Consider the following 72,089-nt stretch of genomic DNA (forward strand, 5'->3'; position numbering starts at 1 on the left):
TGCGGAATAAAAGTTTCAAATTGTTACTAGCAATCATCAAATATAGTTCAAAACTCAAAATGCTCACTTCAAAGGCAAATCAATTCTTAACAATAGTATTCAAATGCCTTCACATGAAGTGTTATTTCATGCTCTCACAAAGACAATAACAGAAAACAATTTAGGAATTGAAATCAAATCTCACTCCCAATGAGAAAAACATGAAGGATTTTACCCATAGGCTTGCCTGTATTTTCCAACCAACACATCACTCACCTCATGCAAGAGAAGAAAGGTCTTTCAAGAGTTGTAATAGGGTTGACGGTATGGGTATGGTCATTTTTTCTTAATGACTTCTACCTTGATGTAGCATAGCTCAAATTTCACTTTTTATCTTTCTCTTTCATTCTTTTTATCTTTCACAACTCATCCTTGGCCTACTCAAGCACACAAAAAATTTGGTATATCTCGTCAAATACCCATTTTTATTTCCACAACCTTGCTCAATATATACAATTTTATCATTTATTTTTCTCATTTCACCTTTTTCTCTCTTTTTTTAAATGGAGGGGTTCCGTATTTTTCTTTAACACAAGTTTCCAAGGATGAGCTTCATGAACTTCTTGATCTATTTCTTTCCTCATTCTTACCACATCCCCAACTTAGGCTTTTGGCCTAAGTTGGATATTCAAACAAACCAATGCTTCACACAGATTTTAGCTGCGGAGCATAAGGACATTTGTGTTCATGTTTCATCCAAAGAAAAGGTTAGGCTCAAATGGTGCCAAGCTAGGTTCAAAGACTCACAAGGTTGTCACACTAAGGTATAGCAATTAGGTTCACCCTAAAAAATTGATGCCTAAGATCATTTCCTTTATTCATACAAGCTAGTTAATTGGACCAAGGGGCAAGTTCTAGGTATTACCCTACACATATTTCAAGTGAATCTCATCACAATCAACACAATCATCAATCATGACTGCATATGTTAAGCTCGCTTGCAACGATCATTACAAGACTCGCTTACACAATACAACTAGTAAAAATGAGAGGTTAAGAGTTCACACATGACTTATGAAACTGTAATTTCCTCGTTGGACTTGCACAAACAGGTCTTTCATCAAGAGCAATATTCAAGTCATCGATATTGATCGTTACCAACACTCAAATGTATAGGAGAACAACAATCAGACACAATGAGACAGTTAGGAGAGAAACCAATGAAATAATTCCAACATTCATTCACATGTAAGCAACTAGGAGAAGTTTGAAGAAAAACACAAAAAAAAAAATGAAATATGAAATAGACAGAATAAAGAAAATTCAACCAAAAGGCTAGGTATAAAAATACCTTCACCCCACCAAAACAACTACACAGTGTCCTCAATGTACAATAAAACAATTGAATGTATCAAAATGAAAGTAAATAGAGAGAGACTAATGTCAGGCTATGCTTGAGGTGAAATCTACACATCTGGGGTGACCTTAATCTAGGAATCAGTGCCCGATACGACTCCATCTCTGGATGTCTGCGCAAATATGTATTGTATGGGCTGAGATCCGCTCAAGCCAATTATTGATCTATCGTATAGTGAGGCCTTTGTAGCCACGCGTACAAAATCGCCCTACATGTCCTCTAGATCCTTGAACACTGCATCCTCAAGAGCCTCTAGCTCCTCATCATATGTCTTTGGTGTGTTGACCTCTTTATCATAATCAAATGTAATAGCATCTCCAATCAAAGTAGCCAGAGGGATCCAAGAGCAGCTAGCTAACAGCACTAGGTCCTCGAGAATATCAACATTTTCTTATAACATCGAGATATTGGTGGACTTTAGGTCATCCAGATCACGTCATAGACCGGTAATATCAGCATTCAAAGATGTCACATCCGCAGAGGTAGGGTTAGACATCTCGCATACTACAACTTGAGCAGTGAGGGAATCCAATCATGCCCCATGGGCCATGATCATCTTCTGCAGTGCTCTCAACTCCTCCCGAATGGGAGCCAATGCTAATGTTATCATTCGAATGATCATAGAAGGCACACCAGTCTCAACATCAGAGGCCATAACATCGGTCGAATAGGCAGGGTTTCCCATTTTATATACCATGGCATGTGTTAAGGGGGACGGGAAACAGTAGCACGAGTAGATGTAGTAGAGGTGGAGGAGTAGGGTATACTTGCCGGCTCAACTGCCGGAGTTAACTGAGAAGTTTTTGCCCTCATGTGCTCTACATCGACCATTGTAGAAGTGTATACCAGAGCCTTCTTCCTCCTTTTTGCCTCATCTTTAATGTACTCAATTCAATCCTCTGAATATCATTAGAGAATGTCGTAGTTACCTCAGTATCCATCATCGCCACAAAGGGCACACCAACTAGGTGACACAAGTCACTAATAAATACTGGAAATGGCAATAAGGTTTGGTTTTGTTTTGACCTCATCACCATCTCCTGTGAAATTATGGTCTCGAGATTTAGTTTCTCCCGATTAACAATACACCCTAGCAGTGCAACCTTTAGATATCGGATGATCGATTCATTATGTGAAGGCATCAAAGTGTTGGAGATGAAACCAAACCAATAGTGAGCAACAACATTCAAGTATTTCTTCTCAATCACCATTCCAACCTCTAGCCATGGAAGAGTAGGTTCAGTCATCAACAGGGCCAACCACCACTTCAAGTCATCCAATGTTTTGATCTTTCCCTTATCGACCAAAGAATGAATAGTGTGTGTAGTGTTGTTCGACATATCATTAATATATGTTTCCTTGCATATTACCATCTTACCATGGACATAAACAAAATTGAACGGTGCCATTGATCCAACTTTTTTTTTCCCTTTCGGGATCAACTTCACATAACCTACATAAAACTCCCAAACCCATGAGGGAAAATATGGATTTTGGTGCTTAGTGAACTGTTGAAACTTGTGGAAACAGAGAGTCTCCCACACAACCGAATACCTGTCAACTACATCATCAGAAGACAATCATTTTTCCTCTAAAATAGTCCACAAACCAGCGGCTTTCAGTCAATTCATGGACAGAGGAGAAGGTACTGGGGTAGGAGGAACTTGAGTTACCTGTGCTGCTATAGGTGCTGGAGGCATCGGGAGTGTTGTCATGCTAGCCAAAGGATCATGAACTGCTTTAGATTATAGTTGTGAGTGTTTTCATTTGATCAACTCTCTCTAAGTTGCCGGTGTATGTACTGGAGTCCTGGACCCACAATTTGCTCCCTCTCAAACTCATTCGAAGTGATATGGATGTTGTCAATGCTCATGTTGTCTGATGAACTCGACCTCGAACTTGAACTTTCTAATACTTGCTTCTTCCCCTTTCCTTTAACATTCCCCTGAGGAGGTTTAGCCTAAGTATCTCAAGGAGGTGTGACCTCCACTGTGATTATAACACTTTTTTGCCTTCTTTTAGGGTGCTGGACCTCTTAAAGGAACCTTTGGTGTACAGAAAAACACCAATTAAACACATGCGGATGCAAAGGTTTAGCGAAATATCATTTTTTAAAAAAGTTGCAGGAAAACTCACCAAACCACTCAACGAGCAATAGAGGGCTCACTGAAAGTTACAAAAAAATTCAGCACAAACGGGCGAGATCAAAGACAGATCGGCGAGTCACTGAGTTCACTCGGCGATTAAAAAGTACCTCGCCAAAAGTTATAGAAATGATCAACCAATATGGGAATCATAAAGGTGAGATCAAATCTATTGGGTGGGTCACTGAGTAAACTCGATGAGCACAAGGGTATCGTCGAAAGTCATTGAACAATTCACAACCATTGCATGTCAAAAGGGCGATATAGAGGGTCAATTAGCAAACCGCCGAGTCAGTCAGCGAGCTTGATTCAACTTGCCAAATTGTCCGAAGTTCCATATTCCCAACCCAAACTCCAATTCTCAATGAATAGCCTACGATAACCAATTTCAAGGACAATTCTACGCATTTCAAGCTTACCCGCAATGATTATCTATTCTGGGGTACTCAAACATCACCCCATTTGATATAAATTAAACAAACTAATGGTTTTACCCATAAGAACGATGTCACCCAATCCATCATTCGTCAAATTCATGTTGTTTGGTGGAATTTGGGTTAGTCAGGCTTCACCGACACAATACCCAACATGCACACCAACACAATTTTAGCAATTCAAACGCGAAACTAAAATCAATTTAGGCTAAAAAAAAGTGATCAAGCAAGCATGATTTAAAATTAGATTCCAACAATCAAATTAGCACACAATCAAGGAAAATAATAGATCTATAAACTACTTATACACATGCTAAAAAAATTTATGCAATTTAAATGAACTTCGAAAAACTAACCTTAATGTAGACGCGAAAACACTAAGGCAAAAGGAGAAGGATGTGCAACACTTTAAATTATGACCACATGAGAACCTACATAAATTAAACTAGAAAGATATGATCTAATGTTTGAGTGTAAGAGTGAAAGAGTCAAAAAATTTAAAATAAGGAAAGGATTTGAATTTAAAACGGTTGAAAGGCGCTTCACCATTCAGTTCACGCCATAATAGGCGAAGCCTCTTACTGTCGGTGATCCACTCGACGAGTCAGCGAGTGGAATTTAACCAGCAGAATTTAACAGAAAACCATCCTTACAGCTGGTTCAAAAGGCGAGCTATATCGGGCTCGCCAAGGGGACTTTAGCTAGCCTAATTTCCTTTTCCTCCCAAAATTCAAACTTTAAACCTGCACATCCAACAAACGTTATTCAAATACAAGAAGTAAAACTTGGTTTTCCTCCTAGGAAGCGCCTTATTTAATGTGGTGGCACGACTTGACCATGCATTGAAGCCTCATTTTTTGGATTTACCAAGGTATCACTAAGAAAACCCCCTTTCGGTCTTGAATTTAGGTGAGCATAAATTTGACCCATTTGAGTTTCAAGCTGCTTTATTGAGACCGAGTGCAAGGTCACTGTCTGATTTAAAGACGAGACATCATCCTTCATCTACTTAAGTACCGTATCCGATCATTGCACCTTTTTTAGGATGCGGGATATGTCCTTTGGCTTTCGACGTTCATGAGGAGGCACATAACAATCTTTATCACCATCTCTATCTCTCCAATTTGTACCTCAATCATGCAAATCTCGGTATCGATCTCTCCAACCATCATCATAGCCTCCATTCCAACCTTGATTCCCACCTGACCTTGGATAGCTCGGACGAGTACCCCCTCCTTTGATTAACAAGAATTGAACATGCTCATTATAAATTGCCTCAAATTGTACGTCATCAGGACTCACACCACTATTAGAACCAACCGCATTCAAAGTCGTGTAACCACCTCCCATGACATGATTCATAGGTCCATTTGATTCATTATCTTGGCCATGTTTTCATCATGTTCTTTGTTCTTTTCCATTGTGTACTATGCATGATTTATTTTGGTCATCTCATCAAGCAACGCATACGCTATGTCAAATTGTTGTCTCATGATTCCACCCCACATGAGTTGGTCGATAACACCTTTGTTGATGGTGTCAAGACTCCAAAAAAATTTACAATACCACAATGTCTGAGAACCCATTAGTAGGACATTGAAGAAGCAAAATTTTGAACCCCAACCACGTTTCATGAATAGGTTCAACATCAATCCTCTTGAAGTTCTGAATATCATCTCTCAACTTAACCATCTTCGAGGGAGGGAAGATTTTTTCATAAATTCCTTCTGTAAGCTCCTCCAAAGAAGTGATAGACTCTCTCGAAAGTTCGGTCAACCACTTCGTTGCTTCCCTCATTACAGAATGGGGAAACAATCTTAGTCGGACTGACCGTTGAGTGATATTCTTGAAGGAAAATGGTCCACACACATCCACGAAGTTGCGAATATGGTCATGACGGTCCTCATGAGAAAGTCACCCTAAAAGACCTTTCATTTGCAACAGTTGCATCATAGTGCTAGTCAAATGAAACACTGCATTACCCAAAGTTGGGGTCAATAAAATAGCAGCGGCACTTCATAGCTGATCCACATTGATATCATGCAAATTTCTGATGTCATCATTATTCCCAATGTAACTTGCAATGCACTCGTTGACACTAATCTCTTTACCTATTTTAGAGAAATCAACAAGAACAAAAATAAGAAAATTCTACTACAACAAGATTAGCTCACCAAAACACATTAATAAAAGAACTATAAAAACCACTCCCCGACATCAACGCCATTTTTGATAACGCTCAACTACACTTCTTTTGATTCAAAGTTTAGGCAGTCGCTAACAACTATAAACCCAAGATGAGTTGGGGACGATCCCACTAAGAGTGATACGGTAAATAATTCAATTATGAAGTAAAGACATGTTCTAATCTTTTGTAGAGGTAAAGGATTGTGTAACATAAAACAAATCTCTAAGTTTCAGTTATCAATATCAAAATGGGTGATTTGGTAACAAAGTTCTAACAACAACTATTAACACGAGATTTGAATAAGTAGAGTGAGTACCTTAGGAATGTGATTATTCAAATGCTAATTTCACTTAATGGGTGATTACTAATTTCTACAAGTTGTTAAATGTCAATGGGTAGGATAGGTGTTGAATACAATAGTCATATCTTGATCAACTATCATATTTTGAGTGAGTTTTCTCGAACCTCAACAAGCTTAGCAATACCAATTAACCCAACTCATTAATTAACCCACATTCTCAATTTGGGTTGTAAAGATGCAAACCAATACAATTATCAATCATTCATTCTACCCTATACATCGTTCTCAAGCAAGCATAGAGAACTAAGCTAGAACTTAATTTGCAACTTCAGTTCATCAATTAAAACACGAACAAATAATTTAAACCATTTCAAAACAACATAAAATTTGGCCATTAACAATACCCATAAATTAATTAATCCATTTGACTGCATGATCACACCCCTAAGGTAAGGGATTTTTGCCAAACATAGCAAAAAGCAAGAAATCATTACCAAAGAGATTATCCATTTGAATTGTTAAATATATGCAATACCCAATACCAATATTAAATGTAGAATCCAAAAACCTCAAATAAAAAATCCAAATCTTCTCTAAGAATGTTCAAAAATGTAAAAATGTGAAAACTCTCAAAGACTAGGAATACACTCTCTATGAACTCCTTTTCTTCTTTGAAAAAATGTATTTATACGTTCCAAAAACTCAACACGGAGTCTAATTAGCAAGGTTAGTCGGGATCTCTGATTGACTCGGTGATCCACTGAGTTGCACTTCATCTCACCTTTGGGTTGTGGCTCCTGTATCCAATTGTTTTAGAATATTAGGCAAGCAGGATCGAGATAGCCAATCCATTTAGCGTGTTGCCGAATAACTTTTTCTTTCCAAGTTAACTTGATACATGGGCTACTGTTCTAGAACTTTTGGCGAGTTGGAGGCTTACTCGACGAGCCGCCGAGTGGCTTTTTTGCGAGCTCCAACTTCTCTTTTCATCAAATTTTTACAACTTTTTTGCTCCTTTTTGCAATGTAATGTCTTATTCTTGTTCTTCAACCTTCATTGATGCATATCAACACAATAACATCAATTATGAGCAAAAAAAAATTTAAAAAAATTTAAAATGATCCTTCATGGGAAATGGGGCAGTTTTTTAGTTTTTTTTTTTAAATTTTTACACATTTGTAGATAGAATTCATCATTTATTTTATTTAATTTCTAATTATTACTTTTAAATAATCAATTATTGAAATAATATTATTTTAATTATTTTATTAAAGAAAGACAACACGTCATCAACTAAGACAAATAAGAGTGAAATAGTTCCCTCCACAGCATTTAGAAATGTGAAGATCACCCCATCCTCCTCCAGTGTTATGTGACGGATTGAGGCTCAGTGCTTGCGTGATGATGCGGCTAGGAGGAAGCTACCAGAATAAGACACAATAGCTGAGGCTAGCACACCTTCTCTATCAGTAGGGCAGACATGTATTTCTACCTCTTCTATTCTGCCTTTTGCCGGTACTATTTATGTATCTGCTACTGCCGCTTTGAGACCTACACCCTCCTATTTATCGTCCCTCCTCGACCTAGCAATGATTTATAATATGGAAAGACTTTCCCGATCAACAAATGTTAGAGCTGCATAGGTTGAGACAGACATGCCCGGGATAATTGATCAGGCTATTCAGAAAGCCTTAGCTCCTTTGAGAGAGAGAGAGACAGAGTTAGAAGGTTTGAGGGGTTGTTCAAGGGCCATGGTGTGAGGTTTTTACAACCTTACTGTGAGACTTTAGACCTAGAAAAAGGCTGGTGGTAGTTCTTCAGTGATGTTTGCTTTAGCGCGAGGTTGCTGCTTTCCAGACTTCACTTAAGTGAACCATTCCTCGCTTTTGGAACTTCATAGGACAATTTTCGCAGGTAACTTTCTATCCATATTGATGAGGTCAAGGCCCATTAGGTGATCCGCCCAGCCTTATTCGGTGATCATGTGACCCTAAAAGGTTCTCCAAGTCATAATTTTGATGGGTTTCAACCCTAAATTTCATCTAATTAATTATATTTGTCTCAAAACCTATTCAAACCAACTCCAAACATTTTAAAATCATGGGGATTAGTCAAAACAAAATTCTAATCAAAGCTAAATTCAAAAACTCAAAATTAAACTATGAATTAAGTTTATTTAGATACTGATGAGTTACCTCCCTTCAAGCAAAAAAATTAACGTCGAGGCACGACGCTGGTTACATCACCCTTCGTATTTCCACTTGGAGGTACTGAACCTTCTCCCTAACTTTCATTTTATTTCTGAAGATCATGGGAAGTACATGAGAGCATCAAGAGTTTCTCTCGATCTATCCACCTTTATGACTTGAATTTCGCACCAAACTTCAAATCATTTTCTCTTTGGAGGATTAGGCAAGAATAAGAAGCTCACAAGGTCATTTGTACATTGAATTTAACAATAATTTCCCTCCAAGTGAGTGATTCTGGCATCTTGGAATGTTATTGGAGTGGAACCGTTGTATACGCCCAATTGCTCATCAATGATCATCTCAAGCCATTTTTCTTCAAGACAAAGCAATGGGCTATCCTCATAGGGCTTACAAGCCAAATAATTTAATTGTTATCACATGAAATCATAAATGCAAATCAAAAAGAAAGTAATGGCAACTATTTAATATTCAGATAGAAAGAAGTAAACTATATATCCTTAACGAATTCAATACGCCTAATGCCTCCCCGTTAATGGCTCCAATTTTGATTACCCTCAAATTACCCTCAGAATGATCTAAAGAGTAAGAAGTTGTTGGAAATAAAAATACCCAACAAGAGAGTCGTGGTCAAATCCCAGAAGGAACAATTTGTCGGCAGTTGTAAAGAAAAAGAAATACAAGCTACTAGTTTGAATCTAAACTTCATAATACAAAATTACCAAAAGGTGGTTGGTGAATGTAACCAAATTAAGATTGTTAAAAGAAAAAATCAAACAAGGGATAAGTGGGAATCGGGAAATTTGGAATTCAACCCTCATTCAATGATACTAATTCAATCATAGGCAGGCTTGGTCATCTTCAACAACACAAATCTTATTTTTATCTCAGTGTGCAATATCATGAAATCTTCTTTCTGTCTCAGTCATGTATTACAACAAAAAATCTAATACCTTAATTTAGACTACTCTTTCAAACAAGCCTTGCATTCAACAATGAAAACCTAAATCTCTCCTTTGAGCAACCTCAAGATTAAACGCTAAAATGTGATTATCAATCTAATTTTCCACTTCACGAATTCTCTTTCAAGAAACCCACTAAGATATAAGCTAGATCTGCGCTTGCACTCTCAAATAAAAAATGAAAATATGAAAAAAAGAAAACACCCATTTCATGAATAAAAGCATGGAATCAAACAAAAAAGCAATAGAATGAGAAATCAATGATCTAAAGGAATTGGTTATTTATAGCACCAAAACTCAATCTCAATAATAAATTACACCCATAACATCAAGAAATATAAAGCAAGGGAAAAAATATATGATATTAAATATTACTGTTAAGAACACAATCTTCAATCCAAAAGATGAATAATGAGGCTACTTGTCTTTAAAGTCTCAACAAAAAACTATTTAATTTCAATACTATGAGTCCTTCAATAATATTCTAAGCTAAACTAAAAGATAAAATTTAACAATGATCAATAAATGAATAATCAAAAATGCTTATCCTAAATTGTTTGTAAGAATTTGAGTTCAAAATCCATAAAATTCCATTTCTAACCTTGTCTAGACATCACACCTTGCTTAATCGGTTGGATGTTTGCAAAAGTGAAAATCCTATCGCTAAAACAAACCATGCCTTTCTTGGCCCCATCGCAAAAGTGAACCTTGTTTGATCTCTTAAGAGACCAGTTAACTTTAGATTACCATCTTAGAGAAGAGAACATCTCTTCGCAAGAGCAACATCAGAGATGATTTTTCTTCAAGTGTAGCTCCATCCTCCACTATTTTCCATCATACTCCTTTCAAGCAACAAATACTTGAAATCAACACAACTCAATGAACAATAAGACTCCTCTCTACTTGAGTACCATAAAATAATAAGAAATAGTCTCAAATAAGTTGAAATTCCCCACTCATAGGTAATGCGATTCAGACGGTTCCATCGACCCTTGAAGAACCAATTTAAGCTTGAGGCATGATCTGTTTGGGCCCTGAGGCTTCCTGGCCTAGTTTGTTCCATTAGTCGTTTAACATTAAAGCTTAAGGCAAGGTTTTACTTGTCACGGCCCGAGCCTACGCCCTGGACGTGGCAGACACTAAAGAATCATTGTTGGTCCTCGACCGAACCCTCATCATTGCTGACTACAAGCGAAAGACTAACTTTAGCATACATAAGTATCAGATTGAAAAAAACATTTAAAAAAAGTTTACTGAATCTCAACCGGTTGTTGAAAATACTGAGTATGAAAATGAGTTTTAAATAAAACATGTGAAATTGAAAGACTCTCCAAAAATGTCTATCTATGAAGCCTTTACTATGTATAGACTAGTGTCGGGACAACACCCACGACTACTCAAAATTTTACTAATACTAACAACTCATAAAATTGGAGTCCTCTGAAAGCAAGGAGGGATTACTCAAAAGTAGTGGATGAAGTGATCTTAACAGACTCGTGTTGAGGATCCTAAGAACCTATATCTGCATCATTAAAAGATGCAGGTCGAATGACATCAGTACATTGAATGTAAGAGTATACAATATAGCTAAATAACTTATGAGTCCACAAATTGGACTCATTTAGGGCTTTATTTTGATAGAAAAAGTGTCCTCGAATGCTTATTTTGTCTCAATATCTGATGAAAACTCTTAAGTTTCAGGTATTTGAAGTTTTAGTCGAAGCATGGACACTTAGGCGCAAAAAGGAACAAAAGGGCTGAAAAGAACGAAGAAGCTGAAGCATGAGCATCGCCAAGAACTTTTGGTGATTCGCCGAAAGGACAGACTCCGCTGTTTGTTCCAGTATGCAAAGCCCTGAAGGAAGAGGATCAAAAAGGCGATGAAAAGAGCAGTCAGTGCTTCACCGAATAGTTTCGCGAAGCAGTACTATACTACCCAATGGTCCATAACATGAAGATGTTGTATGCAAGCACTCAACAACAATGAGACAAAAGAAGGGCGAGTCACCGAATCATTTGGCGGACTCGACTTGCATTTAGTTTTGGATTCTTATTACTTGCATTTTAGAACAAATGATTTTATTTGTGGTGGGGGTGAGGCACACACCTTGTGTGTTGGTGTTTTTGTTGCTTTGTATATATTTGGGTTGTTCTGTTTATAACTATTTTTACGCTGCTTTTATGGATGTTTGAGCTCATGGCTCTGTTTTGTTTTAATTGTAAATGATTTTGACTGTTCCAAATTTTTTTTGAATTTTTTGCACATTTTTGCCACCTTTTGTTAGTTGATTGTGGTTGTTCTTTTGCAAAAAAAAATGGGTATCAGTTTCGATCAATACCTATGACTTGAATAGTGCTCTCAGCTGAAAGAACATGAATGTATGGCTACGATGAGACCAAATGAAGTTGTATAGACAATATGTGAACTCTTTGCATTTCGTTGTGATTAGCCATTTATTGAAGTTGATTCTCTTGTAATGACCGTTGCACACTAGCAAAAGTATGTAGTCTTGTTTAACTTAAGTGTCAATGCCTTGTGTGATCAGCTTGCTTTGAAACTTGCATGAATAAACCTAGAATTTGCCCTGTTAGTCTGATTGATTTAGAAAGGTATCCTCTTGATATGATCTTAGGCAATTTTAAAGAGTGTGAGCCAAATTTGACATATACCTCATTTGTTGCCTACCCGTGAGTATGTGAAACTCTTTTGAACACCCTTTAAGCGTTACCTTTATTTAGAAGAACCTTGATGAAACCTAGACCTTACTTGAACGACTACCTACAATCCTCTTGAGTGGTGGTTTAGCGAATAGCCAACTTAGGCCAAAAGCCTAAGTTGGGGGTGTGGTGAAAAGGAAAAGGAGAAGTCAAAAAGTGCAAGAAAAAGTCCCTCCTAACCCATGGTATTGCATAAGTTGAAACCCCTTCAATTCAATTTTAAAAAAAAGGTACGAAAGAAATCGGGTTTCCAAGCAATCCATGAGGGTGAATAAAAAGGTTACTTAGAAGCACTAGAAAAAGAATCGATAAAGGAAAATAAGGGAATGCCTTGAGAATACCACATTCCACGAAGAAGTAGCCACTAAGCCTAAATGACCATACCTTTGCAGTCATCCACATTACAAGCCCTAGAAAGACCTTTTTGATCTTGAGTAAACCGAATCGAAAGTCGATTGGAAAATAAGGGCAAACCTATGGGTGAAAAGATGCATTGTGTTCCTCTTTTTAAGTATGAGCGTTGCATCTGATTCCTGATCTTGAGTTGATTAACCTCTGTGTGTGAATATGGAATCATTCTTCATGTGAGGGTATTTAGATACTTTTTGTTGAGCTTGAACTTGCACAAGTAGCAAGTATTGCGAGCATGAGAATCTTTGGTAATGGTGTGTCAAAACTTGAATCTTTGAGTTCACAATTGATCCTTGCATAAGTAAATTGAGTCTTGTTGTGTGCACTCATGATTGAGTCTTATGTAGCACTGTTTGAGACACCCTTTTTGAATGGCTGAATTCAAGTTTGCTTGAGGAAAAGCAAAAGTTTAAGTTAGGGTGTTGATGAGTCCACAAATTGGACTCATTTAGGGCTTTATTTTGATAGAAATAGTGTCCTCGAATGCTTATTTTGTATCAATATCTGATGAAAACTCTTAAGTTTCTGGTATTTGAAGGTTTAGTGGAAGCATGGACACTTAGGCGCAAAAAAGAACAAAAGGGCTGAAAAGAACGAAGAAGCCGAAGCATGAGCATCGCCAAGAACCTTTGGCAATTCTCCGAAAGGACAGACTCCACCCTTTTTTCCAGTATGCGAAGCCCTGAAGGAAGAGGATCAAAAAGGCGATGAAAGGAGCAGTCGACGCTTCGCTGAATAGTTCCGCGAAGCAGTACTATACCGCCCAATGGTCCAGAACGTGAAGATGATGTAGGCAAGCACTCATTGGTGATGAGACAGAAGAAGGGCGAGTCACCGAGTCATTCGGCGGACTCGACTAACTTCGTTGAACTATCCGCCTGCACTATTTTCTGATGGCTATAAATACTAAACTGCTTATTAATTTTAGAAGTTCCGAACCATTATTATTATTTTCAGGATAGAATAGTACTTTTTTTAGATATTTTTCTCTCAAGTTTGGAGAGGGTTTTGTGGGAGACTTGAAGAGAATGATTTCATCTTCCCCAAGTTGGAAGTGGGTCTCCTCCATTCTTCTTCCTTTGCTTAAATCAAGGTTTAATTTCTTATACCCATTTGATTTTAGTATCATTTTAGGTGTATTTTGTTATTTCTTGATGTGTGGCTAAAAACCCCCATTCTTGGGGTGTGATTTAGCAAATATGTTTTGATATTGTTGTTGGGTTTTGCTTGTTGATAGGGTAGATGTGTTTTAATAGTGATTTCACCTAGTGGTTGTGGTTTAATTTAATGGGTTTGTAGTTACAAATACAAAACCACCCATGAGTTTTCGGCTTGCCCAAGAGGGAGGTTGCGAAACCAAGACCACTAGACTGATGGCCTAAGGAGTGGGTCGACATGAGGTTCAGCCTGAGAGGGTGAGCCCTAGTTTCATATCCTAACACTCAACTCGAGAGAGTGAGTAGGGTAAGGCGTAGGCTGGTCTTCATGTGGCAAATGGGTGTCCGAGAGGAACCCATTTGAAACGGGGTAAGTTGCCCGAGAGGGAACTTATTTTCATCTAAAGCTTAGTCTAGTCACTATTATCTTGCAAATTTCCCATTGAACGCATGTACCCAACGATTTATCTCAACTTGTATTGCGGTCACACCCCAAGAACATTTTCCCATACTTGATTTCCTTGTTAATTTTTGTTGTTTTTACTACTTGTGAAAAAACCCCAATCGATATTTGACACTTTTGTGTCACCCCCTTTAATTTACAATGTTTTTGTTCGTTAATGTCTTTAGCTACAACTAATTTAAGCTAAATTTTATTTTTCTATCAATTGTCAAAACCACTCCCTTGGGACACGACCCCAACCTTTAGTTGGGTGACTATACTATCGACAATCGTAGACACTCGAACCGTAGGTTAGTGTCATTGGTCATGATAAGCATCAATAACAAATAACTGAAAGAAATGACTACAATAGATAAAACATAAATTCAACTGAATATAAAGGATTAAAGGAATGAAGACGTTTAAAACATTACAAAAACACTTACTCACCTCTGAAACTCAACAAAATAAGTGATATAATAAAAATACATTTTTCACTCTATTTGGGAGATTCTCTAACTGACAACCAATACTATGAGCTACGTAATGATACATCATCTCACCCACGCTGCCAGAACTATCCTATACCTTGTCGGGGTATAGAACACCTCAACTAAGTGGATCCACTAAGCTATTCTTAAAAGCAATAAGGAATCATCAAAAAAGTATGACCCTTTACCCATGTTTGCATACATGGTTTATGGGGGTTGTGAGTTGTCTGAACTCCCCCCCCCCCCCCCCCCCCGTATCGGTGCTCAATACACTCCCAATAATATATACTCATGCACAAATGTTTTAAAAACATATCTCTTCCTCTGGTTTGAGATTATTGCTCAAACTACCCTCTTAAAAGAGGTAACTATTCTTGAAATATCTTTTGAACTCATAACTCATTTAGAACTTTGAGTTTCTCTTTAACTAATGTAAAAAATGATGCGTCTGGGAATACATAGTCCCCTTATACTCATACTTGAAAACTCTTTCTCAAAAACATTTCAAAATAATATTATAATGTAATCATTGATGACTCAGGAAGTCATAATGCATAAACATTGATGGTATATCTTGATACCATACTGCTCATAGATTGATGGCATACTCGATTGTCATACTAATCATGTTTTAGAAACTCTTTTCTCAAAACTCATCTTTACTTTCTCAAAACTTACTTTAAGAACTCAAGTGTTGGCATTAAAAAGCTTTTCAAAATTGATAACTCAAATCATAGGATTCATGTGGAATTATGGACATGAACGACTCGACACACGGATTTTAATAGCAATAAGGAAACTAAGTACTCAAAACTCAAGACTCAAGAACTTTAAACATATAACTAAATGATATTTCTCCTCTCAAAAATACTCAATTCATAGGGTTCATGCTGAAATATAGACATGCACGAATCAACTCAAGAATTTTAATACATAACATATAGCAATTCAATAATTAGGAATAGAATTTCAAAAAGAATCTGGAACTCAAGAACTAAACATCAACTTATCTCAAGAATAATCAAATCTCGGGATACAATCCTACATTTCTCTTTTACTGATTTGAAAGTAGATGTAGGGCGTGAGGACGAACTAGTCCAACACTATGTTTGTCTTACATACCTGGAAGAACAAGTTTCTTGAAGAAACTTGAAGAATATTGAAGAATCTTGAAGAAGAACTTGATTAGAGGCCTTGAAACCCTAGCTTGAAGGAGAAAAATCAAGAAAACGTTTGTTGAGATTCTGAATTAGTTTCTTGAAATCTTTATGGCCAAGAATTATAATTTCCATTAGTGATTCATAATTGTATTTAGGAATTTGAGTTGGAAAGAACGAATTCTTGGAGAAGAACTTACCTTGAAGAAGAATCTTGAAAAAAATTGAAAGAATCTTGAATGGAGTCTTCTACTTTGATTTTTCCTAAGGGTTTTGTCTTAGGGTTTGAGAGAGAAGAGAATGATTAATTAAGAGATGAAAATCTTATTGTTTTGAGCCTTATATTAGTCAAGAAAATCATTTAGGGTTTTCTTGGAGGTAAAAAGACAAAAAGACCCTTTTTAATGTTTTCTCGTCGGGTAATTCTTCACAGCACTAATCAGTTACTAAAAAGGTAATAACTTTTTATTTAGAAATAAGATTGACGTGAAATTTGTGTTGTTGGAAAGAGGATTCAAATACCTTTAATTAGATAGGTTATGGGACACTTAACTTTTTTATTCTAAGAGATATGGTCGTATGAAGTTAACCCAAGTAGAATTTTACATCAAAACTTAATCGATAAGGAAACATTCAACTCTACTTTGTGCTAGAGGATTCTAGTAACCTTAATTCATATCCAAATAATTACCACACTAAAGAAATTACCTTTACATATATGGGTAATTTATGAATCATTCGATATGACCCTACAAGTAAATGAATAATGGTTCGAGTCTTAACTTAGAAATTTTCAGGGTGTTACATGACTTTTGTCAATATTCTTGTTAAACACAATCGTCTTAAAGTTACATCAACTTGTTAGATCTAAAATGTCAAATTTGATCTCGAATGACATTTTTTGTTATTCCTGAGTCCTCCAATATGATTTTGAGGCCTACGGGGAAGTTGATTAATAAAGAAGCATGGGGTGGGACCCTTTTTTTGTGCATGTGGTGTTTCAAACGAATACACGACACCCCATCTGGAATTTTCAGAGTTTAAGCACATCAGTTGTTGTGCTGATAGTTGTTGCAGCATAGTTTGTGCCTTGCATTTGCGGAGTCTTGGCACCCTAGCAAACACATTCACACACCAAGGGGCTGCATTAGCGGATGGTAGCTTCCTTTGCCAGTGTATTCACGTGAAACAACTGCATTTGACATTGCCTGCAGAATGGCCAGTCGAGTTAGCGAGGGCCAGCTGACTAAACTTTTAATTAAGACCAATATCCCTTTGTATAGCTTTATTACTCTTTTTTGAAAGATGATTTTGAGATCTAAGGAGCTCTAAATTGGGCGATTTCAGTTGCATTGATTTGGGTTTTAGAGTGGCGACGTATTGGAGTGATCGGGGACTGGGGGAAGCTTTGAGAAGAGCTAATTCCTGCCCAGAAAGGACTGCCCAAGTCTTTTTTGGTGACATTTCTTTTATTTTATTGCGTGGACTATTTTACCCCTTTTCCTAGCTAAGAGTGTGCCCATTTTATTGGGTACAAGTTCCTTTACCTATTCTAGATCTTTTGGCCTAGTCATTTGTTAGATTCCTGGTGTGGGTCCCACTTTCTCATTTTAACTCAATTTTTGGGTGTTTCTCTAATTATTGCAAATGTTATGTCTAAATTTCCGTATTGATGTTGTAATAAGAACTTTTCTAGCATGGTAGTGCTCGAAGGTTATTTGAAGATGAGAGGTGAAGTTTAGTAGTTTTGGAGCGCTCATGTTTTACTTTGAGGTAGGTTACGGTGTACTTGTTCTTACATTGAGATTTCTTTGATAAAGTTTCCCATTTATTGGATGTGATTTATGATTGTGTGTTAAGGGTTAGGATTATCTTCATTATCATTTTTTTATTCCCGTTTGTGCCTTACGTTAGTTTAGATTTCTGCAATCCTTAGTTTACATTGGAGTTTCATTTTTTAGGTATTTGTTTAGTGTTGTTTATCTCTTAGGGGTTGTTTCCCCTGTCTTTTTGGGTAGTCTGTGCAATTAAGGCATTGGAATGAGTCTAGGTTGATGCTTAGCTTTTATAGCTTCTTCTTGGGAGTGTTTCTTTAGTTAGGTTCCCTTCCCTATTGCAGGGACCGTGTGGTTTTTCTTGCTTTGTTAGGTTTGATCTTGTTATACTAGTAATTTTAATGAATTCCCTATCCTTTTGTTAGACTTGGATGAATATTATCCCCATATGATGGAGCTAGTTGTTTTGTACTTTTGGGTGATTTTATTCCTGTAGGAGAGAAGAATCTTGAGTTACTCCTTTGTATGATGATTATTTATGATCTCTTTTGCTGCTTCATTAGAGTTTTTATACCTTTGTTATTGTTGTTGAGTTAGATAGAGTATTTGGCCCCGAGGCATTGGTGGGGGACCAAGTGGATTTCAGGTTAGTTCATTTTCTCCACGAGTGTGATGTTTGCAATTTATATTGTTTGTGATTATCAACATTTTTTTGGATGGTAAAGAATAAGTAGATTGTAGCCTACTTGTTCTTAAGCATCAAAAACCATCACGTCTCGAGACTACACCTTAGTCATAACAGAGTTCTTAGAATCACAAGTGACACCAAGCTAACCCTTATTACTGGCATAGTTATGAGCAACAAAATATGAACATGTAAAAGCATTAAAATGACTCATCGGAAGCATACTTGTGTAATAGTAGTTCAATATATTTTGTATCAAAGTTTTTGTATATAACAATTGTAATCTGAAACGAATATGGATTAGAGTTAAGTGAATACAATAACTCTACCTAACTATCTATGAAGCCTATACTAATACCTATTAAAATAATCAAGGACATGACCCTTTTTATCCTTTAAATAAATACATGTGAATGTAAATTATGTACTATAACTACAAACTGACATGCGTGCTTGAAATAAGAGAACTCTTCACCTGCTGGTTTAAAGTTGCGATTCAACGCACTAGGATCCTGATGGTAAGAACTTGAATCAACATCACATGAAAAATGTACACACAAAAGGTATGTGAATCCATACTTTAAATCTACTGAGTATGTGATATATGCATGATAATTTGTGAAGCCGGACATGATTAATATGAGACACAAAAATGAATATGAAACTGAAATACATCAACTTATTCAATGACCAAGTAGTAAAACATGCAACTGATAGATAATGAAATTTAAATAACTGAATGTAAGGTCAAAGCAATAATCTTAATATTATAACGTAAGATTAAATAATAGTCTTTAACAAAGTCATAAAAACCTTTAAAGAAAACATTGTTTTTTTGTGGGAAATTTACCATTAATCGATATAGACCATGTGTTGTATAAGATGGAATATGGTGTCTTTCCCACACCAAAAAGAGATTTTCCTACTTGCCAAGGTAAGGACCATACATATTAGGTTAGGTTGATCCACTAGCCATGTCTTCCTAAGATAAATTCTACGGGGGCACGTAATTAGGGACAAAGGAACTACTTCTAAAGAACAAACCTCTACCTGCAGTAGGGCTTCCATTCTGAAGTCCTCTCGGTGCTAAGTAAAATCATAATGAAATAGACAAAGTCATAATCATATCATAGTCAAGTTACTTGGAAAGGCAACAATTAAGACTACAAATCCAATCATAACTTAATATTAGAATAGCTCCTTTGAAAACCATTATTTCATAACTTCATTCAATATGAAACTAACTTATATAAGAATCTAAATCTTGATTTCATTCAAATGTGAGAAAACATTTCACAAATCACTGACACTTTATCTTAAAAGCATCCTTTAGTCATAAATAGGGCTTGCAAAATCTATATTTGTCTATCATCTATATTACCTTAAATGCATGAACTCCTAACTTGAATTTTATATTTCTGTAATATTCCTAACTTAGGTTGTGACTTCTCCAATGAGTTCTAACTTTCTGATAAGTTGTGACTTTTTTCAAAGGGTTGTAATTTTTTGATGAGTTGTAACTTTTCCAAAGAATTGTGACTTTTTCAATAAGTTGCGAATTTTCCAAAGGGTTGTGACTTCTCGGTAAGGTCATGACTTTTCAGATAAGACACAAAAAGCACTTGTTCATACTACCCTTTGTTGACTACAAATAGAGGGCCTTCCTCTCATTTTTTCAACCACAATTTTATTAATATTCTACTCTTTTTCTTCTATTATTTTAAATGATTTCGTGTGATTTATTTTCGTTGAGTGAGTTCGAAGTTTAGTGAAATATGAGGTACCACTATTTTGATGAAACAAAAAACACTTGTTCATGCTACCCTTTGTTGACTATAATTTCTTCTCATTTTCAACCCCAATTTTTTTAATCTTCTACTCTTCTTCTTATTTCATTTAAAAAAATTCGTGTGATTTATTGTCATTGAGTGAGTTCAAAGTCTAGCGGAATATGAGGTACCACTATTCTGATGAAGTAATTCATTCTATATAGGAGGGTATATTTTATAACATCGAGTACTTGAGGAAAATAATTTTGATGATATAATAATTATATTTTTGCTTCAGATATACATTTAGTGTGTAATGTTCCAATATATGAAGTTAACATGATGTCGTCTAAATTCATTTGTTTTTGTTAACTATTTCTCTTGTGATGTAGATATATGTTTCTGCATATCTCTTTCCAAAATTATTAAACTTCTCAAGAGTTAGAGAATTGTCACGATTTGTTTTTTGATGCTCAAGACAAAATAATTACTTTATTTACCAATGCTACTTATATGATTTAGAATGTCATGAAGTTTGTTTCAAAATAGTTATTACTAAATAAACATTCCCCTTCTGTTTTCATTATTTTTATTTCTTAATATTTCCGTATTTTAGACAAAGAAAGTTCATATGATTTTAATAACGCCACTTGAATTTTAGTATTAATTTAAATGTTATTATTTATTTATTTAAGAACTAATTTCAATGAGATAAATATTTTCATTAATGCAAATCTCTAACTTCAAACTATATATTATTTTAAAATGGTATGAATTCCTTTATTTTTTTTTATAAAAAAAGTCACAACATATGTGAATATATGTGAATTTAAATGAATCATTTAAAATTTATCATTTGCGAAATAAATTTATATTTCGTAATATGGAATAAACATTTTCATTTTGTCCCTAAAAAAAAAACAAAATCTAATAACTATAAAAAATAGTAACATTAATTAATAGTCCTATTTATTTATGTAAGTATAAAATTTATTAGAAATTCAGCTATTGCACATTAATTCTTTAGTTCTAACATTATAAATTCTCTTAGATATTACTAACTATTGCAAACGTTATTCACACTCTTTTACATTCTTTAGTTATAATATTATGAATTTTCATTGTTAGTACATTAATAATTTCTATCTTTCATATTTTCTTATATTAACTTTTGACCAATAGTTTTTCATATGATTACCACCCCTATATATGTGATAACATAATGTTGTTATTTTCCTTGGATGGATCATTCTTGGTTGAATAAATTGAAAATCGTTTACTAGTATATGAACTATATCTTTGTTGAGTGTAAGATAAATAGGTGATTATATATATGATTTCACAAATAGAATATATATATATTTTTTTAATTTTCTAGGTAAAAAGAGGTAACTTTTTCTCGATTTATTATGGACAAGCAGATAACTATCTTTGATTTATCTACACAATCAATCAGAAGTCAAATATGAGAGTCAACAACAAGAACGTCATCTATTATGTTATAACGTATAAAATGAAAATCAATATACAAAAAATAGTTCTAAAAATAAAATTTAATTGTTCTCTTCACATGATCATATGACATCTAAAAAGTTTAATGTGGAATACATATGCAAAGCACATCTGGTTAGATGATAAGAAAAACACACAACAAATATCGTCTATAAGGTAATATTACTGAGATGCAACTAATTACATGACTAAACCTCATCAAAATGAAATAAATGTATACATTTTTGCATTGAACTAATTAAATTTTTAATTCATCATCTTCGTAGGTTCGCGTAAATTAAGAGATATACATGACGATCAAAATTGAACATTCAAAAAAGAATCTACAATATTTTTTTGTTCAAAGTTCATTATTCAAATATCCGCTTAAATAAGTAATACAATATACTATAACATATATTTTCTGAATTAGTAATCACGTGCAACGCATGTGTCGGAAAAGTAGTTAGTCATAAATATGGGTATTCATTCATTTTTACCCATTTAAAATGGATTGGGTACTTAATGCTTTTAAAAGAAGTCAAATATGAGTCCACTCATATTACCAATTTAAGATATGGTTATTTAAATAGATATAATGGAAAAATTCTAGAGAAATTCTATTCACTTAGAAAGGAAATTAAGTTTTTCGATATTCTGCATAGTATATTAGCTGTCTGAAAATTTATGCATACTTACGATCTTGTTTTTCTAGTTTTTTTTTTCCTGTTAGATTATCACATCTAAAATGAAAATCCACAATAATAGAAATCACTGATAGTTTCTGGAAATTTTGGTGCAAGTGGTGGCCTTGTAGGTGCACGAACTTTGTCTTTTTAGAGTTAACATGTTGACGAGCAATTAACCATGTATCTCCAATTGATGTTCGAGTGATAATTCTATGATTTAGTTAGTTAATTCTAACACTTGTGATCACCAAGTCATCAAATGTGACTAATTTCTTAATGTAATTTCAATCATGTGTCATGTTGTGGTTAGGAAGACTTAATTGTCAAGTCAGAAGTATTCTAGATACATGTAATAGAAACTAGTAATTTTGTATTGAGTACCAAATTGATCATTTAATGTCTTTGAAATGCTTTATGACTTGGTCATTTTGTAGCTCATTGAGCATGCAGAAAACATGTTTCATGGAATATTATGGGTAGCCATTTTTACGCATATTATCCATTGGGTAACTCATTTTTACCCGTTTAAAATATGAGTCAAGTCAGATATTTTATCTATTTTTGTTTATTTCATTTTTTATCGACTCATATTTGACTCGATTCACTCTTTTTCCACTTCTATTCATAAATTATCACTTTCATAAAACATGCATAGATTTATAATCATAATTTATGAGTTCATAAGCATAGTTTATATTCATAAAATCAGGAAAGGCATGTAGTCATGTAAAATCAATAAAAATCATGTAATTAAGTTAAATCATGCATAAAGAGATTAAATATAATTAATTGAATCACAATGAATTTAACTCGTGGAGAATAACATAAAACCTAGATTTCGGGTGAAATAAATTTGAAGCAAAATTCTTGAAATACTTCTTAAATAATGCACTTGATTTTAAATATAAGATTACTTTCTTGAAAAAATGAACTAGAAGAAAAATATAATTTCTTGAAACTATTCTAAAATAATTCCCTTGAAATTTAAAATAATAATACTTTCTTGAAATACTTCTTTAAAATAATGTACTTAAAACAAAATATTCTTTCTTTAACTAGTTATTGAAATACTTCTTTGAAATCTTGAACATACATTATTTGTGAAATTAATGCATATGAAATACTATGAAAAGGTTTTGAAATAACTTTGATTAGAAAGGGGTCCATGTGGTATTATAAGCATGAACCATCAATAAATATTAATTAGTGACATGAAGTAAAATAATTTTGCTGATAAAATCAAGAACAAATCGTAAGAGATAATGGGAATTTAAAATAATAAATTTGGGGTAAGAACCCTAATCTTGATCTTAAAAAACATATATTGTAGAAGTAGGGCGCGAGGAAGAAAAAAGTTCCTCACTTTGATAATATTACATACCTTACAAGCTCAATTAATCTTGAATGTAGTAGGTGATGTTTGCGTAATAAAGACACAACTTCCGATGCAAGTGTCTACGATCGTACAATAGTTTAGTAACCCAAATAAGGGTTGAGATCGTCCCAAGAGAGTGGTTTTGAGAATTTATAGAAAAAATAAAATTTAGTTCTAACTAGTCGTCGCTAAAGACATTAACGAGTAAAAACATTGTAAATTAGAAAGGGAGACACAAGAGTGTCAATTAACAATGGGGGAGGGGGGGGGGGTTTGTCACAAGGTAAAAACAACAAAATAAAGAAGGGTTTCTAAGTAATGAGAGGGGATCCTTGGGATTGACGGGAATACAGGTTAAGCTAAATTATTGGGTACACGCTTGCAATAGCAAATTTATAGAGCAATAGTGATTAGGTTAAGCTTTATGTGGGAATAAGTTCTCTTTCGAGCAACTTACCCCGTTTCGAATGGGTTCCTCTCGGATACCCACTTGCCGCATGAAGACCAGCCTAAGCCTTACCCCACTCACTCTCTCTAGCTGAGTGTTAGGATATGGGACTAGGGTTCACTCTCTCGAGCTGAACCTCATGTCGACCCACTCCTTAGGCCATCAATCTAGTAGTCTTGGTTTTGCGACTTCTCCCTCGAGCAAGCCGAAAACACATAAATAAACTTATATTCGCAACTATAAATTTGTTAAATTCGTCCACAACTACTAGACAAAATCACCATTAAACTACATCTAATCTATCAACAAACAAGACCCAACAACAATTTTAACCAATATTCGCTAAATCATACTCCAAGAATGGGGTTTTTTTTATACAAATCAAGAGATAGAAATTTATACCTAAATGAGCTTGCATTCAAATAGGTATAAATATTTAAGTCTTGTTACAGGCCAAGAATGAAGAATCCAAGAGACCCAAGTCCAAATCCTTGGAGATGAAACCCTCTTTTTCTTCAAGTCCTCAAAATCCTCTCAAACTCAAAGCAAAAATCCTAAAAATTACTATTCTATATGAAAATTATAATAATTGTTCCACTCCTAAAACTACAACTCTAACTAGTATTTATAGTTTTTCACAGATTTGTGCTGCAACAGATCATTCGACGTCGTTAGTTGGAATCTCTGATTCACCCTTTGGTGTAGTTTATCGCTCTTGCACCAGTACTCAACATCGTCGTGCTCTAGGTTATTAGGCGACATGGTACTGCTTCGCGAAACTTCTCGGTGATGCGCCGACTGCTCCATTTTTCTGCTGATTTGATCCTTTCCTTCAAGGCTCAGCACACTGGAATAAAAGGCGAATATGTGATCTGTTGGCGATTCGCCGAATGGGTTCGGCGATTCGCAGATCTTCATTTCTTCGTTCTTTTAGCATCTTTTTCTCCTTTTTGCTCGATCATGTCCATGCTTTCCCTCAAACTTCAAATACCTGAAACTCTAAGGTTTTTCATCAGATATCGAGACAAAAAATGCATTTGAGGACACAATTTCTATTAAAATATAGCCCTAAATGAGTCCAATTTGAGGATTCATCAACACCCCCAACTTAAACTTTTGCTTGTCCTCAAGCAAACTCAAGTTCAGCCGTTCAAAAAGGGTGTCTCGAACATTGCTACACAACACTCAATCATGAATGCACACAACAAAACTCAATTTACTTATGCAAAGATCAAATGTGCACTCAAAGATTCAAGTTGTGACTCACCAATATCAATGAATCTCATGCTCACAATACTTGCTTCAAATGCAAGTTCAAGCTCAACTATAGTGTTCAAATTCCCTCACACAAATAATGATTCCATATTCACACCATGGTTTCAGATTTTAAAGCTTCGGAATCAGATGCAACGCTCACACTCACAAAGAAAAACATAATGCATGCTTTCACCCATAGGTTTGCCCGTATTTTCCAATCAACATTTGTTTCAGGTCACTCAAGATCAAAAAGGTCTTTTCAAGGCTTGTTATGGGGCTGAGTGCAAAGGTATGGTCATTTAGGCTCAGTGACTTTCATCCTCATGAAATGTGGTTCACACAACACTTCCTTTCCTTTTCCTTCATCGTTTTAATTAGTGCTCATAAGTCATCCTATTATTAATTTTCCATGGATTGTTTGGAATCCCCATCTCTTTTGTACTTTATTCCACAACTTTCTTTTTCATTCTTTTTCTTTTTCTTTCTCTTCTCTCTTTCTTTTTTTTTATATGAAGGGGTTCCATTTCCTCAAAACCATGGGTAGGAGGGACTTTCTTGCACTTCTTGACTTTACCTTTTCTTTTCACCACACCCCTAACTTAGGCTTTTAGCCTAAGTTGGCTATTCAAACTAACCACAACTTCATGAGGATTATGGGTGATGGATTAAGAAAGGTCTAGTTTTCATCAAGTTCTTTTCCAAGGAAAGGTAAGGCTCAAGGGGTGATCAAGAGAGAATCACAAACTCACAAGGTAGGTCACAAAAGAGGTATATGTCAAATTGGTTCACACTCTTCGAAGTTGCCTAAGATCATATCAAGAGATAGCATCACTTAGTTGACCGCACCAACAGGGAAAATTCTAGGATCTATCATATAGAGTTCACAGGTAAGCTCACCATACTGGGCATTGACACTACAAGTTAAACAAGACTCCACACTTTCGCTAGTGTACAATGATCATCACAAGAGAATCAATTTGATACAGGGCTAGTCATAATGAGATGCAAAGAGTTCACATATTGTCTATGCAACTTCATTTTGCCTCATCGTAGCCACTCATTCATGTTTGTTCAATTGAGAGAACTATTTAAGTCATCGGTATTGATTGGAACCGAGACTTTAATTTTTCCATAAGAACAACCAAGTTCAAGAGAATATAAAGGGTGGCAAAAATCTGCAAAAAATTCAAAACATTTCGGAAGGGTCAAAATCATTTTACAATTTAAAACCAAAAAGGGAGCCATAAGCTCACACATCCATGATAAGCAGATAAAACAATTTAATCGGAATAACCCAAATATATACACAAAAACATAGATAATAATAGTCGCACAAAAGGTAGGCTTTACACCACCATAATACAAAAACTACTTGTCCTCAAATGCATATAACAATAATACAAGGGTCAAATTAGAGAAAGATAGAGAGAGGGCTAGAGAATAATCCTGGTGACGCATTTGCTCCTTCTGTCGGGGCGACAACTTCCTTCTTGTAACTTTATGTTTGGCTATATCTATTGCTTCGAGTCATAGTTCCTTCAACAAATTTTGCATTACAAGGAAGGTGAGGTGGGGACACTAAGCGGATCGCTGAGTGGTTCAGCTAGGCATACACAACATTGCTAAGAAACCCAATGCGCTTATTTTCAACCCACGTTCTCGAATGAATCATAGCCACCCTTTTGCGCTTGCCAATATAGAGTGCGATCCATGTGCTAAGAACAAACTGCTAACTAAAGCACTTAGGTAATGCAGGAATATATGGGAATTAGTGTGCACCGATGCAGTTGGAGGAATGGAAGCGTGTAAAAGTGAGCGAGTTTGAGAACTTAAACCTTTTTCTCGCAAATAGTCCATTCCTTTCCCATTAGGCGACAACGGTCGCAATCGCTAAGTCATTCGACATTTCGTCAAGTAATCACACATTTCACTGAGTTTTACAGATCTTCCCAGTAATCCTGGAAGTTCAAACGGTGGATAAAGGTGGGTCGCCGACCTCATCGGCGACTCGCCAACTTGACCTGTTGCTTGCAACCCTGCACTTTTTGAGCATCTCCAATACTTCACCCTATACGAACAACACACTATTACTTTACTAATATGTAAATATAAGATATTAAGGGGTTTTGGGTTGCCTCCCAAATAACGCCTTAGTTAATGTCGTGGAACCACGCAAGTCAGCATCTATTCTTCATCCTCGGAGTCACCCATGTTGTATTTAGGCGAGTCCTCGATGAATGGTGGGTAGTGACCTGATATCAAATGGCCGATTTGAGCATCCTGCAGTTGAATAGTCATGGAGTGAGAGGTTGACGCTTTATTCAGCATTTTGATGTTTTCCTTCATCTCATTCAGCATCTTCTCATGTGCCTCAATTTTTTGTTTAATGAGTGAAAGAGCTTCGTCATCTTGCACACCTCCCTGTTTCTTCCCATGGCTACACTCTCAGAGGGAGAAGTGCTTTTCTTTTCCCATGGCTTGTACTTCCAATTCCGTTACTCGGTTGGATAGAGCATCCAACTGGATGCATAGTGCATCCCACTCCTGCTTCTTTTTGGCTTCTTTGTTGGCTTATACCATGCCATTAAGGAGTTTTGCTACCACTTCATAGGGCTGGTTTAACATGCCACCCTCGTAAAATTGATCGGCTACACTTCTATTCCCGGGTCCAAGAACCCTATAGAATCACTCCAGTAGTGCCTTGTCTGTCATCCCATGAGATGGGCATGGTTGCAGCACTGCTTGAAACTTCAACCACATGTCCTGAATTGTCTCATCCCCTACCTATTTAAATGTCAGGAGGTTGTCCCTGATGTTCAGTAGTTTCAGGAGGGGATGCTCTGTGTGGTACCCATAATGATCATCCACTCTTATTTCCCTGCTTTGATATTCAGACAAGCGAAACAAAACTACAATTTAGATTAGTAAAGTTAAAACTAAGAAGGATCAAAATTTTTATGTAACTATGAATTCCCAAATAACACCACTCCCTGGCAGCGGTGCCATTTTAATATTTGCGTAATCAAGACACAACTTCCGATGAAAGTGTCTACAATCGAACAATAGTTTAGTAACCCAACCAAGGGTTGGGATTGTCCCAAGAGAGTGGTTTTGAGAATTTATAGAAAAATGAAATTTAGTTCTAACTAGTCATAGCTAAAGACATTAATGAGTAAAAACATTGTAAATTAAAAAGGAGGACACAAGAGTGTCAATTAGCAATTGAGGGGGTTTTGTCACAAGTAAGGTAAAAATAGCAAAATAAACAAGGGGTTCTAAGTAGTGAGAGGGGATCCTTGCGATGTGATGGGACTACGGTTAAGCTAAATTATTGGGTACATGCTTGCGATACCAAATTTATAGAGTAATAGTGACTAGGCTAAACTTTATGTGGGAATAAGTTCTTTCTCGAGCAACTTACCCCGTTTCAAATGGGTTCCTCTCGGACACCCACTTGCCGCATGAACACCAGCCTATGCCTTACCCCACTCACTTCCTCGAGCTGAGTGTTAGGATATGGTACTAGGGTTCACTCTTTCGAGCTGAACCTCATGTCGACCCACTCATTACACCATCAATCTAGTAGTCTTGGTTTTGCGACTTCTCTCTCGAGCAGGCCGAAAACACCTAAATAAACTTGTATTTGCAATTACAAATTTGTTAAATCCATCCACAACTACTAGATGAAATCACCATTAAACTACATCTAATCTATCAACAAACAAGACCCAACAACAATCTTAACCCATAATCGCTAAATCACACTCCAAGAATGGGAGTTTTTAGCCACACATCAAGAGATAGAAATTTATACCTAAATGAGCTTGAATTCAAATGGGTATGAAGATTTAAGTCTTGTTACAAGCCAAGAATGAAGAATCCAAGAGACCCAAGTCCAAATGCTTAGAGATGAAACCCTTTTTTGCTTCAAGTCCTCAAAACCCTCTTGAACTCAGAGCAAAAAATACTAAAAAGTACTATTCTATATGAAAATTATAATAATTGTTCGACTTCTAAAACTACAACTCTTACTAGTATTTATAGTTTTCTGAAACGACCCCAAAAATGCCCGAAAATGTGCTTCGGAAACACCTATAATTGTAATTTCCATATATCTCAAAATCCGTGCATGATTTCGGAAATTTGACTTCATATTCTTATTCAGGGGGTAAAATTGAGTGGGAAATGGGTCTAACCCGAATTTTAGAGCAACCGTATCAAAATTCGAAAATCGCAAAAAATGCGATTTTCAGGGTCAACTTTAAAGGGGCATATATCTTAGCACACAAGGAACTGGAAGGGCCACTACCTATTAAATTAAATCCCTTCGAGTTATCTTTCCAATGCAATTGGTTTCACCTCATTTCGAGTTAGGATGAAGGAGTTATGACCATTTTCGTAAAACCTGTCCGGGCAGAATTTCAATTTCCAGTGAGCTCCGTTACTGTAGCGGCTGGGACGTTTTTCTTTTATAAAAAAGAGGATTGTCCCATACTTAGTTATATTTCTTTCTAGCTTCAAAACACTCAAAAACACTCTCTAATCCCTCTCCAAAATTTCACCAAGATCTTCAACCAAATTCAAACATCTCAAGTTCTAATTCCGGATTCAAGACTCAATCTCAAGCATCAATTCTCCATTCCAATCTTCATCAAGGATTCTCCAAAGTTGAGGTATGTGGGTTGATTGTGGAAACCTTCCTTTCCACAAGTCCAACCATTTATCCTCTATTTTACTTCAAGTTTATGGGTCCTTATGATCATTTATGAACTCTTGAATTATGGAATTACTACTACACATTCTATTATGGTCTATTTTTGCATATTATCATGAAATGGAATTATTATGTGATGTTTATGGTTTTCATGCTTCCATGATCAAATTATGAAGGTTGATATATATATGTATGTTGTTGGTGGGCTGATTTATATGTATTTCAGAATTGGTTGGACTTAGTACTCTGGAAAGACATAATTTTATCTACATGAACAATAGCCGACCATGTGTTTGATAAAATGCCATTGATAGAATTCTTAGGAAATGGAATGTCCAATGTACATCCTATGAGTCGGATGATTATATAATTATTGAAATGATGATGAAAGGGATACATGTATATGATTTTCTCTATATAAGTGTTGTGAGTCGACCAAGCCTAGCTCGGGGGGTTGTAGGCCCGGGTAACCGTATCAAGGGGTTGGTACCTTGGTTGCCTAGTACGGGGGGTAGTAGGCCCGTATAACCACATCGAGGGGTTTGTACCTTGGTCCCTAGCTCGGGGGGTGGTAGGCCCGGGTAACCACATTGAGGGGTTTGTACCTCTTTCGCTTCTCCAAGGGGGTGGTAGGCCTTGGAAAATACTATATTGATGGTCACTCACCACACATGTACTACGTCCCACTAAATATGATTTTTATGTAAGCGTCATTATATATATCATTTCATTAATGTGCTATCTATCGGGTATGATTATGCATTTTTCCTATGATGTCCATCTATTGTAGCATTGCATTGCATCCCATATACTTAGTACATTCAAACGTACTAATGCATACTCTATGCCTACATGATGTCACCATGTAGGGACCGGAGCACCGCTTGACCATCCTCCTCCGCGTGGCTAATACGATTTCCTATCAAGGTTATCGGTGAGTCCTCCATTCCGGGGACGTTGCTCATGATCTTTTGCTATGTATAAGACTTTTCTTTTTAGTTATGTTTTGACTATGAGGGTGAGCCCGTTAGTTTGTCTTGGCCCCCGCTAAGTACTCATGTTTAGAGGTGGTGTTGGACAAGTTGTGTATTATGCTTGAGCTTGACTCATCTATGGTATTTATATATCATTCCCTTTTTTTTTCTTGCTCCCTTAGTCCCGATTTCCCCTTGATTATGCTTATCGCTTATGGTCATTTTAATTGCTTCCGCGACCAAGGATGTGTAATGATATGCTATGAGGCTTGTTTGGGGTTCCTTCGGGTTCCCCATTCGCCGGTCACGTCTAGGCCCTAGGCTTGGGTCGTGACATTTTCACAGATTTGTGTTGCAGTAGATTGTTCGGCGTCGTTAGTCAGAATCGCTGATCAACTCGGCGATTCACCCTTTGGTGTACTTCATCGATGTCTTGCACCAGTCCTCAACATCGTCGTGCTCTAGGTCATTAGGCGACATGGTACTGCTTCACAGAACTTCTCAGTGATGTGACGACTGCTCCCTTTTTTCTGCCAACTTGATCCTTTCCTTCAGGGGTCAGCACACTAGAACAATAGACGAATATTTGATCTGTTGGTGATTCGCTGAATGGGTTCAAGCGATTCACAGATCTTTATTTCTTCGTTCTTTTAGCTTCTTTTGCTCCTCTTTGCTTGATCGTGTCCATGCTTTCCCTCAAACTTCAAATACCTAAAACTTTAGGATTTTCATCAAATATCGAGACAAAACAAGCATTTGAGGACACGATTTGTATTAAAATATAGCCCTAAATGAGTCCAATTTGTGTACTCATTAGTAGGTGGAAGCATGACCTGAGTTTATGGGTTGTTTGAGATTGGTATTAGAGATCTAGGTTCATCGGTATCATCAATATGTAAGTGTCTAGTAAAGTCTTATGGCATGGAGTGGAGATGTCTGTATTCATTCTCCACGAGGCTTTAGGGAAATCTTACGAATTCCATTCTTGATTCCTTATCATGTATTTTTTCTTCGATTAACCTCTAAAACTACTTATTTAGAATTTACTTTCTCTTAGATGTTTAGAATAATGTTTTCGATGGATTTGGATGGGACATCGAATCATACCACTTAGGCTTTGATCCCTCGTTCAGACATTGAGGATTTTGAATGACATCTATAGGCCTAGGGGGATGAGTTAGTTCCTGCCTTGACTCCCCAAGATTAATTGATAAGAGTTCTAAGTCTAATCATATGTACAACAAAGTTTCGTCACGTTCTTGGTACAACTAGTGATTCATAGACTAGTGTTGAGGTTGTATGCCACAAGCAGGGTTCCTCGTATGTTTTTAAGTACGCGACTAAGTTTTTGAGTAGTCTACACATACTTATTCATTATTTATTATAGGGAAGTACATGATTCAATGATTCATTAGGGTATTCACTTTGCCACTTCATCTAGTGTCAGAACACTTGATCGCAACAATGTCTTCTTTTCCCTAAGTGGTTTTTCCATGCGACGGTGATGAAGCAGGCATGAATTGACACTTCCTCAACTAGTGCAAAGAGGCCCTTCCATCAGTACAATTGTGATAGGATCTCAGCCCCAGAGGTAAAAATGATCTATGTTTGGATCATCCTCCCTCTCGACCTACCAGACCAATAGAGAGAGCACCTTAGGTTCCAGGTGGTACTGTGGAAAGTGAGGGTACCTAGAGTGGATAGAGATCACGACAAATTTCTCAGTGTTTTCATTTTGAATATTCAAGTTTTGGGGTTCATTTCATTTAAGGTTGGCCATCTTAGCAGGTTGTTTTAGGTGGGAAGTGTTATCATTGTTGAAATTGTGACAACTTTGCTAAGGAATTTCATAAAGGTTGACCTTTGATACTACATGGTCAACAATTTTAGGCCCCTAGGGTCTTGGTAATGTCTGCTTGGCCAAATCCTCGAGTGTTAGAAGTGGTTCTCCGAGTACTGTAATTAGTGATGCACATGTTCATTTAGGGGTCAAACACGTTCCATTCAATGCTCTTACAGGTAGGCCATGGGCTGAGGTACCATGTATAGCTAGTATAAGTGTGATCTCATATTTCAATTATCCCTTGATTGCTTATGGGGTGTATATTTGAGGTTTTTATTCCCATATATTTCTATGTACCTCGTTGTCTACTTGTTATTTGTTGTCAAATCCCTATTTTTTGTTACGTGTCTATGTTTATCCCCTCTAGATGATTTCATTTAGTAGTTGATAGTTTTGGCATTGTTTCTATGTTTGGACTCGTAATGGAGTAATACCCTGTGCCTTTTTACTTAACTATCTTGCTCGGGTAAGTTGTTTTTCTGATATTTTGACTAGATTAGCTATGTCAAATACTTTAGCAAATCATTGTCCCCTTGTTTGTTGTTATGACGTTAGTTGCTGAGAGAGTAGTGTGATGGAGTCTATGATATTTGGTTTGTTTGGCTCAATATTACTTTTATCGATTATTTCCCTTGCCTAAATCCTATTCCTTCTTTCTTTGTGGCAAGGTTGAAGTTTTGCTCTTTTTGTCTCTTCATCATAGGCTTGGTGTCAAAAATTGTTAGTTAAGCCAACGATCAACTCTTTCTAATTATGTAGTGTCAGATGGTTATGTTTGAGTTTGGGAGGTTAGAAGGTCTGTAGTTTCAAATGTTATATGTATGACGATGACTTGGAAAGAGTTTTTTGATGTATGGTTTTGTGGGGTTTGTTGGGACTATTGAGTAATACACATATGTTCTATTGATGACCAGCGGGGATGAGTAAGTAAATTTTGAACTAGGGTTTCAATTTTGTTTATTTTTGGTTCATTTCATCAACATATGTTTATAGTTACCAGTTATGGACTTTCTGGCTTTTAGCAATCATTGTTTGAGTTCTGGGTTATGGTAATGTTCTATTACGAGCAATACTACTTTCTTGCATTCTAATCGCTATTTAATACATATGTTTTGTTGGAGTTCCAAAAGGTTGTGTCAATGGTTTAAGAGGTATTACTTTTGATTTGGATATATGTGGTGGCGTTCATTAACGGCTTCTAAATTTCCATTTTGCTTGAGACTGGGAGTTTATTTAGAAGGCCAATATTTTGATTGAGTAAAAGTAATTCGTAGATCAACAATGCTCACTTGTTTTAGGATGCGAGGTTTTGTTGTACCATTGTGGTTACCTTGCAGTTGTTTTGTTTTGTTTCATCACTCTTGATAGTTTTGATATGTTTTTCCTCAACTTACCAGTTCAATTTCCCTTTGATTAGGGTTTTTTACTTAGTTTTGGACTCGGTCGATGGTTCGTAGATTCTTAGTTGTAGTCTCTATTACTTTGGGCTTACAATTTAATGTAAATTTTGTTTAATAAAAGATCATGAGTAAAAAGTTATCATTGGAAGTGGGCCTTCTATGGTTGCATCTAAAGATTAATGGTCCCTTAAAGTAGTATTTCAATTTCGAGAGGTTACATTCAAACTTATGTTTTTTGATTCGAGAGTTATTGGGGTTGCACTTTGGCCTTGTGTTCTAGGCTGATTCACTTATTATTCCTTTTCACCGTCTTTTGATGTTCATATGGTGCTAGGAATTGTTTGTATCGTCTTAGACGCCCAAATTACACTTCCCGGATGAAGTATAAGCGGTCGTTGCTAAATAAAGAACCCATGCATGTAGGTTGGGGTCGATCCCATGAGGAATATGATTTAGACTTAAACTTAACTTACAATTATGTATGTTTAGCCAAACTACTTCCAAGAAAAAGTAACAAAAGGGGGGGGGGGGGGGTTGTATGTAAAATAACAGATTGTTGGTTTTAATTAATAAGTAACAAGTAAACAAGATTCACAATTTAAGATAGCAATATAAGATGGAAACTAGGGTATATGTGTTCCCCACAAGCTCTTAACGCAATATTCCTAATAATAGTAACTATATCCTAGTGTTTAACATGCAAGGCTGATAAGTCAGGTATCCATAAGTGATTGGTAATCTAACTAGGAACTTTCACCTCGAAACTTGGTAAGTCTACATGTGTGTTCTTTACTAACCCTTACCTTTACCCCATATTAGTCCTCGTGTCAATTCAGTTGGGTATTCACCATCACCTCAACTAATTAAAGTCAAACTATTAGATAGCACCGACTGCTTAACTAAATCTCCATTTTTAATCATTTTCTCATTCATTAACCCCTTGGTAAGGCAACTAGGAACGAGGCGAGTTCTAACGTTTCACACTGCTAGAAAGACTTTTAAACGAAAAGATTAACACTACTTGCATCAACACTTATTCAAGAATTACTTTGTTATTAGTCATACATTGTTAATTGCTCATGGTTCCTGCAACCCTTGTTGTCAATTTAGCTACTCATGCTTGAGAGTTCATAATTCATATTAGGGTTACTAAAAGAAATCATGAACTTACAATTAGAATCAAATGCATCTAGCCGCGTGTGGATCACCCGAATCTTCGCATCCATCATCCACTCCATACGAGCCTCTTACTCCTCAATAGACCTTTTGTATCCATGGCCTCATATGTTGCAACAACGTGGCCGTCATAGTCTCCAGTTTCTGGACTGGGACCAAAGGTACTAGAGTGGTCCAAGAAAGGGGAGTGGCTCGGGACTTGCTCACAGCCTGACTTGTGGCGATTGAGGGGGAGCCTGTACATCAGTTGTAGTGGCGGGTATAGAAATGTCCTCTGTCTGTGCCACATAGACCTGCTCAACCTCCCGAACTAAGTCAACACTTAAGGGAGGAACAACAACTGGTGTACTCCGATGCGGGGCGCCAGAGTTTGTATCATCCTGGATCAGCCCGACCTCAAAACTTTGGTCACCTCGACCAATCTATCACAGTACCATATTGGCAGAGTAGACTCTCTGCACAAACGAAAAATCAGGCATGGGAAGGACTTTTTGGGTTATCTTAGCTTCTTTCTATGTATCAACTTTTGGATTTTCAATAACCTCATTATCTTCCTCATCTTTCTCGGTCACTCTTTCAACCTCAGAGGGCATGGGGGGATCTATAGTTTGTTTCATCTGCGAGTAGTGATAGCCATACAATGCCCATCATTTTTCGGATTTTGGATGGAGTTGCTAGGAAGTGTTATAGGTTGGTGTGGGCTCATAGTAGCGGACTACTGTCTAAACTGTTGCTAAAGGTTTTTGATCGACACTACATGGGCATCAAATTTCTCACCAATTCCAGATAAATCATATTGCATCTTCTTCTAATTCTCATTTGTCACATAAAATATCTTTATCATCTTCTGCATCATATCCTCAATGCGGGTCATACTGCTACAAGCTACTCTATTACCAGGTGGAACATAGTGCCCAACCTTCTCATTCCTGTTGCCATAGTTTTTCCAGTTGTAATTGTTGTCACGATTGTAGTTCCCATCCCGGACATAGTTTCCATCATGAATGTAGTTTCCATAGTTCCGACCTTGGTTTCCTTGACCCTGGTGGCAATTATCTGAGTTGGAACCTTGGGAGTTGGTTTGGAAACCCCATCTAATCATTAACCAAGTTTGCATCCTCTTCATAGTAAAACTCCTCAACTGGCAGAGGTGGAGGTCTAGTTAGATAATTTACGGCATTCACTTGTTATGCATTTCTACTCACATGCTTTAATACCAAGACAACTTATGTCCTCATTTGAGACATCTCTTCATGAATATCATCATTCGATTGACATGGTACAGTTTGGACTGCAAACATGCTTCTACCAGTATTTGACATCCTAGTGCTGCATGATTTATTGTTCTGGATCCTCAAAAGTGCATTCACCATAAGATCCTCCAGCAATAGTATCTAACACTCCCTTTCCATTGACATCCTATCCTTTCTAGAAGTACTCCTTTAGGGACTCATCATCTATGCGGTGATTCAGAACACTCCTCATTAATCCATTGAACTTATCCCATGAATTGCTTACGGACTCTCCAAGTAGTGTCGTGTATTTATTTAGTCTAGTTTTGAAATTCAACTTCTTGGACACTGGGAAATACCTCGCCATGAACACCTTATGGAGTTGGTCACATGTATATATCGAATTGGATGGCATCTCAGAAAACCACACAACAACATCACTAATTAACAAAAGTAGGAATACTATCAAACCTATAATGTTCATATCCAAGTCTGGTTGCCCCACGCTACTCGTATAGACAATTGTCAATTTAGCCATGTGAGCGTACGAATCTTCTGATAGTAACCCATCGAACAACCCTCTTGCTCTAAGCATTTGCATAAGATTGCTGGTCACCACAAATGTATGTCCTGGAGGTTGTAGAGGGCGAACAATAAACCTAGTGATCCAACCATGTCATAGTCAACCCTGTAGTGATCACGAAACCTCGGTGCTGTCTCATTTTGCACCCTTTCTACATTTTCAATTAGATGACCACCATGAACCTGAGCGACTACATTTACAACTCCAGGAGGTTGAAGACTATATATATCCCCTTGATCCTCTCTAATGGGATCATTGTGTACCTCGAGATTTATGCCTCTTTCGAGCGTTCTTCTCAAAGTTCTCCTTAATTCTGGATCGTAGGGCGTCACGGGATTTCCTTGACTCCGTGCCATTTGCATACACTAGAGTTGAAACTTGTAAAAACATCAATAAAAATAAACGTAAAATCAGGAAATACTTGACTAAAGTTCAATAATGATGTCAATTTAATCAAAAAGTCATATTCTCCGACAGCGACGCCTAAATTTGATACACCCAAATTACATTTCTCAAAAGAAGTATAAGTGGTCATTGCCAAATAAAGAACCTAGCTTGTAGGTTGAGGTCGGTCCCATGAATAATATGGTTTAGACGTAAACTTAACTTACAATTATCTTTTTTTAGCCAAACTATTTCCTAGAAAAAGTAACAAAAGGGGGTTTTGTAAGTTAAATAACATATTGTTGGTTTGAATTAATAAGTAACAAGTATACAAGATTCACAATTTAAGATATCAATATAAGATCGAAACTAGGGTATATGTGTTTCACACAATCTCTTAATGCAATATTCCTAATAATAGTAATTATATTCTAGTGTTTAACATGCAAGGCTGATAAGTTAGGTATTCCTATGTGATTGGTAATCCAAGTAGGAACTTTCACCTCGCAACTTGGTAAGTCTACGGGTGTGTGATTTACTAACCCTTACCTAGATTAATCCTTGTGTCAATTGAGTTGGCTATTCACCCTGACGTCAACTGATCAAAGTCAGACTATTAGATAGCAGCAAATCCTTAACTATCTATGTTGTTTAATCCATTTCTCATTCATTACCCCCTTGGTAAGGCAAGTTGGAACGAGGTGAGTTTTAACTTTGCGAACTGCTAGAAAGACTTTTCAACGAAAAGATTAACAATACATAAATAAACTCTTATCCAAGAATTACTTAGTTGTTAGTCATACATCATTAATTGCTCATGGTTCCCACAACCCTAGTTCTGGATTTAACTACTCATTCTTGAGAATTCACAATTCATATTAGGGTAACTAAAAGAAATCATGAACTTACAATTAGAATAGATGAAAACCAAAACCTTGAATTGAAATTCAAAGAGAAAATTGCATGATACCAATTTCCGAAATTAAATTACTAAGAGTTTGATAAATTAATCCAAAAGACAAAAACAAAAGTCTCTAATAGTGTCTAGCTCCCAAAAACAAACATAACGACTAATATGTATAATCTTTAAATCCTAAACCAATTAGGAAAAGAAAATAAGGAAAACTGGGTCAAATGCAGTTTTTGATCGATGACACTACCTCGTACTGTGGATCAGCCTACAGTCTATGGTTCACCTCTGTGCTTCAACACTTAGAAAATATTTTAGGACCCTTAAATGACGGTCCCACCTACGGTCCATGGATTGGACTACGGTCCGTCCTGTCACTCTATGGTTCAAGTACTGGAAATCAATTTTCTGATAAAAAATGACGAGCGTGCAGGATGGTCTGGCATCACTCTACGGGGTGTCGTTAGCCTCTGTGGTTCCACACTTCGTCATACTTACTTCAACTCACATCCACGATCTTTCACCTACGTCTCGTCAATGGAACTACTGTCTGTGGTTTTTGCTCCATTGACAGCTAGTGCTGCCACTTCATTTCTATTCTCTCTCAACCACAGCCGAACAAATTTCCAACAAATATTATATAAAGCCATTACATATAATAACAAAAGATCTAAATACACACACAAACTCTAAGTGAAATGCATCAAAAATACCGTAAACTCACGGTATATCATGGTCTAGGAATGGTAGGATATATGTGATAAATATCACGTTTTGGGTTTGGAGTAGGAAGGAAAAGGTTTTACAGGTTTAAAGTAGGAAGGAAAAAGTTTTACTTAAAAGCTAAGTATCATTTTCTCTTGTCTGTTGGTTGCCTCATTAATTTGTATTCGTGGTGTATTGGTTCATCTAAGATAGGTTTGTTGTCTTCAGTTTTGTTGGGTCTTGTTGGAAGGTAGTCATTACCAAAAGGAAGGAGTTTCAGTTTCTATTTTATGTTTTGGACTAATAAAGTCAATTTATGAATTTCCTATCAACTTGAGTTTTGGGTTTGTGTCGCTCGACCTCAGAGGATATTGGTAAGTTAAGGAAAAGCATATGGGACGAGTACCTTTTGGTAGTGGATGTTGTAATGACCCTTAAGGTCATTTTTCCAATTTTTTTTTATCTTTTTCAGAATTAACAATTTTCTTGTACCGGCCCTAAGTAATTTATGGCTTCCTTGGACAGATATTTCAGTCGTCGGGTCGTTCGTTTGAGTTTGGTGAAAGTTTCCATGTGTTGGAGCCTTTACAACTTGAATAATTTACTTTGGTAAGAATTTCAAGAAGATTACCTCGGAATGTAATTCTGACGGTTTAATCTCCTATGGAAGTGCCATTTAAGGCTAGGGCATGCTTGGTTCAAGCCCAGGGATTTTGTTGCGAATTTGGGACATTAGGGTTTTAACTTTGAAGCTTTTGACTTTAGTCAACATTGTTGGTAAATGTCTTTGGATAGGAATTATGTCAGTATGGTGTAGCACCCCGCTTTTTGAAAGAGCTAGAATTAGAAAGAACCTTTTTATTTTTTGAAAGAATGAAAATTTGAAATTCGGAAAAGTTATGTTAGGTATAAGTTTTGGGTCAACTTCAAACAACCATAACTTTCAGTACAAGAGGAGTTAGGTGGGAAATATGATATCAAATGAAAGGTCACTGAAACCTCTTTTCAACACCACTGAGTTTGCTAATTTTCGAGCTCGTATGAGGGAGATATGCTCGTTTGAAGTTGGGTTGTCAGTTTAAGGAAAATTACCCAGATTTAAGAGGGGTATTTTTGTCTTTTTCTTACCCAATTAAGTTATTTCGTTTTTAGAAATCAATTATTGCTCTTGAATGAATTGGATCAGTTTACGCACACAAATGTCACGCTAGGGTTTTAGAGAAAGAATTCAAGAGAAGAAAGGTTGACAAAAGGTGAAGATTTCGTCAAGTTCCTGAAGGTTTTGTTGCGGATTTCGCACAAGGCAGATCCCTATGAAGTATGTGAGTTCACATAGCACTGGGTTCGTTCACCCACGCGCCAATCATGGTAATTTTAGCATATTTTCATCCTAAAAAGTTGAAGATTTGATGTTCTTGAAATTGCCTTCATTCTTGAATTTTGATGGGATTGATGAGTTTCTTGAGATAGTCTTATCGATTTTAAGAGTTTTTTTTATTTAGATTCTTGGGTACATGTATTGGGTAACCAAATCTAAAGAAAAATTGAGAAAAAGAATCAAATTTAGTCGAGTTAAAATCAGAAAACAAGTTTAAAAATTTACCGGGATTACCTGGGGGATGTCTGGGCCGATGCGCCCCCGATGCGCCAGAAGGTCTAGGGCGGAGCACCAGCAGTGCGCCAGAATTGGGTCTCTAAACTTTAGCAGATGGCGCTCCGCTCCAGGAGTGTGTCTGGGACGTCCCCCCCTCCCATTTTTCATTGTTTATCCCGTCTGAGTCCTTCTAAAGTGTATTAACACTTCCTATCGATTCTAATTACTCTTAATGACTTCTAGACATATAGAAATCATCGATAAACATGAATCATAACCTTGAATCCATAAATTCAAATTCAACGAATGTTAAGAGCTAAGTCTCGAGAGTTCTTAAAGTATTTTCAAAAGCCTTTTACAAATGTTTTAAACTTGTTTTAAGACTTGAGCATTGAGTTGAGTAAGAATAAGAATGAAGTTCATTTTCTTTAAAAGATTATATGGGAAGTAAGTATTCCCAAAGATTAAATGTTTTCACATTTAAACAAGAGATAAAACACCGATTTCCAAAAGAGCTTTTGAGCTAGTTTTTGAGTAATAATCTCAAAACACAGAGAAAGAGTTATGTTTTTAAACATATGAGCTAAGTATATTTTGGGAGTAGTATTGAGCACCGATATGGTGACGAGTTCATAATAACTCAAGTCTCCATAAATCATGTAGCCAACGTGGGTAGAAAGGATTGGACTTTTTAGATGATTTCTTAATGCCTTTAAGAATAACTTAGTGGATCCACTTAGTTGAGGCGTTCTATATCACGACAAGTTATAGGACAGTTCTGGAAGCGTGGGCGAGACGTTGTATCATAACACAGCTCATAGTGATGGTTGTCGATTAGAGAATCTCCCAAACAGAGTTTATTTATGTATTCTTATATACAACTGAGATATTATTGTATTTTTCAATACTTCCTGATGTTATCTACTGTTTTAAATTCTTATTATAATTTGCATCGTTATTGCTATTTTATTTTTGCATTAAGTTGAGTATCCATGAGTTGAGTAAATTTGAGGTAATTATTTCTTTCAAATTCCAGTCAAGCTTATGTTTTTTTTAGAATTCCCCTCGCATGCTCGTGCATTCAATGTATTGATGCCATTTGGCCTTAATTGTTTCATGATGCAGATACAGGTAACCAGGATCAACGTCTAGCGCTTCGTTGATCCAGTTGAACATTTCAGAGTCATTTGGTGAGCCTCCTTGCTTTTCGGAGGATCCCTTTATTATTGTTTTATCATTTCAGTTGTTAGGATGATCGGGAGTCTTGCTCCGAAATCCCTCATAGTATTAGAGGCTTCATAGGCAAATGGATATAGTTCTTTAGTTTTTGCATTTAAGTTTTTTTGTTATACGACTTGAGTTGCCACTTTGGCTAGTTAAATGTTTAATTCTAAACATTCTAAGTTATTTTGAGACAATTGAGTAAAGTTGCATTTGTTTTCTTTTATTAAAGCGTAAAGTCTTCCGCTGAGATTCGAACAAGGCCAAGGGTTCACTTGGGGCCAGCAATGGTTCTCGAGTGCCAGTCCCGCCCAGGGTGCAGGCTCTGGGCGTGACAAACCTGGTATCAAAGCACAAAGTTCAAAAGTCCTAGGGTGTCTATGTAGAGTCCTGGTTATCGATGGAAACACGCCACATCTATTATTAAGAGGTTGCGACATTTAGGAATCTATCTCACTTCTTTCATATTCATTTCGTGCGATAGAGTTTATCTCTAAAAAGTTTCTTCTAATTAATGCTTGTATGTATTTTTCAGGTCATGCATCCACGAAGAGATGTCAAAGGTCGTCTCGCTAGGAGGAATGTTGAACCACAGGATCAAGGGATACCAAATGCACCTGAAGTGAAACCCGAAGGAGAGGTCACCAATGTTGAGTTCCAGGAAGCTACTCGGATGTTGAGTCAAGCTGTGACCAATCAAGTTTGATAGAGAGATAATATATAGGAAGTGGCTGATACTTCAAGGATCTGTGAGTTCTTAAGGATGAATCCTCCAAGCTTCATTGGTTCAAGTGTCATTGAGAATCCGGAGAACTTTGTAGAATAACTGCAGAAAGTGTTTGAGGTTATGCACATTGTCGATGCTGAGCAAGTGGAACTAGCTGCCTATGAACTGAAGAGTAGTGCTAGGATTTGGTTTGACCAATGGAAGAAGGGTAGAGCTGAGGGTGCACCAATTTTGAGTTGGGTTGTGTTAGAGAGTGCTTTCTTAGGGCGTTTCTTTCCCCCTGAACTAAGAGAAGCAAAGGTACAAGAATTCCTCACCCTTAAGAAGGAATCTATGAGTGTTCATGAGTAAAATCTTAGGTTCACCAAACTTTCCCGCTATACTCCCGAGATTGGTGCCGACAGGAGAAGCAGGGTGAGTCTTTTTGTTGCTGGGTTGTCTCGTCTGTCAAGTAAGCAGGGTAAGGCAACTATTTTGATAAGAGATATGGACATAGCAAGGTTGATGATCCACATGCAGCATGTTGAGGAGGACAAGCTGAGAGATAGAGAAGAGTTTAGGAACAAGTAAGCTAAGACATGGAATGAGTCTGGGCAGCAGAAGAGTAATGCAAACCAATCATCTTTCCAACATAAGCAAAAGGGACCTGTGTCGTGATTGCGGCCTGGGCCCACGTTCACAGTAGTAAGCTGACTAGTCTTTTTATTAACCTATTTTAATATTTCTTCATTGTTTTCAAAACTCTATTTTTTGAGCTAGGGAGATCCAAATTGGGTTATTCTAGTTATGTTTGTTCGATTTTATTCGTGGATATGCGTTAGAATTTTTTTTAAGGTGGGAAGAGTGTCGGTTGGAGGTAATTCTCACCCCTAAGGGGGCTGCTTATGTCTTGTTATTGTTCATTAAATTTGCATGTTGTCGTTTAGCCTATTCCAGGCTTGGAATTGTGTCATGTATTGGAGAAATTACTTAACCGGAGAAAATACTTAACCAAATTATTACTATAATAATTTTTTAACACAACTATGTTTCAAATGAGTTGTTTATACAGAATAAAAACTTCACGAGTGCTGTATTTTTATACATGCAATTCTTTGGTTTTGGTAAAAGAAAAATGAGATGTAGGAATATGCAGATTCGCACTTGGTTTATGATGAATTCAAGGAAGAGTTTTCATTGCCCATTGGATGTTGTTGTGACTATAAAAGCATTGCTTTGATTATGTGTGGTTCAACCCCAACCTTTTTGATTACTATATTAACTTTGACAAACTGTGCAGTGTATTCTTGGGACACAAGATTAGTGCTTTAATATTATAAGTTTATAGCTCTTAGTTATATTGTGAATCCTACTTTTACTTATACAAATCCATTTAAACTCTTACAGAATTGAAATTAAACCATAAATTATTCCTCTAATTTTTATTATTCTCGCCCTATTTTGTGGGATTTTACCTCAGCCTTATTTGAATTACTATATTTTCATAGGACCACATTAGATCAAATTAGCGTGTAATATTTAGTGAATCGGGAACCTAGTAGTTGTTGCTTACACAAAGTTCTTTATTTTACTGTTACAGGAATACACACTTGGAAAAGGAAAAGAACCATCAGGAAAATCTTGCAAGTATACAAAGATCATATTATTTGGTACAAAAGAATGGAAGAACCTTTGAGTCCATGATCAGACCATTAAAGATTATGTCGAAACAAGTATTCTCCTTGATAACGTCCTTTAAGTCCACTCTCTATCCTACAAATCTATGCTTTCATAAACTTCAGATTCATTATCTCTATCGTTGCCACGTTGATTTGTTACTGGACCGCGGTCCTAGTTTTGCATTAACGTGGCTTCTTCTTGTTTTTCATCTATATGAATATCAAGTAAACTAAGCTCCAAGTATTTCTCCTCTTTTTTCATCTTGATGAATATATATAATAGGAGGCTCCAACTCTTGACCTAGTTATTACATCTGAAAAAAGACTTTTGAAAGATATGCCACCTGCTTTACTATTGATGTAACATAACGATGTTCGATAAGCTGATGTATTCACATAATAATCATGTTCTTACTATCCACAACAATATATTTTCCATTGGGACAGAGATCTATTTATCTCCTCGAACCCAATGACTCAACTTCAAAAACAAATGCCAAGTCTAACACATCTTGATCCACTATCTCTGCATCCATATTTAGAATCTCATGGCAGCTATGTTACAAGAATTGATCTGTTTCCCCAATGCATTCCAATGATACACCTTTTCTAGCCAATTGCAAGAAAAATACGCCATAAAAAACAACTTTGATTTGTACAACATATGCTAAGGCCAATGCAGTCATCCTACCAAAGAACAGGAAATACTCAAGTTGTAACAAATTCACTTCATATGCTGCAGCATGCAAAAATGGTAGTAGATATTGAATATGAAAAAACATTATACATGGAAAATATTTTCCTTCAATAAAAAATACGTGAAAGTAGTGTTTGGTATGAAAAAACATATTTTCCAAGTAGAATATTTTTCCATATTCAGTATCTCCTACCATCTGTGCTTGTTGCAACATTTGACTCATTTACAGCTTGAGTATTTTTGGTTCTCTAGTAGGATATTTGTGTTAGCCTTAGCATATGATGTACAAATGAAAGTTTTTTTTATCGCATATTTTTCATGCAATTAGATGGAAAAGGTGTATTATTGGAAGACATTAGGGACGCAGATCCTTTTTTGTACCGTAGCTGCAAGTAGATACTAAATATGGATGCAAAGATGGTGGATCAAGATGTGTTAAACTTGATATTTATTTGTGAAGTTGAGTAATTGGGTTCGAGAAGAAAAATAAAGCTCCGTCCCAACGAGAAATATATCATTGTGGAGAGTAGGAATAGGAAGTATTATGTTATTCTACATATCCAACATTCTTAAGTTACATCAATAGCATAGCAAGTGGTGTAATTTTCAAAAGGTTTTTCAGATGTAATGACTAGGTCAAGCCTTGGAGCCTCCTATCATATATATATATATATTGATCAAGATGACAAAAGAGGAGAAATACTTGGAGCCTAATTTACTAGATATTTAAGCTAGATGACAAACATGAAGAAGCCAAGTTAATGTCAAACTTGGACCGCGGTCCAGTAACTGATCAATGTGGCAACGATAGAGATAATGACTCTAAAGTTTATGAAAGCATTAGATTTTCAGAATAGAGAGTGGATTTAAAGGATGTGGTCAAGGAATATTCTTGATTCAACAATATTTTCAATGGCCTGATCATGGACTCAAAGATTCTTCCACTTTTTTGGACCAAATACTATGATCTTTATCGCACCCCAAATTATTTTATGCATGACCATTTACTAGGTGGCTTAAATGTTAACCTAGATGTTGGAATTATTACTAAAATAGTGGATGCCAATCAATCTTTCAGCATTTTGACCCATAACGATCATCTTGAAATTTGGGACTATTCGCAAAAAGCGATAGAGTGTTTTTGCATGAGGGTTAGATTTGAACGTGCAAGGCTTAGTAAGATCGTTTACTTTTAATGTGAATAAATTAGCATTATTGAATCAAAGAAAGTTGAGCTAGGTGAAGCAAAAATGAAATGCTTTTGAAAGCAAAGCAAGTTTGAACTCTAAAACTAAGGGTTTAACAAAGGAAGATGAAATCTTTAACTCCATTTGAATGCCCTAGCAACATCTCCATGGTAAAAAAATTGCTTATCAAAAACTTTTCCTCATTATCAGCATAATTATCTGTTAGTTGCAGTCTTCATTAAAACGGTATCTGCTAGAGTGAACTCGGTGGGCCCAAGCGAACCACTGAGTCACTCGGCGAGCTCGATTCAGCTCGCAAAATGGACCGACGTGCCAGATTCCCAACCCAAACTCTAATTCTTAATGAATAGCCTACGATAACAAAAATCAATGACAATTTTATGCAATTTATGCTTAGCCGCAATTATTATCTATGTTGGGGTACTCAGACGTCCACCCATTTGATCTAAATTCAACAAAAAAAAAACGATTTTGCCCTTAAGATCAATGTCACCCAATCCATCATTGGGAAAATATAAGTTGATTGGTTAAATTTGGGTTTCTCGGGCTTCACCCACACAAAACCCAACATGCATACCAACACAATTTAAGCAATCCAAAGGTGAAACTTAAATCAATTTAGGCTAAACAAGTTATCAAGCAAGCATTATTTAAAATTAGATTTCAATGATCAATTTAGCACACAATCAAGGCAAATAATATATTTATAGACTGCTTATACACATGCACAACACAATTTATGCAATTTAAACGAACTTCGGAATACCAACCTCAATGTAGATGCTAAAACACTAAGAGAAAGAGAGAAGGAAGGGTAAAAATTCAAATTCTGACTTCACAAGGACACCTACATAAATTAAACTAGAAAGATGTGATCTACTGTTTGAGTGATAGAGTGCATGAGTCGAAAAATTTTAAATAAGGGAAAAATTTGAATTTAAAATGGTTGAAAGGCCCTTGAGCCTTCAGTTTGTGCCTTGATCGGCGAGGCCTATTAATGTCGTGGAGTGGACTTTAACCCACCAAATTTAACAAAAAACCATGCTTACAACTGGTTCATAAAGGAGAGATATATCAGGTTCGCCAAGGTGACTTTAGCTAGCCTAATTGCCTTTTCCTCCCAAAATTCGAACTTTAAACCTGCACATCCAACAAACGTTATTCAAATACAAGAAGCAAAACTTGGGTTTCCCCCCAGGAAGCGCATTATTTAACGTGGTGGCATGATGTGGCCTTGCATTCAAACCTCATTCTTCAGATTTACCAAGGTATCACTAAGAAGAACCCCTTTCAGTCTTTAATTTAGGTTAGCAGAAATTTGACCCATTTGAGTCTCAAGCTACTTTATGGAGACCGAGTGCGGGGTCACTGTCTGATTTAAAGATCAGACATCGTCCTTCATCTACTTAAGTACCTTATCTGATCATTCCACCTTGTTTAGGATGTGAGACATCGCCCTTTTGCTTTAGACGTTCATGAGGAGGCACGTAATTATCTTTATCGCCATCTTTATCCCTCCAATTTGCACCACGATCACGCCAATCTCGGTCTCGATATATCCAACCATCATCACAATCTCTATTCCAACCTTGATTCCCACCCGGCCTTGGATAGCTCGGACGAGAACCCACTCATTAGTTTGACATGAATGGAACCTCTTTATTGTATATTGCCTCAAATAGTATGTCATCAGGAGTCACACCACTATTAGCACAAACCGCATTCATAGCCTTGTAACCACCTCCCATGACATGTTTCATCAATAGGTCCATTTGGTTCATTATCTTGGCCATGTTTTCATCATGTTCTTTGTTCTTTTCCATTTGTTCTTTGGTCAACCCAGTATTCAAAGGCGACACCTGAGCTTCCCTTGTGTACCATGCACGATTAATTTTGGTCAGCTCATCATGCAACGCAGACGCTATGTCAAATGGTTGTTTCATGATTCCACCATGCATGAGCAAGTCGGTGATACCTTTGTTGATGGTTTCAAGACTCCAGTAAAAATATTGCAATAACACAATGTCCGACAGCCCATTAGTATAACATTGAAGAAGAAACTTTCGGAACCTCACCACGTTTCATGAATAGGTTCAACATCAATCATCTAGAAGCTCTGAATATTACCCTTTAACTTAACAATCTTTGAGGGAGGGAAGAATTTTTCAGAAAACACTTTTATGAGCTCCTCCCAAAAAGTGATAGACTCTCTCGGTAGTTCGGTCAACCACTTCGTTGTTTCCACCATTAGAGAAAAAGGAAACAATTGGAGTCGGTCTGAATCTTGAGTGATGTTTTTAAAGGAAAATGGTCCATACACATCCACGAAGTTGCGAATGCGTTCATGAGGGTCCTCATGAGAAAGTCCCCCAAAAAAACTTTCATTTGCAACAGCTGCAACATGGTTCCAGTCACATGAAATATTGTATTACCCACAATTGGGGGCAATCGAATAGCAGTGACACTTATAAGCTGATCCACATTGACATCATGCAAATTTCTAATGTCATCATTATTCCCAATGTGACTTGCATTTCTCTCATTCACACACATCTCTTCACCTATTTTGAGCAATCAACAAGAACTCAAATATTAAAATTCTACTACAACAAAATTATCTCACTAGAATACTTTAATAAAATAATTATAAGCACCACTCCTCAGCATTGGCGCCATTTTTTATAACACTCAACTATACATCCTCCTATTCAAAGTTTAGGCAGTCGCTAACAAGAATAAACCCAATGATGAGTTCGGGTTGAACCAATAGGGAGTGATATGATAAATAAGTCAATTATGGAGTAAAGACATGTTCTAATCTTTTGTAGAGGTAAAGGACTGCATAACATAAAATAAATCTCAATGTTTTAGTTATCAATATCAAAAGGGGAGATTTGGTAACCAAGTTCTAACAACAATAATTAACACGAGACTTGAATTATTAGAGTGATTACCTTAGGAATGTGATTAATCAAATGCTAATTTCACTTAATGAGGGATTACTAATTCCTACAAAGTGTTAAATCTCAATGGGTAAGATAGGTGTTGAATACAATAGTCATCACTCGATCAACAATCATGTTTCAAGTGAGTTCTCTCGAACCTCAACAAGCTTCGCAATACCAATCAACCCAATTCCTTAATTAGCCCATTTTCTCAAGTTGGGTTGTAAATATGCAAACCAATAAAAGTATCAGTCATTCATTCTACCATATATATCTTTCTCAAGCAAGCATAGAGAATTAAGATAGAACTGAATTTGTGACTTCAGTTCATCAATTAAAACATGAACAAACAATTGAAACCATTTCAAAACAACATAAAAAATTTAGCAATTAAATACCCATAAGCTAATAAAGGCATTCGACTACATGATCAAACCCCTAAGGTAAAGGGTTTTAGCCAAACGTAACGAAAAGTAAGAAATCGTTACCAAAAAGATTATCCATTTGAATTGTTAACAATCAACAATACCCAATACCAAGATTAAATCTAGAATCCAAAAACCTCAAATCAAAGATCCAAATCTTCTCCAAGAATGTTCAACAATGTAAAAATGTGAAAACTCTCAAAGGCTAGGGAATATACACTCTAGGAACCCATTTTCTTCTTTGAAAAAATGTGTTAATACGTTCCAAAAACTCAACACGGAGTCCAATTAGCAAGGTTAGTCAGGATCGCCGATCGACTCAGTGATCTACTGAGTTGCACTTCATCTCACCTTTTGGTTGAGGCTCATGTATCCAATTGTTTTAGAAGATTAACTGAGTAGGATCGAGATAGCCGAACCATTCGGCTTGTCGCCGAATTACCTTTTGCTTGCAAAGTTGACTTGATACATGGGCTACTGTTCTGGAACTTTTGGCTAGAAAGAGGCTCACTCGGCGAGCCACCGAGTGGCTTTTGCGAGTTGAGCTTCTCTTTTCATCAAATTTTCCAAATTTTTTGCTCCTTTATGCAATGTTATGTCCTATTCGTGTTATTCAACTTTCATTGTTGCATATCAACACATTAACATCACATATGAGCACAAAATGATACACTTTTTTCAAAAGTGATCCTTCGTGGGAAATGTGGCATTTTCTTTAGGTTTCTTTTTTTGTTTTATTTTGCACATTTGTAGATGGAAAATTGTAATTTATTTTATTTAATTTTAACTATTACTTTTAAATAATCAATTAAAGAAATAATATTAATTTAATTATTTTATTAAAGAAAGACAACATGTCATCATCTAAGATAACAGATGTTTGAGATGCACGGGTTGAGACGGACTTGTCCGGGATCATTGATCGGGCTTTTGAGAAAGCCTTAGCTCTTTTGAGAGAGAAAGAGAGGGGGAGTTAGAAGGTGTGAGGGGTTCGTCGAGAGCCATGGTGGGAGGTTTTTAAAACCTCACTGTGAGACTTTAGGCCTAGAAAAATGCCGGTGGTAGTTCTTCAGTGGTTTGTGCTTTAGCACGAGGTTGCCGCTTTGACGACTTCACTTAAGCGAACTACTTCTCGCTTTGGGAATTTAACAGGCCAATTTTCTCAGGTCACTTTCTTTCCATATTGACGAGCTCAAGGCCCATTAGGTGATCTTCCCAGCTTTATTGGGTGAGATTGTGCACCTAAAAAGTTCTCCCAGTCATAATTTGGAAGGGTTTCAGCCCCGAATTTCATTTCATTAAAGATCCTTGTCTCCAAACCTATTCAAATCAACTCCCAACATTTTAAAATCATGAGGATTAGTCAAAACAAAAGTCTAGTCAAACCTAAATTCAAAAACTCAAAGTTAAACTATGAATTAAATTAATTTAGATACTGATGCGTTACTCCCATCAAGCAAAAAATTTAATGTCGAGGCACGACGCTGGTTACATCATTCTTTGTATTTTTTACTTGGAGTCAATGAACCTTCTCCCCAACTTTAGATCATTTTATTTCCGAAGATCATGGGTAGTACATGAGAGCATTAAGAATTTCTCTCGTTCTATCCACTTTTATAACTTGAATTTCTTACTAAACCTCAAATCATTTTTTTGCTTTGGAGCATTAGACAAGAGTAAGAAGCTCACTAGGTCATTTGAGCATTGACTTTCATAATCATTGGCCTCCAAGTGAGTGATTCTCGCATCTTGGAATGTTATTAGATTGGAACCGTTGTATACACCCACTTGATTATCAATGATCATCTCAACCCATTTTTATTCAAGGCAAGGCAATGGGCTATCCTCATAGGGCTCACAAGAAGCAATTTTTTATTGTTATCACATGAAGACACAACGCAAATAAAAAAGAAAGTAATGACAACTATTAAATATTTAGATAGAAAGAAGTAAACTATAAATCCTTACCAAATTCAATACGCTTAATGGTTCCACGTTAATGGCACTAATTTTGATAACCCTCAAATTACTCTCAAAATTATCTAAGGAGTAAGAGGTTGTTAGAAATAAAAACACCGAACAAGAGAGCCGTGGTCAAATCCCAAAAGAAACAATTTGTCGACAGTTGTAAAGACAAAGAAATACAAGCTACTAATTTGAATCTAAACATCATAATACACAATTATCAAAAGGTGGTTGGTGAAGGTAACCAAATTAAGATTCTGAAAATAAAAATTAAATCAAGGGATAATTGAAGGGAAATTTGGAATTCAACCCTCATTCAATGATCCATTGCAATCTCAAGACCCGCTAATTCAATCATAGGTAGGCTAGGTCATCTTCAACAACACAAATCTCATTTGTATCTCATTGTACTATATCATGAAATATCCTCTCTGTCTCAGTCATGTATTACAACAAAACACATAATACCGTAATTTTGACCACTCTTTCAAGCAAGACTTGCATTCAACACTAAAACTTAAATCTCTTATTAGAGCAACCTCAAGATTCAATGCTAAAATGTGATTATCAATCAAATTTTCCACTTCATGGATTCTCTTTCGAGCAACCCGCTAAGATCTAAGCTAGATCTGAGCGTGCACTCTCCAATAATAAATGAAAACATGAAAATTAGACATAACTCTTTTCATGAATAAAAGCACGGAATCAAATAAAAATTAATAGTATGAGAAATCAAGGATCTAAAGGAATTGCTTATTTCTAGCACCAAACCCCATAACTCAAGACAATATAAAGCAAGGAAAAGAAGATATTATATGAAATATTACTGTTAAGAACACAATCTTCAATTCAAAAGATAAATAATGAGGCTACTTGGCTTCAAAGTCTCAACCAAAAACTATTTAATTTCAATACTATGAGTTCTTCAATAATATTCTAACCTAAACTGAAAGATAAAATTTAATAATGATCAATAATTGAATAATGCTAAAGTGTTTCTCCTAAATTGTTTGTGAGAATTTGGGTTCAAAATCCGTCAATTCTAATTTAACCTTGTCTAGAAATTTGGGACTTACTAAATCGGTTGGATGTTTGCAAAAGTGAAATCTTATCACTAAAGCAAACCATGTCTTTCTTGGCTCCATCGCAAAAGTGAACTTTGTTTGATCTCTTAAGAGACCAGTTAACATTAGTTTACCATCTTAGATAAGAGAACTTCTCTTTGCAAGAGAAACATTAGAGATAATTTTTCTTCGAGTGTAGCTCCTTTATGCACTATTTTCCATCATATTTCTTTCAAGCAACAAATACTTGAAATCAACACAACTCAATGAACAATTATACTCTTTCTCTACTTGAGTATCATAAAATCTTAAAAAAAGAGCCTCAAATAAGTTGAAATTCCCCACTCATAGGGAATGTGATTCAGCGGTTCCATCAACTCTTGATAGACCACTTTAAGCTTGAGGCATGATTGGTTTGGGCCCCGAGGTTTCCTATCTTAGTTTGTTCCCTTAGGCGTTAAACATTAAAGCTTAAGGCAAGGTTTGACTTTTGTCAACATTCATGTTAAACACAATCGGCCTAAAGTTTCGTCATCTTGTTAGATCTAAAATGTCAAGTTTGATCTAGAATGACATTTTTTGTTGTTCCTGAGTCTTCCAATCTGATTTTGAGGCCTAGTGGGAAGTATATTAATAAAGAAGCTTGGGGGTGGGACCCACTTTTTTGTGCATGTGGGGTTTCGAATGAATACACGTCACCCCAGGATTTCAGAGTTTAACCATATCAGTTGGTGTGCTGATCGGGGAGTCTTTGCACCTAAGCCAGCACATTCACACACCAAGGGGCTGCATTCGTAGATGGTAGCAGCCTTTGCTAGTGCATTCGCGTGAAGAAGCTTTATTTGTGATTGCCTGTAGAATGGCTAGCGGTGTTGGCGAGGACGAGCAGACTATACTTTTAATTAATACCAATAGCCAATTTTATAGATTTATTCCTCTTTTTTGAAAGATAATTTTGAGAGTTAGGGAGCTCCAAATTGGGCGATTTTAGTTGCAATGATTTGGGTTTTACTGTGGTGACGTATTGGAGCGATCGGGGAAATGTGAGGAGCTTTGAGAAGAGGTAAATTATGCCCGGAATTGTCCATTTTATTGGGTACATGTTCCTTTAGCTATTTAGGTTCTTTTGGTCAAGTAATTTCTTGGATTCCTAATGTGGGTAAAACTTTCTCTTTTTAACTCAATTTTTGGGTCATTTTCTAATTATTGAAAATGTTATTTCTAAATTTCCATATTGACGCTGTGATAGAAACATTTCTAGCATGGCAGTGCTCGAAGGTTATTTAAAGAGGAGAGCTCAATTTTAATAGTTTTGGAGCACTCGTGTTTAACTTTGAGGTAGGTTACGGTGTAGTTGTTCTTACATCGAGATTTCTTAGATAATGTTTCACATTTATTAAATGTGATTTGGGATTGTGTTTTAAGGGTTAAGATTATCTTCCCTATCCTTTTTTATTCCAGTTTGTGCCTTACGCTAGTTTAGATTTGTGCAATCCTTATTTTCGGTTGGAGTTTCCTTTTTTTAGGCATTTTTTTTGTGTTGTTTATCTCTTAGGGGTTGTTTCCCCTTGATTTTTGGGTAGTCAATGCAATTAAGGCCTTGGAATGAGTCTAGGTTGACGCTTAGCTTTTATAAGCTTCTTCTTGTGAGTGTTTCTTTAGTTCGGTTCCCTTCGCTGTTGCGGGGACCGTGTGGTTTTTCTTTGTTTGTGATGTTTGATCTTGTTATACTGGTAATTTTAATGATGTTAGTATCCTTTTATTAGACTTAGATTCTTGGATGAATATTATCCCCATAGGATGGAGTTAGTTGTTTTGTACTTTTGGGTGGGTTTATTCCTGCACGAGAGAAGAATCTTGAATTAGTCCTTTGTATGTTGATTATTTATGAACCCTTTTGCTGCTTCATTATAGGTTTTTTTACTTTTGCTATCATTGTTGAGTTAGATAGAGTATTTGGGCCCGAAACTTTGGTCGAGGACCAATTGGATTTCAGGTTAGTTCCTCTTCTCTACAAGTGTGATGTTTGCAATTTATATTGTTTGTGATTATCAACATTTTTTGAATGTTAAAGAACAAGTAGATTGTAGCCTACTTGTTCTTAAGCATCCAAACCATCACGTCCCGAGACTACACTTCAGTCATAATATAGTGCTTAGAATCACAAGTGACTCCAAGCTAACCCTTGTTACTGGCATAGTCATGAGCAACTAAATATGAACATGTACAAGAATTAAAATGACTCATCGGAAGAATAATTGTGTAATAGTAGTTCAATATATTTTGTAACAAAGTTTTTGTATATAACAATTTTAATGTGAAACGAATATGGAATAGAGTAGAGTGAATACAACAACTCTAATTAACTATCTATGAAACCTATACGAATACTTATTAACAAAAGCAAGGACATGGCCCTTTCTCCTTTAAATAAATAATGTGAATGTAAATTATATACTGTTACTACAAACTGACTTGAGTGCTCAAAATAAGAGAAATCTTCACCTGTTGGTTTAAAGTTGCGACCAACGAGGTATCGAATCAATTCTTTGAATGTACTGAGTATGAGATATATGCATGATAATTTGTGAAGCCGGACATGATGAATCTGAGACACAAAAATTAATATAAAACTGAAATACATAAACTTATGCAATGACCAAATTGTAAAACATGCAATTGATAGCTAATGAAATTGAAAGAACAACGTGTAAGGTCAAAGTAGTAATCTGAATATCATAACATAAGATTAAATTATAGTCTTTCACGAAGTCATAAAAACCTTTAAAAACATAGTTCTTTTGTGGGAAATTTACATTAACAGATATAGATCACGTGATCTATAAGATGGAATCTGGTTTCTTTACCAACGAAAAGAGATTTTCCTACATGCCAAAGTAAGGACCATACATATTAGGTTAGGTTGATCCACTAGCCATGTCTTCCTAAGATAAATTCTACGGGTGCACCTAGTTAGGGACAAAGGAACTACTTCTAAAGATCAAACCTCTACTTGCAGTAGGGCTTCCATTCCAAAGTCTTCTCAATGCTAAGTAAAATCCCAACGGAATAGACAAAGTCATAATCATATCATAGTCAAAATACTTGGAAAGGCAACAATTAAGACTACAAATCCAATCATAACTTCATATTAGAATAGCTCCTTTAAAACCAATAATTTCATAACTTCATACATTATGAAACTCACCTATCTAAGCATCTAAATCTTGATTTCTTTCAAATATGAGGAAACATTTCTCAAATCATTGACAGTTTATATTAAAAGCATCCTTTAGTCATAAATAGGGGTTGCAAAACTAATCATAAATATTGGTATCCATTCATTTTTACCCATTTAAAATGGGTTGGGTACCCAATGCTTTTAAAATGAGTCAAATATGAGTCCACTCATATTACCCTTTTAAAATATAGGTAATTAAATAGATATAATGACTAAATTCTAGAGAAAGTCTATTCACTAAGAAAGCAAATTCTGTTGTTCGATATTCTTCATATGTGTATATTTGCTGTCTGAAAATTTCTACATACATTCGATCTTGTCTTTCTAGTTTTCTTTTACAGTTAGATAATCACATCTCAAAGGACAATCCACAATAACAGAAATCACTTAGAGTCTCTGGAATTTTTTGTGCAAGTGGTGGCCTTGTAGGTGCAAAAGCTTTGAATTTTTAGAGTTAACATGTTGGCGAGCAATTAACCATGCATCTCCAGTTGATGTTCATGTCACTATTGTATGATTTAGTTAGTTAATTCTAACAATTGTGATCACCTAGTCCACAAATGTGACGAATTTCTTAATGTAATTTCAATCATGAGTCATGTTGTTGTTAGGAAGACTTAATTGTCAAGTCAGAAGTGTTCTAGATACATGTAATAGCAAATGGTCATTTCGTATTGAGTACCAAATTGATCATTTAATGTCTTTGAAATGCTTTATGACATGGTCATTTTGGAGCTCATTGAGCATGTGGAAAACTTGTTTCATAGAATAATATGAGTACCCATTTTTACCCATATTATCCATTGGGTAACTCATTTTTACCCGTTTAAAATATGGGTCGAGTCGGGTATTTTAACTATTTTTGTTTATTTCATTTGTGATTGACTCAAATTTGACTCGATTTGCTCGTTTTCCACTTCTAGTCATAAATCATCACTTTCTTAAAGCATGTATTATAACACCCCACATCCTAGACAACCAGATTGCAAAAATCAGATGTTGCAGGTGGGGTCCGTGGATGGCCACTTGAAGCCATGCATTGAAATAATCAAGAAAATATTCTAAGCCATGACTCACGGACGGACCCACGGACAGTAGGCAGACCATGGACCGGGGTCCTGGTTCGTGGATTGAGGCCCAAGAATCCCGTCTCTGAAGCCAAACGACGGTTGACCAGAACGAGACGTCGGTCAATCCATGGTCCGTCAGTCTAGTCCATCGGTTGGCCTGACAACTTTTAAGTAAGGAGCCGTTTAGTCTTTTCCGTATGCGTTGGACCCCTAAATTACATAGTTTTGGTCAGTTTTATCCTAGTAATCTAATTAGAACTTACCCTAATCAATCATTCACAAAAAATCCATCGATTTTATAGCAAAATAGGAGGAAAAAGTCGAGTAGATCTAGTTCAAGAATGCAGCAAGTTCTCGTCAGTTCCAGCCCCAATATAGAAAGATTTCTCCGTGAATTTCGTTACCAGGTATGTGGGATTTCACTATTGGGTTCGTTTCACTCATTAGGTCCCTAGAATTCAGTCAAATTCTTGATTCCCTTCATATTATCTAGACCTAGGGTTTCTAGAACTTTAGTAGATTACCATGAATTAGTTATTTTAATGTTTCTAGTCAGATTATCATGTAGTAGTATAGTTTTTTCCCATATTCATGCGTAATCTCAAAACCCTAGTTATGTAGTTCTTTTAGTTCATGAATTACATTAGCTAGGACAGATAAACAGACATACATGCCTCAGTTTTCAAATGTTTCATTATCAAATAAAAATGTTACATTTTCAGATTTGCATGTCGCAGTTACTTCAGTTATGCTATAAATTTCATATATTCAGTTGGGAGTAGGCTTTATACCGAGTTGGACTAGGGTCAGTCACCCTCCTGTCCCAAAACTACATGCCCTCGTAGGTTATAAGTCCCCTCTGTGGGCAGCTGTTTAGTGACCACACCAGTCATGCCACTTCTCTCTTTTAGAACTTCATAGGCAAATTTTTTTCAGGTCACTTTCTATCCATATCTATGAGCTCAAGGACCATTAGGTGATCCCCCCCCCCCCCCCCCGCCTTATTGGAGGAGCCTGTGCACCTAGAAGGTTCTCCAAGTCATAATTTTGAAGGGTTTCAACCCCGAATTTCATTTAATTGATGATCTTTGTCTCCAAACCTATTTAAATCAACTCAAAACATTTTAAAATCATGAGGATTAGTCAAAACAAAAGTCTAATCAAACCTAAATTCAAAAAATCATATTAAACTATGAATTAAATTTATTGAGATGCTGATGAGTTACCTCCCATCAAGCAAAAAAATTAATGTTGAGGCACGACACTGGTTACATCACCCTTTGTATTTCCACTTGGAGGTAATGAACCTTCTCCCCAACTTTAGATCACTTTCTTTCCGAAGATTATGGGTAGTACATGAGTGCATCAAGAGTTTCTCTCGATCTATCCACTTTTATGACTTGAATTTCTTACCAAACTTCAAATCATTTTCTCTTTAGAGGATTAGGCAAGAGTAAGAAGCTCACTAGGTCATTTGACCATTGAATTTAATAATCATTTCCCTCCAAGTGAGTGATTCCGACATCTTGGAATATTTTTGGATACAAACTGTTGCATACGGCCAATTGCTCATCAATGATCATCTCAAGCCATTTTTCTTCAAGACAAGGCAATGGGCTATCCTCATAGGGCTTACAAGACAAAATATTTTATTGTTATCACATGAAATGACAAACGCAAATCAAAAAGAAAGTAATGGCAACTATTAGATATTTAGATAGAAAGAAGTAAACTATAAATTCTTAAAAAATTCAATACGCCTATTGCTTTCTCGTAAATGGAGCCAATTTTGATAACCCTCAATCTACCCTTAAAATGATCTAAAGAGTAAGAGGTTGTTGGAAATAAAAATACCCAACAAGATAGCCGTGGTCAAATCCCAAAAGGAACAATTTGTCGGCAGTTGTAAAGACAAAGAAATACAAGCTCCTAGTTTGAATCTAAACTTCATAATACACAATTATCAAAAGGTGGTTGGTGAAGGCAACCAAATTAAGATTGTGAAAACAAAAAATCAAGCAAGGGATAATAGGGAATTGGGAAATTTGGAATTCAACCCTCATTCAATGATCCATTGTAACATCAAATCATGCTAATTCAATCATACGTAGGCTAGGTCATCTTGAACAACACAAATCTTATTTTTATCTCATTGTGCAATATCGTGAAATATGCTTTCTGTCTCAGTCATGTATTACAACAAAAAACCTAATCCCTAAATTTAGACCACTATTTCAAGCAACCCTTGCATTAAACAATGAAAAGCTAAATCTCTCATTCGAGCAACCTCAAGATTCAATGCTAAAATGTGATTATCAATCTAATTTTCCTCTTCACAAATTCTCTTTTGAGCAACCCACTAAGATCTAAGCTAGATTTGATCCTCTCAAATCATAAATGAAAACATGAAAATTAGACAACACCCGGTTCATGAATAAAAGGATGGAATCAAACAAAAAAGCAATAGAATGAAAAATCAAATAGTTAAAGGAATTGATTATTTCTAGCACCAAACCCCAATCTCAATAATAAATTACACCCACAACATCAAGCAATACAAAGAAAGGGAAAGAAGATATGATATGAACTATTACTATTAAGAACACAATCTTCAATCCAAAAGATGAATAATGAGGCTACTTGGCTTCAAAGTCTCAACAAAAAACTATTTAATTTCAATACTATGAGTTCTTCAATAATATTCTAAGCTAAACTAAGGGATAAAATTTAACAATGATCAATAATTGAATAATGCAAAAATGTTTCTCCTAAATTGTTTGTGAGATTTTGGGTTCAAAATCCGTAAAATTTCAATTCTTACCTTGTCTAGACATCAAGGCCAATCGGTTGGATATTTGCAAAATTGAAAATCCTATCACTAAAGCAAACCATGCCTTTCTTGGATCCATCGCACAAGTGAACCCTGTCTGATTTCTTAAGATACAGTTAACTTTAGTTTACCATCTTAGAGAAGAGAACTTCTCTTCGCAAGAGAAACAATAGAGTTATTTTTCTTCAAGTGTAGCTCATTCCTCCACTGTTTTCCATCATAATCCTTTCAAGCAACACATACGTGAAATCAACACAACTCAATGAACAATTAGACTCTTCTCTACTTGAGTACCATAAAATAAGAAGAAAAGACCCTCAAATAAGTTGAAATTTCCTACTCATAGGGAATGCAATTCAGACGGTTCCATCAACTCTTGAAGGACCACTTTAAGCTTGAGGCATGATTGGTTTGGGCCCGGAGGCTTCCTGTCTTAGTTTTTCCATTAGGCGTTTAACATTAAACCTTAAGGCATTGTTTCACTTGTCACGACCCGAGCCTACACCTTGGACGTGGCCGACACTCAAGAACCATTGTTGTTCCCCAAGTAAACCCTCATCCTTGCTGACTATAAGTGGACGACTAACTTGAGCATATATAAGCATCAAATTGAAAGTAATGTTTATAAATTGTTTACTGAATCTCAAACCTTTGTTGAATATACTGAGTATGAGAATAAGTTTTAAATAAACATGTGAAATTGAAAGACTCTCCAAAATTGTCTATCTACGAAGCCTCTACTATGTATAGACGAGTGTCGGGACAAGACCCACGACTACTCAAAATGTTACTGATACTAACAACTCATAAGATTAGAGTCATTCGAAAGCAATGAGGTCTTACTCAAAAGCAGACGAGCCGATGAAGTCATCTCAACAAACTATTGTTGAGGATCCTAAGAACCTGTATATGCATCATTAATGTAACACCCCTGAAAATTTCTGAACCAAGACTCGAACCATCCTTCGTAGAGAGTGAGTTTTTACCAAGCAATTTAATTTTTTTCTAAGTGTTAAGGTCACTAGATGTAGGACCTTCAGTTCCAAGAAGAACTAGAGAGAATTCATTGAAGTCATTCCTAAGCTCTTCTATGTTTTAGGTCAACTTCAAACGACCATAATTCTGAGTACAAGATGCTTTAGGTGGGCTACAATATGCCCAATTAAAGGTCTTTCAATTATCTTTCCAATGCCACCAAGTTTGCTAAGTTTCGAGTTTGCATGAGTGAGATATTCCCTCTTGAAGTCAGGTTGTCCAAATAAGACCCGAAAATAGTAAGGGGTATTTTGGTCTTTTCCTTACCCAATCATATTTAATTCGTTTTTAGTAATGTTTTAAGGTTCTAATCCTGTTAGGTTCAGTTTTATAATCTAAATATACACCTAGGGTTTTAGTTGAGAGTTCAAGAAGAGAAAAGAAGAGAAAAGGGGAGAAAGGAGGAGAGGATCAAGCATTCGTCGAAATTCTTGCGTGTTGTTGTGGATTTTCGCCATGGGTTTGATTCCTAAGAGTTAAGTAAGCTTCCATATCTTTGGTTTAGTTCACCCACTAGTCAATCATGTTATTTTCAGTGAAATTTCATTCTTGAAGTTGAAATATTAGAGTTCTTGATGAGTTCTTGATAGGTGTTCTTGAAGTTCATTCTAAATCTTGTTGTGTTGGGGTCTTGATGATTTATTGAGATGAAATATAGTGATTTGAGTGTTGTTTTGAGTAGATTAGATTTTAATTATGTTAAGTAATCGAATCCAAGTGATTGGGGAAGAAACCGTTCGATTCTAGGCAAGTTAGGGTGAGAAAACGAGCAAAGAAAGTCGTCAATGTTTTCTGGGTTGGGACCTAGTGCCCCACGCCAGCTAGAGTGCTCCAAAAACTTCTCTAAAGTATAGGGGCTGGAGCCCCGGGCCACTCAGAGCGCCAGGGTCGCCTGCCCCCACCCGTTTTTCATCGTTTCATCTGTTTGAGTTCTTTCAAAGGGTACCTTTACTCCCCTTTGATTCTAAATACTCTAAATACTTCTAAACACCAAGAAATCATTCATAACATGAATTATAACGTTGAATTCATATTCAAATTCAAGGTAGAGTTAAGAGTTAAGTTTTGAGAATTCTTTCGAACATTCTAAGAAAGTCCCTTGAGTCCTTTTGTGCAGTCTTCTACAACTTCTAGTTACTTGTTTCAAGACTCAAGTAAGTGAGCATGAGAGTGAGGAGAATTTATTCATGAGTCTACTTTGTCATCACGATATTCTTTATATCATGAACCATAACTCTTGAATTCATAATTCACACTCAAGAGAGACTTAAAAGTCGAGTTCAAGAAAGCCTTTGAGTTCAATTGTGAATCCTTTGAGATCAACTATTGATTTGAACTAAGTTTGAAGGAAGTAAGTAAGAGAATGATATGATTCATATACATGAGTTCCACGTAGTTATGTTGACTTTCGAATCGAGTCGTTCATGCCCATAAATTCCACATAGACTCCATAAAATGAGTATCATTGAGAGGAGTAGTATCTTGAAGTTCTAAGTCTTGAGTATTGAGTTCCTAATCCCTTTTGAGATTTCATTTCTATATTGAGTTTCTAATCCCCTATGAGATTGTATTTCTAATCAGGGGACTATTACATGTTACGAATGAAGTTCTTAAGTTGAATTGTTCATGCCCATAATTCTGCATTAACCCTATAAGTCGAATAGTCTTGAGATGAGAAGTATCTTTGAGTCCTTGAATTGAGTAGTTCATGCTCATAACTCCGCATGAATCGTCGGAATTGAGCATTCTTGAAATGAGTAGTATCATTGAAGTTCCTGAGTTCCAAGTATTGAGTTCTATATATGGTTACTGAAAACCTTGCATTGAGTCGTTCAACGCCATAATTCGGCATGTACCATATTTTAAGAAGTCTTTTAAATGTTTTAACTTTGTTTTAAGACTTAAGCTTTGAGTTGAGTAAAGAGTAAGAGTAAAGTTCATTTCTTCAAAGGTTATACAGGAACTAAGTATTCCCAAGAGTTAAAATGTTTTCACATTTGAACAAGAAGGGAAACACTTATTTCCAAGAGAGCTTTTAAGCTAAGTTTTGAATAATTATCTCAAACCAGAGAAATATTTTTGTTTTAAAAATATATAAGCTAAGTATATTTTTAGGAGTAGTATTGATCACCAATATGGGGATGCAATTTCATAATAACTCAAGTCTCAATAAACCATGTAGCCATCATGGGTAGAAAGGATCATACTTTTTAGATGATTCCTTAGTGCTTTTTAGCATAGACTAGTGAAGCCACTTAGTTACGGCATTCTACATGACGGCAAAGTGTAGGATAGTTTTGGCAGTGTGGGTGAGACATTGTATCATCACTTAGGCTCATAGTTGTGGTTGCCGATTAGAGAAACTGCCACAAAGTTATATTGTATTTTTATATACACATTGAGTATTATTGTATTTTTCAATACATTGAGTTGTTATCTACATTTTTACAACTTTCCATATATATTGCATCTTTTACTATTGCTTTATCCTTGAGTATCATGAGTTGAGTCGTTCGAGTTGAGTATCTTATCCTTCAGTACTTATGAGTTGAGTATTTTTGAGTATCCTTGAGTATTCCTTGAGTTCAGTAAGTATGAGAAGAGGTAAGTATGTTTCCCTTTTTATCAAGTTTCAAGCTTATGTTATGCTTTAGAATTCCCCTTACATGCTCGTACATTCCATGTACTGAGCCATTTGTCATGCATCCTTTCGTGATGTATATTAATGTATTCGGGATCATCAAAAGGAGCTTCGTTGAAACCACATGGAGTTTGAGTTAGCTATGGTGAGCCTCCTTGCTTGCGGAGGATTTCATTTACTTTTAAGTTTTGTTAGGATGTCGTGGGTCTTGTCCCGACTTCCATCTTTGTCATTTATAGGATTCATAGATAGATAGTAGAGTTTCAGAGGTCTGTTCATTTATTTATTAAATGGTTTAAGGACTTAAGTTGCCTATTTTATGGCGAGTTGAATAATTTATTTTTATTCAGAGTTTTCATTTGAGTTTCATGAATTTTTTTCACTTTTTAAGCTTTTTATGCTTGATTTGGTCTTCCGCTTGTAGTCATACAGGATGAGGGTTCACTTGGGGACCAACAATGGTTCTCGAGTGCCGACCTCGTCCAAGGTGTAGGCTCGGGTCATGACAAACTTGGTATCAGAGCATAGATTTCAAGTGTCCTAGAGTGTTTATGAAGTTGTGTCAGTAGGTTCTCATTTATGGTTGTGAGGGACCCACTTCTTTAAACGAGGGACTACATGCATTTAAGAAAAGTTTCCCTTCTTTCATACTCTTAATCGTGCAATAGAGCTATGTCCTAGAGGTTTATTCATACTCATGCGTTTCTCAAATTTAAGATTCATGGGTAGAAAGGATCATACTTTTTAGATGATTCCTTAGTGCTTTTTAGCATAGACTAGTGGATCCACTTAGTTAAGGCATTCTACATGACGACAAAGTATAGGATAGTTCTGACAGCGTGGGCAAGAAGATGTATCATCACCTAGGCTCATAGTGGTGATTGTCGGTTAGAGAAACTCCCACAGAGTTATATTGTATTTTCATATACACATTCAGTATTATTATATTTTTCAATACATTGAGTTGCTATCTACATTTTTATAGCTTTCCATAAATATTACATCTTTTACTATTGCTTTATCCTTGAGTATCATGAGTTGAGTCTTTCGAGTTGAGCATCTTATCCTTGAGTACTTTTGAGTTGAGTAAGTTTGAGTAGTTTTGAGTATCCTTGAGTATTACTTGAGTTGAGTAAGTATGAGAAGAGGTTAGTATGTTTCCCTTTTTATCAAGTTTCAAGCTTATGTTATGCTTCAGAATTCCCCTTACATGCTCGTACATTCCATGTACTGTGCCATTTGGCCTGCTTCCTTTCATGATGCATATTCAAGTATTTAGGATCTTCAACAGGAGCTTCGTTGATATCACATGGAGTTCGAGTTAGCTATGGTGAGCCTCCTTGCTTCGAAATGATTTCATTTACTTTTCAGTTTTGTTAGGATGTCGAGGGCCTTGTCTCGACTTCCATATTTTTCATTTAGAGGCTTCATAGATAGACAATAGAGTTTCAGTAGTCTGTTCATTTATTTTATTAAATGTTTTAAAGACTTAAGTTGCCTATTTTATGGCAAGTTGAATAATTTATTTTAATTCAGAGTTTTCATTAGAGTTTAATGAATTTTTATTCACTTTTTAAACTTTGTATGCTTGAGTTAGTCTTTCGTTTGAAGTCAACCAGGATGAGGTTCGCTTGGGGACCAGCAATGGTTCTTAAGTGTCAGACACGTCCAGGGTGTAGGTTCGGGTCGTGACAATTAAAAGATGTAGGTTGAATTACATTAGTACATTGAATGTACGAGTATGTAATATAGATGAATAGAAAATAATTGATAAAAAGGATTGCAATAGATAAAACATAAACTCTACTAAATATAAGAAATTAAAGGAATGAAATCGTTTAAAACTTTACAAAAACAGTTACTTACCTCTGAAACTCAACATAATAAGTGATATAATAAAAATACACTTTTAACTCTATTTGGGAGATTCTCTAACTGATATCTATCACTATGAGTTACGTGATGATACATCGTCTCGCCCATGCTGCCAAAACTATCCTATACCTTGTTGGGGTATAGAACACCTCAACTAATTGGATCCACTAAGGTATGCTTAAAAGCATTAAGGAATCATCTAAAAAGTATGACCCTTTACACATGTTGACACACATGGTTTTTGGGGGCAATGAGTTGTATGAACTCTACCCCATATCGGTGCACAATACTACTCCCAATAATATATACTCATGCTCATATGTTTTAAAAACATATCTATTCCTCTAGTTTGAGATAATTACTCAAACTATCCTCTTAAAAGACGTAACTATTCTCGAAATATCTTTTTAACTAATAACTCATCTAGAAATCTCAGTTTCTCTTTTATCAATGTAAAATTTGATGCCTCTGGGAATACATAGTCCCCTTATACTCATACTTGAAAACTCTTTCTCAAAGACATTTCAAAATCATATTATAATGTCATCACTCATTACTTGGGAAGTCATACTGCATAAACATTGATGGTATATATAGATACCATACTGCTCATACATTGATGGCATACTCGATTGTCATACTAATCATATTTTAGAATCTCTTTTCTCAAAACTCAGTTTAAGAACTCAAGTGTTGGCTTTAAAAATCTTTTCAAAATTGATAACTCAAATCATAGGATTCATGTGGAATTATGGACATGAATGACTCAACACAAGGATTATAATAGCAATAAAAAAACTAAGTACTCAAAACTAAAGACTTAAGAACTCGAAACTCATAACTAAACAATTTTTCTCCTCTCAAAAATACTCAATTCATAGGGTTCATGCTGAAATATAGACATGAAGGAATCAACTCAAGAATTTTAATACATATCATATAGCAATTCAATAATTATGAATAAAATTTCAAAAAGAATGCGGAACTCAAGAACTCAAAATTAACTTATCTCAAGAATACTCAAATCTAGGGATAGTATCCTACATTTCTATTTTATTGATTTGAATGTAGAGGTAGGGCGTGAGGACGAACTAGTCCAACACTATGTTAGTCTTACATACTTGGAAGAACAAGGTTCTTGAAGAATCTTGAAGAAGAACTTGATTAGAGGCCTTGAAACCCTAGCTTAAAGTAGAAAAATCAAGAAAACGTTTCTTGAGATTCTTGAATTACTTTCTTGAAATCTCTATGGACAATAATTATGATTTTCATTAGTGATTTATAATTGTATGGAGGAATTTGAGTTGGAAATAAGGAATTCTTGGACAACGAATTACCTTGAAGAAGAATATTGAAAGAATCTTGAATGGAGTCTTCTACTTTGATTTTTCCTTAGGGTTTTGTCTTAGGTTTCGAGAGAGAAGAGAATGATGAATTAAGAGATGAAAATCTGATTGTTTTGATCTTATATTAATCAAGAAAATTGTTTAGGGTTTTCTTGGAGGTAAAAAGACAAAAAGACCCTTTTGAATATTTTCCCGTTGGCTAATTCGTCACTGCAGTGTATCAATTACAAAAATGGTCATAACTTTTTACTCAGAAATTGGATTCACGTGAAATTGGTGGTGTTGGAAAGAGGATTCAAATATCTTTAATTTATAGGTTATGGGACAGTTAACTTTTTATATTCTAATAGATATGATCGTTTAAAGTTAACCCAAGTAGAATCTTACATCAAAACTTCTCCCTTTTCCTAGCTAAGAGTGTGCCCATTTTATTGGGTACAAGTTCATTTAGCTATCATGGATCTTTTGGCTGAGTAATTTCTTGGATTCCTAGTGTGGGTCCCACTTTCTCATTTTAACTCAATTTTTGGGACTTTCTCTAATTATTGTAAATGTTATGTCTAAATTTACATATTGACGTTGTTATAAAAACTTTTCTAGCATGGCAGTGCTCGAAGGTTATTTGAAGTTGAGAGCTAAAGTTTAATAGTTTTAGAGCACTCGTGTTTAACTTTGACGTAGGTTACAGTGTACCTGTTCTTATATTGAGATTTCTTAGATAATGTTTCTCATTTATTGGATGTGATTTAGGATTAGGATTATCTTCCTTATCCTTTTTTTATTCCCGTTTGTCCCTTACGCTAGTTTAGATTTCTGCAATCTTTAGTTTACGTTGGAGTTTCCTTTTTTAGGCATTTGTTTAGTGTTGTGTATCGCTTAGGGGGTTTTTCCCCTTTGTTTTTGGGTAGTCGGTGCAGTTAAGGCCATGGAATGAGTCTAGGTGTATGCTTAGATTTTATAGCTTCTTCTTGGGAGTGTTTCTTTAGTTAGGTTCCCTTCCTTGTTGCGGGGACCGTGTGATTTTTTTGCTTTGTGAGGTTTGATCTTGTTATACTGGTAATTTTAATGAAGTCCCTCTCCTTTTGTTAGACTTGGAGCCTTGGATGAATATTATCCCCATAGGATGGAGCTAGTTTTTTTGTACTTTTGGGTGATTTCATTCCTGTAGGAGAGAACAATCTTGAGTTACTCCTTTTTATGTTGTTTATTATGATCCATATTGCTGCTTCATTAGAGTTCTTATACCTTTGTTATCATTGTTGAGTTAGATAGAGTATTTGGGCCCGAAGCTTTGGTCAAGGACCAATTGGATTTCAGGTTAGTTTCTCTTCTCTACGAGTGCGATGTTTGCAATTTATATTGTTTGTGATTATCAACATTTTTTTTGGATGTTAAAGAACAAGTAGATTGTAGCCTACTTGTTCTTAAGCATCCAAACCATCACGTCTCGAGACTACACCTTAGTCATAACACAGTGCTTAGAACCACAAGTGACTCCAAGCTAACCCTTATTATTGGCATAGTCATTAGCAACAAAATATGAACATGTAAAAGAATTAAAATGATTCATCGGAAGCATAGTTGTGTGCTAGTAGTTCAATATATTTTGTATCAAAGTTTTTGTATATAACAATTGTAATCTGAAACGAATATGGAATAGACTAGAGTGAATACAACAACTCTAACTAATTATCTATAAAGCCTATACTAATACTTATGAAAATAAGCAAGGACATGACCTTTTTTCCTTTAAATAAATACATATGAATGTAAATCTATATCTATCTATATCTATACTACCTTAAAAGCATGGACTCCCAAACATGAATGTTGAATTACTATAATACCCTAAATTAAAAATACTCAATTTATTTTATTTATTTAATTTAATTATACTATATTAAAAGTAGATACCTTTTTTACACTAAAAGATTGTGACTTTTCCGATGAATTGTTACTTTTCCAAAGGATTGCGACTTTTTCAAAGGGTTATGACTATACAAAAGAGTTGCGACTATTTCAAAGGATTATGACTTTTCCGATGAGCAGTGACTTTTTTGAAGGGTTGTGACTTTTCTGATAAGGCACAATAAGTACCTATTCATAGTACTATTTGTTAGCTATAAATAGAGGGGTTTCCTCTCACTTTTAAACTACGATTTTTTAAATGTTTTCTACTCTTCTTCTTCTTAAAATATCCAAGTATTATTTGCAACAATTTATTAAGTTCAAAATTCTATGAAATTGGAGGTACCACATAAGAAAGAATTGATGAACAAATTGTAACAAATCATTTATCAATTCACAATTATATTTTCCTCTTACGATTTTCATCACACAAATACTTCAATATTATTTAATATCATTTTAGAAAATTAATAGCCTTTTAATTAACATACATATTTTATTTATTAAAAAAATACTAATGTCCTACGAATAGTCACTACAATTTCTACCTTCATGTTTCTTCTGTCATAAATCACAACCATCACTCCTTATAAATTTTTTGTATTCTCTTTTCTGTGATAATTTGAGATCATTTAAAATTTTCATACATAATTCATCCCCAATCCATTGATATGTTTCGCCAAAGTTCTTAGCATTGGAATTTAGGTATTGTCTTTCTATTAAAGAAGAAAATAAGAGAACAAAGAAATGTGCAATTATATTTGAACTTAGCTTCACACAAAAAACTTCTTTATACAATGCACGGGAATTTTTAATTCTTTTTCTTGTTTTGTTTCTTTAATTAATTTCTTTTGTATTTTTATTCGAGATAGAAGTTAATAATTAGTGTTCACATAATGAGTGACAATGACGAATACACACATTGTAGATTATTTTTTTCTAATAAATTGATCAAGTTGTGGGAGAGGCAATAATAATAAGCAAATACGAAAAAAGATACATGACTGGGGTAAAAGATTTCTTCTTTGTTTTTCCTTTTTTTATTCTTTTAACCTCAAACGAAGGAATTTCTTCCTAATTTTGGAACATTACGGTTAATATAGCATGGACTTATATTTTTGTCTTCCTTCTTCTTTGGCTATGAATTTTTCAATATATTTTTTGGAGAAAGTAAAGTGTTGGTGGCAAGAGATGTCAATCATATTGAACACAAGAGTAAATGTATCATGAACATATATTTTCGTCTTCCTTCTTTATTGGCAATGAATTGTTCCATATATTTATTTATTTTTTATTTATATTGTGTTGAATTTTTTTAAGTATGAATTTCATGTTATTTGTGTTCATTTTTATCTAAGAAAATGTTATGTCACAAGATACATTCCTTGCAAGCTATAGAAAAATAGATAAGAAAATACTGGTTGATCACAAAATGATCTTAAATCAAATTAAATATTCTATAAATAAATAATTTAAATTGAATTCATCAATTAATTTTTGTATTGAAAACGTTTAATATTTTATATCATGATACAACTTCTACAAGATACTAGATACTCTCATTAGACAAAATCTATATGAAATGTATGTTGCATAAAAAAAGATAGGACTACAATTCCACAAAGATATGGTAGAAATTTAAAGAAATAAAATATTTTTACCATAGGTGATGTAGTTCATATATTAATATTAAATTATGCTACTAAAATTTATATATCTAAAAGAAAATTTGGTCAACATAAATATTTGACATACACTCAATTCTCTATTTAACCATCATTCGTTATAATAAAATTTCATTGTAACAACCTATTTTTTTTAGAACTAATTTTTGATGTTATATTTTTTTTTCTATAACATTCTACTTATAACAGTGTTGAAATTTTCTATAGAAGTACACTTTTAGTAAAATTACATCTCTATGATAGCCTTACACAAATATTAATTGAGTAATAATTTTTTAACTATATATATTACGTCTAATGATAAAATATTGCACTATTTATGGTAATAGTTATTAGTGTAATGCACATATCAAATTTGAAGTATTAATATTTAAGAGAAAAATTATACTCAAATGGTGTCCATCATTTATAGTCATAACCTCAAGAGGAAAGGCTATTGGTGACCTTTTGTATATTGATATTATTTTTCTATTTTGTTAAGTTTGTTTACAAAATTGAGTAAAGTAAAAAAAAAAAATAGTGCTAAGAAATGTCACCTTCTCACCATATTTAAATTTTGAATGTATTTTTAAATGCTTCAATGAAATCTTGTCATTTTGATCTCAAAAAATAATTAACTTTATGACAATCTGTATTAATCATTCAAAAGCACTTGACCAGTGTTCTTTCAATTTATAATTATTTACTAAAAAGATTTAATTTAGTCATATTACTTCTATTTTACAACATCATATACTATAAAATATGATACACACGTGCAACGCACGTGCCGTAAAACTAGTTACCTTAAAAGCATGAACTCCTAAAATGTTAAATTACTAAAATATCCCTAACTTAGGTTGTGACTTTATTGATGAGTTGTGACTTTCCAAAGAGTTGTAAATTTTTCAAAACGTTTTGCCTTTTCCAAAGGGTTGTGACTTCTCGAAAAGGTCATGACTTTTAGCATAAGACACAAAAAACACTTTTTCATACTACCCTTTGTTGACTATAAATAGAGGGGTTTCCTCTCATTTAACAACAATTTTTTTAATCTTTATTCTTCTTCTTTTTGCATTTTTAAAAATTTCGTATGATTTATTGTTGTTGAGTGAGTTCAAAGTTTAGCGGAATATGAGGTACTACTATTCTGATGAAGTAAATTATTCTATCCTAAGAAGGTATATTCTTGACCACGAGTACTTGAGAAAATTAATTCTGATGATATAATAATTAGTTTTTTTCTTAGAATATACATTAGTATGTAATGCTCCAATATATGAAGTTAACATGATGTAGTCTAAATTCATTTTATTTTTTAACAATTTCTCTTGTGATGTAGATATATGCTTATGAATATGTTTTTCACAAATTGTTAAACTTCTCAAGAGTTAGAGAATTGGCACGATTTGTTTTTTTTTTATGCTCAAGACAAAAGAATAACTTTATTTATCAATGCTACTTATGTGATTTAGATTGTTAAAAAGTTTGCTTCAAAATAGTTATTACTATATAAACATTGCCCTTTTGGTTTACTGATATATTATTTCTTAATAT

Source organism: Solanum verrucosum, unplaced genomic scaffold, assembly GCF_900185275.1.
Source record: "Solanum verrucosum unplaced genomic scaffold, falcon-dt-bn FXZP01000545.1, whole genome shotgun sequence".
In the NCBI taxonomy this organism is placed as follows: domain Eukaryota; kingdom Viridiplantae; phylum Streptophyta; class Magnoliopsida; order Solanales; family Solanaceae; genus Solanum; species Solanum verrucosum.